This window comes from Archocentrus centrarchus, chromosome 18 (genome assembly GCF_007364275.1).
Source record: "Archocentrus centrarchus isolate MPI-CPG fArcCen1 chromosome 18, fArcCen1, whole genome shotgun sequence".
Classification (NCBI taxonomy): domain Eukaryota; kingdom Metazoa; phylum Chordata; class Actinopteri; order Cichliformes; family Cichlidae; genus Archocentrus; species Archocentrus centrarchus.
Window position 1 is genome coordinate 4,450,313 of NC_044363.1, and position 71,768 is coordinate 4,522,080.

General features: G+C 42.2%; 4 protein-coding genes across 5 annotated transcripts in view; 1 reads left to right on the forward strand and 3 right to left on the reverse strand.

Moving 5' to 3' along the window:
• The window catches only part of LOC115797382 (coxsackievirus and adenovirus receptor homolog), a 2,402-nt gene extending 1,545 nt beyond the window's left edge, over positions 1 to 857 (reverse strand). The window contains exon 1 of one of the 2 annotated variants that reach the window (XR_004021407.1): positions 51 to 165. Coding sequence is in view for 1 of the 2 variants with exons in the window: in XM_030753946.1 (XP_030609806.1) it covers positions 669 to 729 (61 nt within the window). In the remaining variant the exon portion in view is untranslated. Of the gene's footprint in view, positions 1 to 50; positions 166 to 668 lie in introns of those variants that run through there. The other variant, XM_030753946.1, reaches the window with a different exon arrangement.
• Positions 858 to 7,374: 6,517 nt separating this feature from the next.
• LOC115797488 (uncharacterized) lies at positions 7,375 to 15,108 on the reverse strand. The gene is made up of 4 exons (XM_030754070.1): positions 15,034 to 15,108; positions 11,807 to 12,166; positions 8,410 to 8,760; positions 7,375 to 8,192 (listed from the first exon to the last, which is right to left on the reverse strand). The coding sequence occupies exons 1-4, from the start codon at positions 15,101 to 15,103 to the stop codon at positions 8,023 to 8,025; spliced, it is 951 nt and encodes a 316-aa protein (XP_030609930.1). The 5' UTR covers positions 15,104 to 15,108; the 3' UTR covers positions 7,375 to 8,022.
• A 9,527-nt stretch (positions 15,109 to 24,635) lies between these two features.
• LOC115796972 (uncharacterized) lies at positions 24,636 to 29,739 on the reverse strand. Its single transcript, XM_030753467.1, has 3 exons — positions 29,641 to 29,739; positions 25,972 to 26,322; positions 24,636 to 25,097 (listed from the first exon to the last, which is right to left on the reverse strand). The coding sequence occupies exons 1-3, from the start codon at positions 29,708 to 29,710 to the stop codon at positions 24,916 to 24,918; spliced, it is 603 nt and encodes a 200-aa protein (XP_030609327.1). The 5' UTR covers positions 29,711 to 29,739; the 3' UTR covers positions 24,636 to 24,915.
• Positions 29,740 to 36,197: 6,458 nt separating this feature from the next.
• Positions 36,198 to 57,383, forward strand: LOC115796594 (Fc receptor-like protein 5). Its single transcript, XM_030752958.1, has 6 exons — positions 36,198 to 36,228; positions 43,478 to 43,513; positions 43,667 to 43,930; positions 44,010 to 44,270; positions 54,157 to 54,300; positions 57,280 to 57,383. The coding sequence occupies exons 1-6, from the start codon at positions 36,198 to 36,200 to the stop codon at positions 57,381 to 57,383; spliced, it is 840 nt and encodes a 279-aa protein (XP_030608818.1).
• Positions 57,384 to 71,768: the final 14,385 nt, after the last annotated feature.

Genomic DNA, 71,768 nt, shown 5'->3' on the forward strand with positions numbered 1-71,768 from the left:
GTGAGGAACATGTATAGAAACATGTATAAAATACGGTACTGTAATCTTACCCTGGCAACAGATGAGCGCGGCTAACGGAGAGCAGCTGAGGAGAGAGGGAGGGAGGAAGGGATACTAGCCTGGTACGAAGTATAGATATGAGATACCACCAGTTTTGCCAAGTCCGCTTATTATAAGCGACTTGTTTAAAGTCTGCAAATCTCATGAGTCGCGTTTTTTTTGGGCTTGTTTTTGAACGTGAAGTTACTTATTCCTTTTTGTGGCTGATTTCAAAATACGAGGTGAGTCTGTGACTGTGCGGGAGATGTAAAACTAACAATAACAGTTATTTAATACATTATGTATATTATTAATATGATCACAGTACTTTATTCCACAATACTATGATTAGTTTTCAAATTACTCCATGGCTGTAGGTGCACCAGGGAAAAAGTATTTCTCTGAAGGAATTCTCCACTAATTTCTCACCATAATCTGAGTGTTTAAAGAAATAAACTTTTGCTTCAGGCTCTATAAACAGCAGGTTCACTGAATTTGTGATTTAACTTCAGATATAATCTACTCCATTTCCATCCAGCCTCTCATCTCCTCCTTCAACACACAAAGATGCAGGATCAGTCTTAAAAGTGTTGTTAGTGAGCTGCTGTTATTTGGTACTTTTCACTTACCAGCAAACACACAGGATAAAAGCAGCACAGTGCAGCAGAGCGATGCAGGTACAGCAGTCATCTCCTCTTTGTTCAAACTTCAGCTGTTACAGAGTCCAGAGATGCCGGTGATTTTTTTTTTAGGAATAAATCCACAGTTGCAAATATCAACTGTGACTGTTAGCTGCTTCAAAACGTCCTCGTGTGATCAGGGAGGCGAGAGTGGATTCGTAATAAACAAGGCAGTGAACAGAGGAGAAGCCGAGAGTAATACATGTCTGGGCATGAAATTAATAATGGGTGAAATCCACGTCAAGACAGGTTTAATTGAAGTGCATCCAAAACAAAGAAAAATTCCACTGTTTTCCAGGAAATAGATTTGTATTTGTCACAGTCTTCGTGAGTATGGGTGGGTGAGCGAATGTGTGTGTACGGTGTATCTATGTTTATATGTGTGTGGGTGAGTGTGTATGTGTATATGTGCATAAATGTGTACATGGGTGTGCTTGCAGGTGTGCGTGTGTGTTTGTATGTATGGCTGGACCTGGGTCTGGGCCTTGTGCCTTGCCTCCCGGCTGCTCCTTGCTGGTTGCCTCCTCCCCCCTGCCCCCCTGGGGTGGGGGTGCCTCGGGGTTCCTGGGTGGGGCTGAATGTTCTGACGTGGGTGTTGGCCTGCTCCCCTGGGGGGTGCAGAGCGGGGCTGGATTGGCTTCTTCGCCGTGGGGGGGGACTCTGTGGGGGGTCGGGCGGTCCTCGGGTGCCGGGGGGGCTGGCTTCTCGTCGCCTCGGATTCTCTGGTGCCCTCACTCCTTGACTGGGGGGAGCTCCGTCTGAGACCTCCCTCTCCCGTCTGCTGGGGCGGGTGTGCGGTTGTCTTTGGACTGAGTGGCCGCAGGTCTTCCTGGCTCTTGGTGGGCTGCTGGTGGCCTGGGTTTCCTGGGGCTTTCTCTACCCGCCTCTAGCTCTGATGGTGGAGCTGCAGCATTCTGCCCTCATTGGTAAGTATGTTCCATGACTCAGACACAAACACCCACGCAATCACAACACAACAAAATTGTTGATTTGCGTAACATGCTTTGTTAGTTTTGTTTTTCCCACACAAATATATTTTTGCAAGTATTGTTAGTATTTTTTATGTTTAAAATGTGATGAACCATTTGGTTTATTTACTTGTGCTCTTTCCCCTTTTTTTAGTTTGATTTTTCTCTCTATTCTCCTTTTTTTGCTCCCTTTCTCTCTCCCTTTTTTGTTTCTTTCTTTTCCTTTTCTTCAGCCTGTCAGCTCTGGCACAGAGTTGCATTGTATCTTAAAAATAAATCAAAAAAATAATATAAAATAAAGGGTCAAACATCAGCAAGAAGAGCCTATTAAGAACCTATAGAGCTCATCTTGAAATAGCAAATATGTTTGGCACAACATCGCATTCAGATCACAGTTCTGCTTGCAAGATCTACCAGACATGACAGGCTTTAAAAAAAACAAAAACAATCTGGACTTTAATAAAAATCTGGAGATAAAACACCATCAGACTTAAAATGGGAGGTGGTCTTTTTCATCACATTTAAAATTGAAAGCTTTAATAAATTCACTTTTTACTAAAAATCTCAGCTCAGTGTATTTTACACAGTAACAGAAGAACCAAACCGTCTTAAAGATGTAAACTTTGCTTGAGGCAATCAGGGTTTTTTTAATCTTTTCCAGGATCAGATTCTTTAGTTTTTAATTTTTAATTTTTTTTTTTTTTTGGGGGGGTGGGGGTGTAGTTCAAAAAGCAGCAACAGCAAGAAGCAGAACAGAAACTGACAGACCTGCCAGTCCAACTGATCATCCTGTGTTACCTGCAGGTAGAAGCAGGTGTGAGCTGTCAGGTAGATGATGAGTGACGAACAGAACAGAATCAGTTTTGTTATGATCCGGGATCATGTCCTTCTACAAAGTTATTTAAGTTACTTGGTTAAGTTATTTAAGCAGTACTATATATTCTGGAAACTGATAGGCACCAAAATAACATAAATTTTGTGATGGAAAATTTTATGTGTTGTTCAACTATGGATTATGTGACCATGAAGTCACCTGTATATTGTAAAAACTGTCCAGATGGTCATTCCCTTATCTGTAACCTACACACACACACACACACACACACACACACACTTCCTTTTCTCAGGGCCTTTATTTTATGGTGTGACCTTCCTTATCTTAGGGTCCCATCAATGAGGGACATGCAAATGGGGAGGATCTCCTTTTCTTCATGGTTGGGTTAAGGAGGGGGAGAACAGGGTGATGAAAAGGGTATAAGTGCATTGTGCCTTTGGGTGGATCTTCAGAACTCACTCATACCCCTCTGGGGGTGTGGGGCGACTTCTCCTCATATGAGAATTAAATCATGAAAAGGAATCTTGTGTCTCATTTGATAAATTTCCACAACAATTTTGGCATTGTTGGCAGGATCCAGTGAGCTTTTCCACGAAGGAGCTGAGTGACGGGTCTCTGATCAAGCTGAAGGAAAAAAATATATTCATAATAATTCATAATTATGCAAATTATGGAGGAACTTGAATCGCCACTCCTTCACTGGACAGCCGCCTGGATTCAACGACCCTGCCTTAGAGGCACGGCCGTAACACATATCGGGTAAGTAAGATTCCAAATAATTAAAATAGAAGCTGGAGGAGGTGGCTGGGGAGAGGGAAGCCTGGGCTTCTTTGCCTAGGCTCCTGCCCCCGCAACCCGGCCCCGGATAAGCGGGAGAGAACGGATGGATGGTTGGATGGAGAAATTGGGGTAAAAGACAAATTCGACTAAAAAGGGAAATTACAATTGCATCTCTCACTGTCGGGGTTGAATAGACATTGGGAGACTGCCTCAAAGGGTAACACCTGTCGGCGAGCAGGTGACACGCAGGCTGGCTGTGTGTGAAAAAGGGTAAACAAATTGGGTTGCTTATCCTGAGGAGGGATTAACAGGTAACCCTTGTCGGTGAGCAAGTGGCAAGGCAACTAGGTCATGTGTAAAAAGGGTAAAAACAAATTATGTTGTTTAACCTAAGGTAATTAGGCCTCCTTGAACGCTGTTTTATTTCCCTCTGTTTTCTTACACGTAGAAAAGAAGAAAACCTGTGGGAGATGTCTTACTAGAAAAAAAAATGGGATCCCAGGGCAGTAAAAATGTAGATCTCCTCCTGACAGTGCCACATGCAAATGATATGAAGAAATATGGATAAATAAATTTCCATAACACTTTCTCTGATAATTATGAATGTTAAATACTCCACGTATGTTTAGGGTGCAGCATCAAACCAGTGTCTGTATTTCTAATGTTTTTATGAGTGTTTATAGCTGCTATTGTTTGTAACGCTGTTACTTTGATGATGAATGTCTACAATAACCAGATCTTGACATGTAGATTTAACATCTGCAGGTTTATGAATTAAAAAAGCATTTTTACATTCAGTGAGTTTTATAAATGTATCATTGATGACAGTCTTTAATACAAAAAATTAACAAAGTTTACAAATTAAAATAAGACAGCAATAGACACTGATTTGTGCTTTATAAATTAAATGTATTATTATTATTATTATTATTATTATTATTATTATTATTATTATTATTATTATTATTATTATACAAAAAAATGGGGGACAAGAAGCACAAATGCAAAAGTAGACTGATGAGCTGACAGCATCAAACATCAGTCTTTATTTGTATCAGAGCAGTTAATTTGGGCCAGAGCATTACAATAACTGAAAATTATGTTTTTGAAAATCTTGTAATTGTCTAATAAATTGTAGCCCTGTTTTCTGGTTGAGGTGGCGTTCTCCGGTCTCTCTCCTTCTCGGGCGGTGGGGTTACAATTAATCTTAAAATAATCTTCTATAATAACTCTGTCGTCACTTCAACGCACACCACACAGAAAACCAGTGTTGCACCAAAAACAGTCCCACCGTAAACAGTACAAGGTAGGAACCAAAATTACTTGTCACAATAAGAACTAACTTAAACGTTACACATAAATTATAAGATGAGGGAAATGATAATTAATTATATAATAAACTCAATTGGGTAAAATCATTAATATTTCAAAATTTAATATGCAAAACAAATTTATATTCTAAACCACACAAATTAAATGTGACCAAAAATAAATATGTGCCATAACTAAGGTTACAGAATAAAAAATAATTGTTTATTCTTACCTTTAAGCCCATGTGATCCAGTTTCAACTGTAAAACAGTTTGAACAACTCCACGCAGCAGCAGAGTGAAGCATGTTCACGTTTGTCACATCCAATTTGGCGGCGTGTTGATGTATACGTTTCTATGACCTCGCCCCTGTTCTCTGGAGTGGGTAGTCACATAGTGTTCTTGAACTTTCGGTCCCAGAAAAATAAAATCATGGACCATTTTCCTGTTTCCTTTTCTTTTTGAATTTATCTTTTAATTTCAAGAAAGCAAAGCACTGTCTGAACAGACTTCACCGTGCCATCCACAAATGCAGGTTAAAGTTCCATCATTCAAAGAAGCCATGTGTGATCTCGATCCAGATCCACCACCGGCTTCTCTGAGCTCATTTAAACGGGACTGAAGGAAAGCAGGAAACTACAAGAGGAGTATTAGGGCTACATGGAGGGAAAAAAAACTGTGCATTTTGAGAATAAAGTAGTTAAAAACTAGTTTATGACTAAGTTCAATGATGCTTAGTTCAAAAATGCCATAAACATCACTTATTCATGTACAGCTCTGTGATAAAGTCTAAGGGTTTTTTTTTCATATTCATTTTTTGGTCTTTTCTCAATCAGAAAACACAGCAGTTCAACAATCAGGACTTTAATAACAGCCTGGATACAAACACCATCCCAATTATAAATGGGAGGTGGTCTTTCATCTGAACGTGGTACAGGTCACTGACAGCAGGTTAGTGTAACTCATAGATGATATTCATTAGATATTGACTAGGTTAAGCAACTACATAATACAACCTGCACCATGAAAAGTACAACGTACCCATTTGGGCTGGATTAGTTTGTTGCTGTTTGGATGTCACTGTACTTCACCATCCAATTCAAACAAATCAACACAATCCAACAAGCCAAAATCTGCTGTGACTGTAAACAATGTGACGCAATAGATGGAAACAAATATTACTTTTGAAATCAGCAGCCAAAGATTAATGAAGGACACGTCAGATTTTATTGTTGCACACTTGAATTAAAATCCATAAAACAGTGTGTTTTGTAGTACGCCCATCTTTAATGCTGTAAACACACAGACACAGCAGTTATCGCAGCTCACATTCCCTCTGGGCTCACCCTAGGTGTACTGCCTGCATGGAGTGGCCCAGCCCTCTATACGCCTAGGTAACCTGCACTCCATGAGAATGCTCCCCCTTGTGGCACAGCAGGAGAATAGCTGCTCGTGTAGTATCATCATGTCTGACGCTGCAACATAGTTTGTTTATATACAACTAAAAGACTCAACATATTTTCTCCCACAACATTTATAATGAAATCAAATCCTTTTGAGGGTGGCTTCTTTTACCTATGCCACTCCTCTCCCTCACATTATACATAAAAATAAATCATGACAACTCACCTGGAGGAACAACAACTCTCAGGTAGACCACGCTGATGGGGTCATCAGGAAGGTTCTGGAGACTTTGCGCTTGTCGATATTTAAGGACACGACATTCATATCTTCCAGTGTCGTCTATCGTCACATTCTGAATAACCACAGACACGTCTCCATCCTTCATCTGTCTGTGCTGCAGATCCACCCGGTTCACAACAGATGGATGCTGGTTGTCTGGATCGATTCCAGTGTCAGTAAAAAAAGGATGTATTGTGGCCAGAGGTCAAGTCCATTGTTCCCTTCACTGTTTCTGTGTGTGACTAAAAATCTCTGATGTCTCTCACTTTGTCCCACAGTCTGAATTTAAAATGGATAAACGTATCAAATAGAGACCAGCGAGCTGCTGCATTACACAATAAAGCAAAACATGAAGTGCTGGGCAAAAGTCTTGAGCCACACCTCATTTCTGTATATTGTGTTTCAGAGGAGTCAGATGTTCTTGTCATCTCTTAAAGTGGTCTAGAAGTACGATTCGAGGCTTTCTGAAGGTCCAGTCCTTCCACATCACAAATAACTATGGACCAGCTTGCAGCCTGTCACAAAAACACATCATTTGTTCCCATTTCTGTTGATGAATCTGTGAATATTAACAATGATAACACAGTTTGGTGTGGAAGAACTTGACTGGCCTGCACAGAGTCCTGACCTCAGCCTGATAGAACACCTTTGGGATGGATTAGAGCAGAGACTGTGAGCCAGGCCTTCTCTCCAACATCAGCATCTGTGCTTCTGGAAGAATGGACAAAAATTCACACTTCTAAACCTGTGGAAAGCCTTCCTAGAAGAGCTGAAAGTGTTATAGCATCAGACGGTGGGCCCACATTAAACGCTGTGTATTAAGTTCATATATGTTCAAAGGCAGAGGGGTGAATACCTTTGGCAGTGCAGTGAAAGGCAGCAGCATCACATGACTTTTTTTCCTGTTATTTCATAAAAGCATGTGTGTTATTTTTTCAAAGCCCAGAAACAAAAAGAAGAAATACACCAGACAGAGGACGGCTGTGATCAACACAGTTTATTATTGATAAATGTTTCTGTGGACCAAAGTCTACATGAAAAGATTCAAACTGAAATCAAACATAAATTTTATGTTTTCTATTGTGTGTATTTGGTGTTGTCTTTAATCACAGCAGCATGTCTGGATGGTGAGTCCGTCATATTTAATACCACGTAAACGTTCATAAGTCTCATCACGGCATCGTTCACTTCATTAAACTGCTGCTCTCCATACAGAGTGAAAATAAAAAGTTGATGTCATGCGTTTGATCCCATTTTCTACTCATAACAGCAAACAAAATAATGAATATTACCAATCTCGTTAAGGTCCACAGTAAATTTCCCTCCTGTCCTGCAGGAAGAGTCATTTCTCAGTTCTGCATTAATGTGATGCTGATGTTACTGAGACTGGATGCAGATTCACAGTCAGAGCATTTCTTCATCTTAGAAAATCCAGACACACTTTCACCATGAAGCTGTCCTGGTTCATGTCCTGGTCAGGTTTGAACTTTTTTAAAAAACATGTTATTTAGTTGAATTATTCCACATTTTTCTCTAATTTAATGTGAGTTTCTGGATAAACTCCTGCTGCTTGTTGGGTCTGAGAGTGGGTGGGTTTTAAAATCATTGTAATCTTTCCATTTCTGGGAATGTTCCTAATCTGGGAATGACAGCTGATAAATGACAACACTGATGACTCGGAGCAGCAGCGGGAGATTCAGAGTTCACCTCTAAAAAAGCTCAGACATTTCAGACAGGCTGCATGTCACTGGCTTGACTCTGTTTTTTGTATCTGTAGATCAAAAGTCCAACAACAGCTGCAACAACAACAAGAAGTCCAGCACAAACTGACAGACCAGCTGTCAGCCCAGCAGATCCATCGTCCTCATCCTCTCCATCGTTACTCCTTCCTACCTGACCTGCAGGTAGAAACAGGTGTGAGGTGTCAGCTGTCAGGTAGGTGATGAGTGAAGAACTTCAAACTGCTGTCAGACATTATCTACTGCACTCTGATCACATCACTCAGACCAGCTGCTTTCTACAAAGTCTCATCAACAACATCTTTAGAAACAAACATCAACAACCAGGAAGCAGCTTCACCTCTGATCACAGACACACTGAACTCTGCTCACTCACCTGTACGAGCAACAACTCTCAGGGTGATGGTGCTGATGGGCTCAGATCCTAGAACAGCTCTGCTTGTTCCTTTTTCCTTGATGCGACACTCGTATTTTCCACTATCAGCAGTCGTCACATCCTTCAGGATCACAGACACGTCTCCATCCTTCATCTGTCTGTCCTGCAGCTCCACCCGGTTCTTAAAGGATGGATGCTGGTTGTCTGCATCAAAGTGCCCGTCCCGATACAAAAACATATATTCTGGGTCCAGATCTGTTCTGCTCCAGTCTACAACTATGAGGTTGTTATTTGGAGCTCGACATGGCAGAGTGACGGTCTGTCCAGGCTCAGCTGTGATGGTTTTCGGTTCTGAAAGAGGAAACAGAGCAGAGAGGTTAAAGGTCAGAGTAGATCTCTTGACTTCTGCAGCATCCAATCAGAGTGAGCGTCTACAGATTCTTGTTTATTGTGAGTGAAACCACCATTATGGTTTTGGTCTGGCTGCACCTGAGCTCTGAATCAGGCCTGCCATGTGTTTATTTCATTCCTGCAGCATCTTATTGTGGACTATTGGTTTAATTTAAAGGTTAAACTGCTAACAGAACAGAAGGAACAAAAAAATTAGCTTGAGTTTGCAATTAAAGGTGAGACATCATTGTTTTAAACCTTACAGTGTCTGAGTGTGTGTGTGATGTTATAATGTGTAAAGCCACACTGTGCAAATGAGGAACTCAGGGGTGAGTAATCTGTTAGAGTTGGATAGGAACTCAGGGCCCATTTATACAATAAGGCAGTATGTGGGCCTCCATCTGTAATCACTAAAAATCACTTTGGATCAACAAAATGTGACTCTGATCACACAAACCAACAAACTGATCACTTTAGAGACTCAGCCTGTGTGTTTTCTACAGGTGCTGGTCATAAAATTAGAATATCATGAAAAGTTGATTTATTTCAGTGATTCCGTTCAAAAAGTGAAACTTGTATATTATATTCATTCATTACACACAGACTGATATATCTCAAATGTTTGTTTCTTTTCATTTTGATGATTATAACTGACAACTAATGAAAACCCCAAATTCAGTCAATTTTATTACCAGCACCTGTAAGGCAAACACTTTGTCAGATTTTCACTCACTGTGACCAAAAGATTTCACTTTAATAATATTTTTGCTCTATCTGTAGAAATTTGGATTCGTCTTTAAGCCTGTTTTCAAAATTCAAGGAGGAAAGTGTAACTGTAAAATTAACAATGACAGTTGTTTGTTATATTATGTGCTGTTTATGTATACTTTATTTCACTACACTACGGTTAGTTTTCAAATTGGTCCATGTCTGTACTGTAGAAAAACGTATTTAAGAATGAAAAGTGGAAGGAAGCGAAAATAAAGTCCAGCCTCAGACCTGCTGAACCAAAACAACACAAGGTAAGATGAGAGGAAGAAATCGAACCTTTGACCCTGGTTTTATCCACCTGAGCTTCCTCTGAAGGAATTCTCCACTAATATCTCAGCATGATGTCAGTTTGTTTCAGGACACAAACTTGAAACAGCAGGTTCACTGAATCTGGTATTTAACTTCAGATTTAGTCTACTTCATTTCCACCCAGCCTCTCACCTCCTCCTTCAACACTCACAGATTCAGGATCAGTTTTAAGTGTTGTTAGTGAGCTGCTGTTATTTGGTACTTTCCACTTACCAGCAAACACACAGGAAAACAGCAGCACAGCGCAGCAGAGCGACGCAGGTACAGCAGTCATCTCCTCTTTGTTCAAACTTCAGCTGTTACAGAGTCCAGAGATGCCGATGTTTTCCAGGAATAAAATCCACAGCTGCAAATATCAACTGGAAATGTCTGGAAATGTCTCCCTGATCTAAACGTCCTCCTCTGATCAGGGAGTCGAGAGCGGTTTGAGAAACAAAGCAGTGAGCAGAGGAGTAGCTGAGAGTGATACATGTCTGAACATGCAAGTTAAAATGCAGGTCAAACTAGTTTATGACTAAATTCAATGATGCTGAGTTCAAAAATGCCATAAACATCACTTATTCATGTACAGCTCTGAGATAAATTCTGAGGTTTTTTTCTTTTTTTCATTTTTTGTTCTTTTCCCAATCAGAAAACACAGCAGTTCAACAATCAGGACTTTAATAACAGCCTGGATACAAACACCATCCTAATTATAAATGGGAGGTGGTCTTTCATCTGAACGTGGTACAGGTCACTGACAGCAGGTTAGTGTAGATGATATTGATTAGATATTGATTAAGTTAAGCCACTACATAACATGACCTGCACCATGAAAAGTACAGCGTACCCATTTTGAAGGATTATAAAAACATTGTTGTTTTTATTTGGCTTTAATACCTGAAAGTTGCACAGAACTGAAACGTACTTACAGGGTACATCTCTGTAAAATACGTGTACTCACAGCCTCAGTCGTGGGCTGGATTAGTTTGTTGCTGTTTGGATGTCACTGAACTTCACCATCCAATCCAAACAAATCAACACAATCCAACAAGCCAAAATCTCCTGTGACTGTAAACAATGTGACGCAATAGAACGAAACAAATATTACTTTTGAAATCAGCAGCCAAAGATTAATGAAGAACACGTCAGATTTTATTGTTGCACACTTGAATTAAAATCCATAAAACAGTGTGTTTTGTAGTACGCCCATCTTTAATGCTGTAAACACACAGACACAGCAGTTATCGCAGCTCACATTGAAGAACACGTCAGATTTCATACATAAAAATAAAACATGACGACTTCCAGGTCCAAATGTCTGCAGACTAAAGACTGCAGTGCTCACTGAGTCACCACTTCTCCAGAAATAAGAGGTGGTGTGTGTGTGTGTGTGTGTGTTACACTCCTGTCTGGGACTAACTGAAACAATCATCCTGTTTCACAGTGTTACATTTTCCTCTGTATTCAGAGCTTTGTGTTGTCTTTAGTCACAGGAGCATGTAACATTACCATATAAAACATTCAGACAAATATTTCTCACAGCATCGTTCACTTTATTAAACTCCTGCTTTCACAACACAGTACAAATTAAATGTTACAATTTTAAAAAGGACACAGATTGATGCAACATTTTCTGCTCACGACAGCACACAAAATCCTGAATATTACCTGAGGTTTACAGTCCATTAGAAGTACAGTACATCACAGAAGCTGGTGTGAATCTTATTTCTGTGTGTTTTTGTTGCTCAAAAAGCAGCAACAAGAGCAACAACAAGAAGCACAGCAGAAACTGTCAGATGAGCCGCCAGTCCAACAGATGGTCTCGGGTTACCTGCAGGTGAGAAACAGGTGTGAGGTGTCTGCACGCTGATCACATCACTCAGACCAGCTGCTTTCTACAAAGTCTCATCAACAACATCTTTAGAAACAAACATCAACAACTCACCTGGAGGAGCAACTCTCAGGTAGACCACGCTGATGGGGTCAGAGTGAACATTAGGGATCTGGAGCCTTTGCGCTCGTCGACATTTAACGACACGACATTCATATCTTCCGGTGTCGTCTATGGTCACATTCTGAATGACCACAGACACGTCTCCATCCTTCATTTGTCTGTCCTGCAGATCCACCCGGTTCACAAAAGATGGATGCTGGTAATCTGGATCGATTCCAGCGGGTCGGTAAAAAAGGACGTATTCTGGCCAGAGGTCAGATCTTCCCCACTCGACCACACAGATGGTTTCTTTATTTGGAGCTCGACATGGCAGAGTGACGGTCTCTCCGTGCTCAGCTGTGATGTTTGTGTCTGAAGAACACAAATTTTAAAAAGAGGACAATAATGCTGAGTCAAATTCACCTTTTACTCTTTATTGTGTGTTTGTGTCTTTTTCATCAAATGTGTTACAATAGAAATACGAGGAGGTGCAGAGAGTGTCTGCAACTATGCAAAAGGCCTTGGCTGCACCCTCGACTGTCATTATATAATATAAACATGTCAAATGTTGAATGCTGAACTCGCCCACCTCCAATATGTTTTTAAATATTTTCTCTGTTAAAACATTTTCATGTATTCAGTGTTCAATTTGGAAATTTTGTAAACCTGCATTTTATTCAAAAACTGCTGCATAATGTTTTATTCACACCTCGCTTATCATCACATTTGTAAATATAAAAGGTAAAAGCATGCAGATCAATGGCTCGTGTGAGCTTTTATATAATTTTTACTCATGCATTAATAGACTGCTCTAAAAAAGTAAGGCAGTTGAATCAAATATTCACATTGATAATCTTTACTGGGCTACTAATTCAAAAATCACAGGCCGAATGTTTGTGGTATTTCCTTCTATTAAAGCAGCAGTTCGTTTATGGATGGAGTCTACCTTCATCAGTTACACAAACAGATCACAATCTATTTTTATTACTTTGTTCTCTTAATTACTTGGTTTATAAAGATTCAGCAATTTCTCTGTCAATGAAATCAAACCACCACAATGATGGTTCCATCAACAGGGTTCTAGCTAGCGGTAGCTAGCGGTTGATCACCAGGCGCCGCGCCGGGCTGAGGATTTCACCGTTTCACTTTTGGAGCTCTGCGCTCCCCGCGGACTCCGCCCCAGCTATATCGCTGGTTTTATTGCTGCTTGCATCTGCGTTATTTCACTGCAGTTTGCAATCTACCACAGAGCACGGACAGTTCACGATGTGCACGTTTGAGCTCCCTACGTTCTTGCACGTGCTTGATTCATGAGCTACAGAAATCGAAATGACAGCCGGCACGAATGCGAGGAGAATTAAGAGGAAAAATGAAGATCAAATGAAAATTTCAAGGAAGATTTAATGAGTGGATCATTGCTGACAAGTTTTTCCACACCTCCGTTGTGCTGTGAGTGTGCGTGTGTGGCTGTGCGAGTTTTGCTGTCTGTGCAGATAATGTCAGCTGTTATTGTTTCTTGACATCAGCTGTAGCCATCACAACGATCATTATAAGCACAGTTTGCTAGCGGGGGCTGCCATTACCACTACCGATCATTTCAGTATCGAGGGGCTCTGTCAGAATATTTTTTATGCTTTAATCCCTGACTAAAAATAGACCTGCAGTAGAAATGTAATTTGGAGGATGTTTGTGAATAAAAAGCATTACAGCGTTAAGCTCATGCAGCCCCCAGTTTTCCACAAAAGACACAACTGCAGCTGTTTTATATGCAGTCTGGCTGCACACTGCAGCAGAGCTGTTACAGAAACGGTGATCTCAGGTGGAGCAAAAGGAGACGTTTTTTCTAACGTCCAAAGAATGCTTTTTATGTGATTTCTGCAAACTCATTAGTGGAAGGAAACGGCACTCTGGGACACATTAAATGCATGATATAAAAGTGTAACTCTTCTGGATTATATGCAAAAATTATCACTATTGATCTAATCAGGCCTGATTTAGTATTCTGCATCAGTCTTACCTACATAACCAAAAATCCTCTCTAAACCTAACTTGACAGAAATGTAACTACACGTCCACAAAGACAGTGATTACTGCCTAGGCTACAGAGGTGCTTTCTGGTTATACATGTAGGCCCCGTCACTCAATTAACAAGTGGGAGCAGCTTTTAGCGGTTAGCATTAGCTTGCTAATTAGCATTAGCATTGGCAGCATAGCACCGGGCTGAAAAAAAATTTGTGGCTAGAACCCTGCATCAAGCAACAGCTGAAATTTCTCAAAATTATCAAAAGTATAAAAAGTCGAAAAAAGTGAATTTACATATTAGAAAATTTTGACATAAATGAGAAATCATTTTATATCCTGGAAATAAATCAGAAAATACACACAAAAAAATTATTTAACCCAAAACACAAAACTTGTGCTTGTTCAGTCCTCAAATATAATGCTGTGATTTTATTGTGAAGTTTAGTGCGGCATCTGAGAGAACGGGACACAGCTCATATAAATCTGCACCTTTCATTTTGTTTTTAGTCACATTTGTGCGCACATGTCAGTCCACAAAATAAGGAATAAAGGGGAGCAACCTGGGGTGCAGAAGACATCACAATTTCTTCATGAAGTCAAATTAATGTTTGATCACATCAGAACATCACTGACACGTGGAAACCTGACACTGTAAATATGAGCATTTGGACACAAGAAACAACTCGGCCTCAACCTCAGTATAGTTAAGCTGCTCTAGTTAAACAGCATGATGCCTCTGATCTTGTTCACTGATCACGCTCGACTGCTGTTGGTATTTGGAATGACCTAAAACTGTTCTGGTCTCATCTACTTTATAGAAAATGTTTCCAAATAGAATTACGCCATGCACAAACTAGTTATTCATTCGCTTATTTGTTTAGATACAGCACATCAGCAGCAGCCTTTTTATTTTGATATTGTCGTTGTTCACACACAGTGACCCACCTCGCCCTGCATGCCTTAAACTCGGCAAACAGAAAGCAAAACAAAGAGCTGCTCCTTAATCTTTTCCTCGGGCTTTTAAAGTCAGTTACTGAGTCGGACACTTTGCCAGGTATTCAGTCTGGAAATCAGGTCAAACCACACCCTCTCCTCCAGCTACATGTTGACAACCAAGCTGCTGATACGGTTATTAAGATGTAGCAGTAATGAGATCTAACAGTCCAATCAGTCTGAACTGAGCTCTCACTGTTGTTTTCAAACCAGCTCATACTCACCTGCAGAGACCAGCAGGACGCAGGCAGACAGTAAACTCCAGCAGAGAGACGCAGATCTCCCAGCAGCCATTCTTTGGGGTCAGTTCTCCTCCGTCAACTGTGAAAAGCTTTGGACCTCCTCAGCAACAGATGCTCAGCGATGATTAAACCTTCAGGGCATTTAAAAGAGGGCGTGGCCTCGGCTGAAGTCAGGAGGGAGGAGGAAATGAGCATCTTGATTTGCTTCAGATCTTTAAGATGATCAAACTTTGTTCCCTTCACTGTTTCTGTGTGACTAAAAAGCTCTGATGTCTCTCACTTTGTGCCACTCTCTGAAATTAAAATGGATGAAGCAATAAAATATTGACCAGCGAGCTGCTGTACTACACAGTAAAGCAAAAGATGAAGTAAATGTGTGCTGGGCAAAAGTCTTGAGCCACACCTCATTTCTGCATATTGTGTTTCAGAGGAATCAGATGTTCTTGTCATCTCTTAAAGTGGTCTAGAAGTATGATTTGAGGCTTTCTGGAGGTCCAGTCCTTCCACATCACAGACAACTTAGCAAAGAACCAGCTTGCAGCCTGTCACAAAAACACATCATTTGTTCCCATTTCTGTTGATGAATCTGTGAATATTAACAATGATAACACAGTTTGGTGTGGAAGAACTTGACTGTCCTGCACAGAGTCCTGACCTCAGCCTGAAAGAACACCTTTGGGATGGATTAGAGCAGAGACTGTGAGCCAGGCTTTCTCTCCAACATCAGCGTCTGTGCCTCTGGAAGAATGGTCAACAATTCCCATAAACACTCCTAAACCTGTGGAAAGCCTTCCCAGAAGCGTTGAAAGCTTTAGTACCTCCTCCAGCTCATCCGGACGGACCCCAAGGCGTTCCGAGGCCACACGCTGGGGAGATATAGTCTCCCCAGCATGTCCTGGGTCTACCACGGGGCCTCATCCCGGTGGGACACGCCCGGAACACCTCACCCAAGAGGAGGTGACCATAGGTGAGGGTAGGAACGTAGATCGACCGGTAAATCGACAGCTTCGCTTTTACACTAAGCTTTTAAGTGTACTTTGTGGCCTTGGAGAAGGCATTCAACTGTGTCCCTCGAGGTATCCTGTGGGAGGTCCTGCAGGAGTATGTGGTGTCTGGCCCGTTGTTGCGGGCCATTCACCGTTAAACCCTGTGGATTAAGTTCTTATATGTTTAAAGGCAGAGGGGTGAATACCTTTGGCAGTGGAGTGAAAGGCAGTGGCAGCATCACATGACTTCTGTAGAGCTATTTTATTGATAAAAGTTTCTGTTTACCAAACTCTACATGAAAAGATTCAAACTGAAAGCAAACATGTCTGTAAAGTCTATGTTGTCTATTCTGTGTGTTTTGTATAACCTTTTACTCTGTAATCAGGACTTTGTGTTGTTGTCTTTGACCACAGCAGCATGTCTGGATGGTGAGTCCATCACATTTAATAGCACGGAAACATTCAAAGGACTCCCCCCCAGCATCGTTCACTTTAATAAACTGCTGCTCTCACTACCAGGGTTATTATAGTTAAAGAAAATGAATGAAATAACTAAATAAAAACTATAATTAAAAGCAAAAAAAAAAAAAACTAACTAAAACTGAATTGTGAGTTTACAAAACCAACTATACTAAACTATAATGTAAAATCCAAAACTATTACAGACCTGCTCAGTACTGAGTAAAGATAAAATGTTGATGTCAGGCTTCTGATCCCATTTTCTACTAATAACAGCAAACAAAATAATGAATATTACCAAATCTTGTTAAGGTTTGCAGTAAATTTCCCTCCTGTTCTGTAGGAAGAGTCATATCTCAGTTGTGCATTAATGTGATGCTGATGTTACTGAGACCAGATGCAGATTTACAGTCAGAGCATTTCTTCATCTTAGAAAATCCAGACTTTCACCATGAAGCTGTCCTGGTTCATGTCCTGCTCAGGTTTGGACTTTTTTAAAACATCTTATTAAGCTGAATTATTCCACATTTTTCCCTAATTTAATGAGTTTCTGGATCAACTCTGCTGCTTGTTGGGTCTGAGAGTGGGTGGGTGTTGGATAAATTCAGACACTTATCAAAAAAACAGAGGCCACGCTATCAAATCTCCAGAAAAGAATATTTAATCGTCTTGCAAGAAAATTAAAGGAGCATGTACATCAGTACAAGTTCAGTTTGTCCTCAGCTCTCAGTCATTCTCACACACACACTTGAGCATATGAACAGGAAACAGGAAAGCATATAAACAAAGGAAGTAACAAAGACACTGCAGATATAACTAAACACATGACATTAGTATAACCTCTGACTTCTATCAAACTTCAGGTGCTACCGTATAGACTCAGAGAGAGGTCGAAGGAAGATCGCCAAACATATGAATCTTCAAACTCCAGTCTTCTCATTTCAAAAAAACACATTCTGTATAAAAGGTCATAAGGTTATAGAAAAATTCCCCCTCGTACACAGTCAACACAGAGACATGTAAGATAAGCATAATTATTATACAAAGCTCATTTTTCTAACAGTGGGTTAGACATTCATTGTAATCTTTCCATTTCTGGGAACGTTCCTAATCTTGGAATGACAGCTGCTGAATGTGCTGAATCACAACACTGATGACTTGGAGCAGCGGGAGACTCAGAGTTCACCTGTAAAAAAGCTCAGACACGTTTCATACAGGCTTCATGTCACTTTGTTCCTGTAGATCAAAAACCCAACAACAGCGGCAACAACAACAAGAAGCCCAGCACAAAGTGACAGACCAGCTGTCAGCCCAGCAGATCCATCGTCCTCATCCTCTCCAGTGTTACTCCTTCCTACCTGACCTGCAGGTAGAAACAGGTGTGAGGTGTCAGCTGTTGGGTAGGTGATGAGTGAAGAACTTCAAACTGCTGTCAGACATTATCTACTGCACTCTGATGTCATCACTCAGACCAGCTGCTTTCTACAAAGTCTCATCAACAACATCTTTAGAAACAAACATCAACAACCAGGAAGCAGCTTCACCTCTGATCACAGACACACTGAACTCTGCTCACTCACCTGGAGGAGGAACAACTCTCAGGTAGATGATGCTGATGGGCTCAGATGTTACAACACCTCTGCTTGTTCCTTTTTCCCTGATACGACACTCGTATGTTCCACTATCAGCAGTCGTCACATCCTTCAGAATCAAAGACACGTCTCCATCCTTCATCTCTTTGTCCTGCAGCTCCACTCGGTCCTTAAAGGATGGATGCTGTTTGACTGCATCAAAGTGACCATCCCGGAACAAAAGGACATATTCATCTCCCAGGTCAGCTCTGCTCCACTCTACAGCTGCTTCCGGATCATTGTTGTTTTGAGCTTGACAGGGCAGGATGACAGTTTGTCCAGACTCAGCTGTGAGGTTTTTCTGGTCTGAAAGAGGGAACAACGCAGAGCAGAGAGGTTAAAGGTCAAAGAACAGCTCTTCACATCTGCAGAAGCCAATCAGAGTGAGGATCTGCAGAGAAAGATCACTGGTCTTCATGTGTTTTTCTTTTATTCATTTATTTCATCCCATTCCACTTTCCCACCTTATTCTAAACAGTCCTAACAGTCTAAACATACTGTACTTGTAATTTTTGTCCATCTCTATTCACTAAAAATCACTTTGGATGAACGAGTTGTTGTAAACCAAATAAAAAGGTGTGTGTTGCTCCAGCTCCCGAGCATTTTCTCCATCATGTACATGTTGGAAGATATTATAGAAATTTGGGGGGAAATTGTCCACTCTGATTCCTGTTTGAGGCTGATTTCAACCACGAGGAGAGTCTGCAACTGTGTGAGTGATGTAAAACTAACAATAACAATTATTTAAAACATTATGTATGTTATTAATATGATCGCAGTACTTTATTCCACAATACTATTATTAGTTTTCAAATTACTCCATGGCTTTCCCTGAAGGAATTCTCAGGAATATGTCACCATAATCTCAGAGTGTTTAAAGAAATAAACTATTACTTCAGGCTCTGCAAACAGCAGGTTCATTGATTCTGCTATTTAACTTCAGATATAGTCTACTCCATTTCCACCCAGCCTCTCACCTCCTCCTTAAACACTCACAGATTCAGGATCAGTTTTAAAAGTGTTGTTAGTGAGCTGCTACTTTTCACTTACCAGCAAACACACAGGAAAACAGCAGCACAGCGCAGCAGAGCGACGCAGGTACAGCAGTCATCTCCTCTTTGTTCAAACTTCAGCTGTTACAGAGTCCAGAGATGCCGATGTTTTCCAGGAATAAATCCACAGCTGCAAATATGAACTGGAAGTGGTAATAAATAAGGCAGTGAACAAAGGAGAGGCCGAGAGTAATACATGTCTGAGCATGAAAATTAATAACAGGTGAAATCGATGTCAAGACAGGTTTAACTGCCGTGCATCCCAAACAAAGAAAACTTCCACTGTTTTTCCAGGAAATGGATACATGACCTAATTCATTAATGCTGAGTTTATTAATGCCATTAAAAATATTCAGTCATGTGCAGCTCTGAGACAAACTGAGAGTCATTTTCATATAAAGATTTTTCTTTCTTTTCCAAATCACAAAATATGCAACCTTCAACAATCTGGACTTTAATAACAATCTGGAGAAAAAACACCATCAGACTTAAAAATGGGAGGTGGTCTTTTATCTAAATGTGGCACCGGTTGGCAGGTTAGGGTAACTGATACATGATTCAGTTTTGGAACTACATCCAGAAATTTTGACCAACAGAAGTCACAGTCATCAAAGTGATTCTGTGGCTCCCTGAATGCTGCTGGAATCCCAACATCCCAAACTCAGTCTTTCCATTCCTCTCTCTGAGGTTTTCCACACATGCCCATCAAACTGGATGTACATTAGGTTCTGCATAATTTCCAGAACTAAAGCCGTAAGTTCAAGGACTGAGACCTGGCATTTCCAGAACTTATGGCTTTAGTCATGGAAGTTATGCAGAACTTAAATGTCCTTACAGGACACATCACTGTAAAATACGTGTACCTACAGCCTTGGTCGCTGGCCGTATAACAAAGTGTTACCAAAATCTGTTGTTTGGATGTGGCTGAACTTCAGAATACAAAGCAAACTGCGATGGTTCAGGTGATGGTTCAGGAGCTTACAAAACGCTTCTTCACCCTCCTCGCACTCGCACAAGGCAAAATGTCCTGTGACTGCCACCTGTGAAAAAATGTGACACAATGGAGCGAAACAAACATTACTTTTGAAATCAGCAACTAAAGATTAATAAAGAACACTTGTCAGATTTCATACATAGACACAGAGCAAGACAACTTCCAGGTCCCAATGTCTGCAGGCTAATTAAAGACTGTAGTGCTCACTGTGAGTCATCACTTCTGCAGAAATAAGTGGTAGTATCTGTGTGTGTGTGTGTGTGTGTGTGTGTGTGTGTGTGTGTGTATGTTACTGTCCTGTCTGAGATTCAGCCGAAGTTTCCTCATGATGATTCCTGTGCTGCAGGCACAAACATGCAGAGTTTCACTAAATGTGGGCGACTCAGACTCTTTTAGTCACTGCTTTCACTTTGTAATGGAGCTGTAAAGCACTTAATATACCTCATATTGCATTTACATGTATTGTTTGTTGGACTCTAAAGTGTCTTTTGCTGAGTTGGTAATAAGAACAGCTACACGCTAACTGAGACAATCGTCCTTTTTTGTGTTGTCTTTAATCACAGGAGAGTGTGGAGTGGAAATCTTAATAGTTAATACAAGATAAAACATTCAGAACAAAAGATTTCTCACTCTAAGCCCGAGGCCAGTAACAGAGGAACCAAAGAGTTTTAAAGATGTAAACTTTGCTTCAGGTGATCAGAGCAGGAACTGACACACTTGCCAGTCCAACAGATCGTCCTGTTAACCTGCAGGTAGAAACAGGTGTGAGCTGTCAGGTAGACGATGAGTGACGAACAGAACAGAATCCGTTTTGTTATGATTCAGGATCATGTCCTCCTACAAAGTTATTTAAGTTAATGTGTTTCATTCATACATGCAGTAATTTACACTGGACACTGACAGGCACCAAAAATAACGTAACTTTCTCTGAGAATTGCAACTGTTAAATACTCCACGTATGTTAGGGTGCAGCATCGAACCAGCGTCTGTATTTCTAATGTTTTTATGAGTGTTTACAGCTGCTGATGTTTGTAACACTGTTACTGTGATGATGAATGTCTACAATAACCATACAATAACCATACAATAACATCTGCAGGGTTATGAATTAAAAAAGAACATTTTGATATGCAGTGAGTTTTATCAAAGTATTATAAATGACAATCTTTAACACAAAAAATTAACAAAGTTTACAAATTAAAATAAGACGGCAATAGATCCTGATTTAATTCATTTTCTTTTAGCAATGGAACTGTATACTAAAATTATAGAATCATATTTTATTGCATATGATAAAAAGTAAAAGAAAAAAAGACCTTTTTCCAATGTTTGTAAAGTGCTTTATAAATTAAATGTATTATTATTATTGTTACTACAACAGAAAAATAAGGGGCACACAAAGCAGAATGCAAAAATAGACTGATGAGCTGACTGTATCAGTGCAGTTAATTTGGGCCAGAGTATTACAATAACTGAAAATTTTTTTTTCTTTTCTTTAAGCCCATGTGATCCAGTTTCACCTGTAAAACAGTTTGAACAACTCCTCGCAGCGACAGAGTGACGCACCTCTAGGTTTATGTTTGCCACATCCAATTTGGCAGCATGTTGACTCATACGTGTCTGTGACGTCGTCCCTGTTCTCATTCATTTTGTTGGAGTGGGGAGTCTCATGGTGGTGTTAAACTTCCAGTTCGAGAAAAATACAATCATGGTCCGTTTTCCTGTTTCCTTTTCTTTGTGAATTTATGTTTTAATTTCAAGAAAGCTCTGTCTGAACAGACTTCACCGTGCCAAAGCTCCGTCATTCAAAGAAGCCACGTGTGAGCACGATCCAGATCTGCCACCTGAGTTCATTTAAACGGGACTGAAGCAAAGCGGGAAGCTACAAGCGGAGTATTAGAGCCACATCGAGGAAAAAATAAAGAGAATAAAGTCAAAACCGTCATTTCAAGTCAAATAACCTGCTGCAAAATGCCTCGGGTAGATGAAACAACTTGATCATCTGTCTCATTGTGTCTTGTGATTCTACAGGTCCACACTTTACTGCACAAAGAGGCAACCAGTGATATCCTTGCGTGTGTCCTGTACCAGTTTGTGTGGTTTTTCCTTCTGAGCAGATGCAGCTTTTGGCCCCATCTCTTTAACATCCTCATACTTATCACTCCATCGTGTTTATGTACTAAAAGAAAAATAATTTCCTTGTGACTAAAACCAATTCTAAAGTATAGTTTCACTAACTCACAGTACAAGACATTCTCGAGAGTACTGCAGATGTGGCGTGGCAGCTGTTTGACCTGCACGTTTTGACTTTGTCCTCAAAATTTTGACTTTATTCTCAAAATGCACATTTTTCTTTCTCAACGTGGCCCTAATACTCCTTCATGGGAAACTGTTCTGTGGTCACAGATTGAAATTTAATATTTCTTTTGGTAATATTCAGTTCAAAGCCTGCATCTCTGACAGTATGGGGGTACATTAGTGCCTCTGGACCTGGCAGCGTGCACATCCAGAAAGGAACGTACAGGTTTTAGAGCAACACGTGCTCCCATCCAGGTGACGTCTTTTTCAGGGAAGGCCTTTCAGGCTAAACTACATCTATTCCTGGCCGCCTCCATCAAATTCAAAATGAATTCAAAATTTTTTTATGCTTTTCAGTTAAAACATATTTTTACATATTTTCTGTTCCATCGTGAATAAAATGCAGGTAAATATAGAAGATAAAAGTATTCAGGTAAATGGCTCTGGTGAGCTTTCTATCTTTATATAATTTGTACTCACGGGTTAATTAATCACTTAAATCACACAGATGACTTTATGATCAGTTCATCATCACTGTTGCATGGAAACTTGCCACTGTAAATTTAAACCACTGGAAACATGAAGCAGCTCCACCCTGCACGTGTTCAAGATTGTTACACTCTGCTGGACTTGAAGAGCCCGACATCTCTGAACCCGCTCACAAAACTCATCCAAACGTTTTCAAATCAAATCACGCCATGCATAAATATTTATTTAGTTATTTACTTAAAACACATCATCTGTAACATTTTTCTTTTTTTTTTTTACATAAGTTACTGCAACAGAAACTTTATCAGGTATTTTCAAAGGAACGCAAAGTAAAACAGGGCGTCAGTCTGGAAATCGAGGGAAACCGCAGCCTCTCCACCATGTTAACAAACAAGCTGCTGCTGATACGGTTATTAAGATGTAGCAGTAATGAGATCTAACAGTCCAATCAGTCTGAACTGAGCTCTCACTGCTGTTTTCAAACCGGCTCAGCCTCACCTGGAGAGACCAGCAGGATGCAGGCAGACAGTAAACTCCAGCAGAGAGACGCAGATCTCCCAGCAGCCATTCTTTGGGTTGAGTTCTCCTCCATCAGCTGTTAAAGGCTTTGGACCTCCTCAGCAACAGATGCTCAGCGATGATTAAACCTTCAGGGCATGAAAGAGGGCGTGGCCTCATCTGAAGACAGGAGGGAGGAGGAAATGAGCAGCTCGTCCTTTTTACATCTTGATTTGTTTCAGATCTTTAAGATGATCAAACTTTGTTCCCTTCACTGTTTCTGTGTGTGACTAAAAAGCTCTGATGTCTCTCACTTTGTGCCACTCTCTGAATTTAAAATGGATAAAGCAACAAAATAGAGACCAGCGAGCTGCTGTACTACACAGTAAAGCAAAAGATGAAGTAAACATGTGCAGGGCAAAAGTCTTGAGCCACACCTCATTTCTGTAAATTTCGTTTCAGAGGAGTCAGATGTTGCACAGAGTCCTGACCTCAGTCTGATAGAACACCTCCAGGATGGATTAGAGCAGAGACTGTGAGCCAGGCCTTCTCTCCAACATCAGTGTCTGTGCTTGTGTAAGAATGGTCAAAAATTCCCATTAACACTCTTAAACCTGTGGAAAGCCTTCCCAGAAGAGCTGAAAGTGTTCATATATGTTTAAAGGTAGAGGGGTGAATACCTTTGGCAGTGTATTGAAAGGCGGCAGCATCACGTGACTTCTGTAGAACTATTTTATTGATAAATGTTTCTGTGGACCAAAGTTTACATGAAAAGATTCAAACTGAATGCAAACATGTCTGTAAAGTCTATGTTGTCTATTCTGTGTGTTTTGTGTTCTCTGTGTAATCAGAGCTTTGTGTTGTTGAGTAAACACTGAAAAGTCTCCTCACACCATCGTTCACTTTATTAACCTGCTGCTCTCAGTACAGAGTAAAAATAAAATGTTTCTGTCAGGCTTTTGATCCCCTTTTCTACTGATGACAGCAAACAACATAATCAATGTTACCAAATCTTGTTGTTAAGGTTCACAGTAAATTTCCCTCCTGTTTTGTGGAAAAAGTCATTTCTCAGTTCTGCATTAATGTGAAGCTGAAGTTACTGAGGGCAGGTACAGATTCAGAGCATTTCTTCATCTTAGAAAATCCAGACACACTTCCATCATGAAGCTGTCATGGTTCATGTCCTGCTCAGGTTTGAACTCAGGATAAATAATGCTAATTTAATATTTTTAAACATCTTATTAAGCTGAATGATTCCACATTTTTCTCAAATGTGAGTTTCTGAATAAACTCCTTCTTTTCTGGTGTGAGTTTGACATTCATTGTAATGTTTCCATTTCTGGGAATGTTCCTAATCTGGGAATGACAGCTGCTGAATGTGTTGAATGACAACAGTGATGACTCAGAGCAGCAGCGGGAGACTCTGAGTTCAGCTGGAAAAACCACTCAGACACGTTTCAGACCGGCTGCATTTCAACTGGAGGCTGGTACGAATCACGACTCTGTTGATTGTTGCATCTGTACATCAAAAACCCAACAGCTGCTACAAGAAGCAGAGCAGAAACTGACAGACCAATGATCAGCCCAGCAGATCCAACCTCCTCATTCTTGCCAGCGTTGCTCCTTTCCACTGCTTGACCTGCAGGTAGAAACAGGTGTGAGGTGTCAGCTGTTCAGACTGCTGTCAGACATTATCTACTGCACTGAGGTCTGCACTGCGAAGCAGGTTTTCTTCATATAGAGGTAAATACAGGGTTAAGAGCTGGTTTTGGTTTTCTGTATGAATGCAGTTCACTCCTTACTCAGCTCTATCACCATGGTAACTCATGCTGCAGACCTGACTGCAGGTTAGGTTAGATACCAAGTACGAAACCATCAGCTTCTGACAATCAGTTCTCTGTGAAATAGTCTCATTGTGTTTGGAGGGTCCCTCAGAGCTCTGAGAGCAGGAGGGTCATTAAAGCCTGTTTTTCCCTGATGACAATCAGTCTAAATACTCAGAGAACCTTTATTCCTTGACTTTTTTCCATTGGCTGCAAACCATTTTACAATAATACTTTTATATGAGCCTAAAGCAGAGCACCTTTTTGGGAGCCTCACATCAAATTTGAACATGTTAGAATTCTGCTTTTAGATTTATTCTTTACTCTGAGTGTTAAACAGCTCTGAGGCCACAGCTGAAAAAATACAGACTAAAACTCACATCACTCAGCAGAGCAGCTGATTTTACAAAGGATGATAAACTCAGTACACTGATCCAAGTTTCTGACCAGTTAAATGCTGCTGAAGTCACCACGTAAAGGTGAATGTGCTCAACTTAGCCTGATGTGATACTCTTAGCCTGACTTACAGTCTTGGGATTAGTGAAGCCAGATAATGGAAAGGTTTCCTGGATAGGTTCGACTTGCTTCACAGCACAGGCCCAGCTGCTTTCTACAAAGTCTCATCAACAAACAACAACCAGGAAGCAGCTTCACCTCTGATCACAGACACACTGAACTCTGCTCACTCACCTGGAGGATCAACTGTCAGGTAGACCACACCGATGGGGTTACCTTTAATATAACTGTTCTGCAGAGAACGACACAGGACAACACGACATTCATATCTTCCTGTGTCGTTAATCGTCACGTTCTGTAGAACCACAGACACTTCTCCATCTTTCAGCCGTCTGTCCTGCAGATCCACCCGGTTCACAAAAGATGGATGCTGTCGGTCTGTAACGATTCTCCTCTCTCGGTAGAAAAAGACGTATTCTTTCCCGAGGTCAGTTCTGATCCACTCGACCACACAGGTCTTGTTGTTTGGACCTCGACATGGCAGAGTGACGTTCTGTCCAGGCTCAGCTGTGAGGTTTTTCTGATCTGAAGGACGAAACAGCACAAAGCAGAGAGGTTAAAGGGGTCAAAATACAGCTGTTCACTACAGCAGCCAATCAGAGTGAGGATTTATTCATTTATTATCAGGGTTTCACTACAGTAAGACCATGACCAAAAGATTTCAGCTTAGAAATATGAATGGCATAGCTATAGAAAACTTTAAAAAGAAGATGCTATTGCTTTGAGTCAACTTCACATCGAACTCTTTTTATTGTGCGTTTTGTCTCTTTTTCATCGAATGCATCACACTGAAAACACGAGGAGGTGCAGAGAGAGTCTGAAACCAGAACTGTGCCAACGGCACATACTGGACGACTTCAGCTCAACTAATTCTGTCTTTGGGAGAAGCAGCTACAGCTTCTCCATCTTAGTGTGACCAACGGAAAGAGACAGAGAGACCGGGATAAATTCAGCCTGTCCAGAGTCAGCATGGATCATCCTAAAAAGGGAGATTTGATTTAAAAAATAATAAAAATTATGTGAAAAGATAAAAGCATCCACAGACTTTATGTGAGTAAAAGAACAAAGACAACACTGAATAGAAATAAATGAATAATAAAAACACAATTAAAAAAAAACACGTGAATAAAATCAGGAGGCACCAGGGTTATAATAGTTTTGGATTTTACATTATAGTTTAGTTTTAGTTAGTTTTTACTTTTTTTTCTCTAATTCAGTTAGTTTTAATTAGTTTTCAGAGTGGTTTTGCTCGTTTTTATTAGTTTTTATTTTTGGTTTTATGCTTAGTTTTAGTTAGTTTCAGTATTAGTTTTAGTATTTTCATACTTAATCAGGTTCCCTTTAAAGAAATAAATTCAGCAACCAACTGTTCACAGACAGCAGAACTACATGCTAAATGTGTGTAATATTAAGGACACACATGAACATCAACAGGGAGAAACTGCTAACAATATGAACTCCAAAACTCGATAAATTCTACAATAAACTCCCAATAAAGTTCAGCATCAGTGCAGCAGATTAACAACAGCTACATGTGGTGTTTGACAAAAACAAACTCCTTGAAGGAGTCAAAGCTCAAATCCAGCTGCATCCTGATGTTCTCACCACCTGATGCTGCTTCTGTTTTGGAGCTACTTGGTTAGATGCTCGCTGATTAGACTTGAAGGGTCTTTGCGGCCTATGTAGCCTACGGAAGTGTCCGACCTCATGTCCGCATTTATGCATGTATAGCTGGATTGCGTGTGTTAATTACCTTGTGGTTGTGTGCTGGGGGTTTTTTGGTCCTTGCTCTTTGTGCTCAGTTTTTAGGGTGCAAACATATTTGTCCCTGTTTTTTCACTTTCTTCATTCCTTCACGTCCATTCCCATAGTTTCAGCCGCTCCCTCCAGGAATTTGCTGACATTTGTGAGTCCTTATATTGATGCTTTGATTATTAGTCCTGATTGTTATTCTCTGACTGATAAAGTAGCCGGAAACGCACAAGGACTAAACACAACGTTGTGGGCTGCGTTGACCCGACGAGTAGTCACGTTTCTCTGGAGGTGCAGGCCGGGTTGCCTTGTAGGATGAGAGCGGTTTCCGTAGCTGCCTTGTGTGCGCTTCTCAGGTCTACTTTGACGTTGGTGTTTTTTTTCCTGCCTAAGAAGTGTTCCGTACATCATCCACAACATCATCCACAACAAGACACTCACTGCTATCTGTGCTATCATAGTAAAAAAAAAAAAAACACCACATGGGACTCTCTGAGGAGCAGCGCGGTGTGCGCACGCACGCACATGCGCACCCATTTGCCCGACGGCGTTCCGAGCTTAAACTCGGAGACAGGAAAAAAATGATTTCATATCAATCCACAAGACTTTTAAAAAATAACAATATCTATAATTTCAGTTAGTTTTAGTTAGTTTTGTAAACTCACAATTCAGTTTTAGTTAGTTGTCGTTTCTTCCTTTTAATTATAGTTTTTATTTATTTCAGTTAACGACAATGTTTTTTCTATTTCAGTTTTCGTTATTTCGTTCGTTTTCGTTAACTATAATAACCCTGGGAGGCACTGATCTGCAAATCTCACAAACCCTTTTTTTTATATACAGCAGAACACAATCATGGAAATGAAATGACACCATCTCAATGATGCTTTCATAAAGAAACAGCTGAAAGTCCTCTAAATGATCAGTTGTATAGAAACGTGAAATTTACACAGTTAAAAATCTGGAATTATCAAATGTTAATGTTACTTTTTGGTCATTCATTTTTCATTTTAAAAACAGATATTAAAAGATGGAAAAGGGATGTTTTTTCAGGACAGCAAACATTGCCTCTGTGACACTTCATCCTGCAGATGTGCATCACAACAATTTTCCAAAATCTCTTTATGCTCCTCAGAGAAAACTCCCTTTCTTCTCCATAATAATACAAAATAACTGATTCCCAGAGGGTGGGCCGCAGCATTCATCTCCATCAGGGTGCCACTGTGACATAAACACAGACACTCACGGTGAGTGTCCCAGCGTGTAATCTGACAGGTCCTGATTCCAGGGTTTGCACATATTGAAATATCAACTGCACTAAACCCTGTAACAACATCCTTTTTTTTTTTTAACGAATACACACTATAAAAAAATTTGTTGAATGTTATTAAAGAGGCCTACATATAAAGTCAATACAGGATAAACTGTAATGTATTTTTATATTATCCTATTTTGAGATGTAATGCTGCTGAAAAGCACTTTTTCTCCTCTATGTGAGGAAATATTTGCCGTCAGTGTTTTACTGGTGAAATTCATGCGTGAGCGCCACTAAAAACCAGCTGAATGCTCAAAGCTGTCAGACTGAGATTTCAGGCCAGATGTACAGACAACAAAACCCTCTGTGGGCATTAAAATTAAAACTAATCTAGCTTTATCCACTTTATAGGAAATGTTTTCAAATAGAATTACTGAATGCAAAATCGTTATTTATTAAAATGCATCACCAGCAACATTTTTTTTTTTAAATATTTCTCTTTGTTCACGCGCAGTGACCCACCAGACCCTGCACACCTCAGACTCAGAAAACAAAACAAAGAGCTGCTCCTTAATCTCTTCCTCATTCTTCATTCATTCATTTTTCATCATAAAGTATCAGTTACTGAGCCAGAGCCAGAAATAAAAAATAAAAGGTCGTCAATCGAGTTCAATTAATGTACTGGAAGTTGGGGGAAAATGCACCCTTTCCTGCTGCTGCATGTTTAACAGAAACTGATGCAGCATTAATGATTTAGCAATAATGAGATCTAACAGTACAAAACATCCATTCAAACACATTTAGAGGATCAGTGTGAGCTGATCTCAGCTCAGCCTCACCTGCAGAGACCAGCAGGATGCAGGCAGACAGTAAACTCCAGCAGAGAGACGCAGATCTTCCAGCAGTCATTCCTGGTCATCAGTCCTCCTCCTTCAGCTGTGAAACACTCTGGACAGATGTTCAGCGATCATTTAACCGTCAGGGCATAAAAGGGGTGTGGCCACGGCTGAATACGTGAATCGTGGTGGGAGGACGACAGGAGTATCTGTTTTGTTTGTTTTGTTTTAAAGCCTGTCATGTCTGGCAGCTTTTGCAATCAGAATTATGATCTGAATGCATTGTTGTGCCAAACATATTTGCTCTTCCAAGATGAGCTCTATAGATTCTCTATAGACTCCTCTCTGTTGGTGTTTTGGCTCCTGTGCAGCAGCACCTTGTTTCGTTTTCAGTGAGAGCAGCAGGCTGACGGTTAAAGCACAAAGACCACCAGCATCACAGATTTGCAGTGGAGTGAGAGGCGGCTTACAAATAAAAGGTGGAATGTATACATGGTATCAGTGGGCTCATCTCTCTAACGGCTCCTTTAGATTCAGTCATGTCTGAACCTGAGCTGAATTTCTCCATGTTGATATTTTTGTGGGTTCTTTTGTTCGTTCTCAGGTTAATGCAACGCACGATCAGCTCCCTGAAACAACAAGAGGAAATAAAAGCAGACAGAGATGACAGCTGCGATCAGAAGACGTTATTTTCTGTGACTAAAGGCTGATAAACGTTTCTGTGCACTGGTTGGAGCCTCCATGTGGACCAAACATAAGTCAACATGTGTGTAACATCTGCTTTTTCAGTTTGTGCCTGTGAAGTGAAACTGAGTCTGACAAATCCTCAGCATTTGTAAAACATATTTTTTATAAATGCAGTCCTTTGTGTGTCTTTATAAATTTATGCTGGATAATAGACTCAGACTCTTCTTTCAAAAACTCTTTGCTGTCATAGAGGTCTGGGAGCTTGAGGCTCCTGCACAGTATCTTAAAAATTCCCAGTATTGCGCTCTTCTGGACAGAGATCTCAGATGTTGTTCCAGGAATCTACTGGAGCCACTCTCCCACTTTGGGGGTCACTGCCCCGAGTGTTCCCATTACCACAGGGAACACTGTTACCTTCATCCTCCACGTCCTTTCCAGCGCCTCTCTGAGCCCTTGGTGTTTACTGAGCTTCTCGTGTTCCTCCTTCTTGATGTTCCCGTCACTTGGTATTCCAACGTCTATCACCACGACCTTCTTCCTTTGTTTGTCCACCACTACGATGTCCGGTTGGTTAGCCACCACAAATTTGTCTGTCTGTATCTGGAAGTTCCACAGGATCTTAGCTCTGTTGTTCTCAACCACCCTTGGGGGTGTGTCCCATTTTGACCTCGAACCTTCCAGGTCATACTCAGCACAGATGTTCCTGTATACAATGCCGGCCACTTGGTTATGGGGTTCCGTGTATGCCCTGCCTGCTAGCATCTTGCACCTTGCTGTTGTGTGCTGGATTGTCTCAGGGGCATCTCTGCACAGCCTGCTCTTGGGGTCTTGCCTGGTGTGGTAGACCAGGAATATGGAGCATCTGAGCTGAATGTGCTCCTGTGTCTGTTCAGAACATCATGGAGTGGGTGGGAGACATTGTCCACGATGGCCTGTGAATTAGATAGCATCCTGCTCTCCAATACCACAGTCAGAGTCCATTTCAACCCCCCACAACATCACTGGATCAGTTTATTGATCCTGTTGGCATCTTTCACCCACAACAGTGAAGATAATACTGGCCACTACATACTCGTAGAACATCTTTTAAGATTAAGATTTAAGATAGTGTTTATTTGTCACATGCACAGTTATACACAGTACAATGCACAGTGAAATGTATTTTGTACCTGCAACCATATATACACACACATATAAATAAGAAGAATAAAAATAAAAAAAAGTAATTCACACTATACACTATACTCTATATACTATACACTATACACACTTTTATAAATTATAATATTTACATTGTGCAATAATGGTCCAGTTAGGGCTCAGAGTTGAGCAGACGGATGGCTTGTGGGTAAAAACTCTTCTTCAACCTTTCAGTCTTAGCCCTCAGGCAGCGGTAACGCCGGCCTGATGGGAGCAGGGAGAAGAGAGAGTGTCCGGGGTGGCTGGGCTGTTTTAGGATCTTCATGGCCCTCAGCCTGCACTGCTTGGTGTAAATGTCCTGCAGGTTGGGGAGGGTGGTTCTGATGGTCCGTTCAGCTGAACAAACCACCCTTTTTAGGGCCATGAAGTCCTGCTTGGTGCAGTTTCCCATCCAGGTGGTGATGCTCCCACGCATGATGCTCTCGATGGTGCAGGTGTAAAAGTTCCTGAGCACCTTGAGTGGGAGCTTGAAGTCTCTCAGCCGCCTGAGGAGGTAGAGACGCTGTCTGGCCTTCTTCACAGTGATGTTTATGTGATGAGTCCAGGACAGGTCCTGTGAGATGGTCACTCCCAGGTATTTGAAAGTGTCCACTCTTTCCACCTCAGCACCACTGATGACAAGTGGATGGTAGTCCCTCTGCTGCTTCCTGCTGAAGTCCACAATCAGTTCCTTCGTTTTGCTGACGTTGAGCAGGAGGTGGTTCTCCTGGCACCAGTTCTCCAGGCGGGAGACCTCTCTCCTGTAGGCTGTCTCCTCATTGTGAGAGATTAGTCCCACAACAGCAGTGTCGTCAGCAAACTTGATGATGACGTTGGACTCTGACGTGGCCTCGCAGTCATGGGTGTACAGTGAGTACAGCAGAGGGCTGAGCACACAGCCTTGGGGGGATCCAGTGTTGAGGGTGAGGGAGGATGAGGTGAGGTGACCCACTCGTACCACCTGTGGTCTGCTGGTCAGGAAGCTGTGAACCCACCTGCACAGGGATGGGCCCAGGCCCAGGTCCAGCAGCTTAGAGACCAGCCTGGAGGGAACTATGGTGTTGAATGCTGAGCTGTAATCTACAAACAGCACTCTCACATAGTTCCCCTTACCAGTGTCTATGTGTGAAAGGGTCTTGTGGAGGAGGAAGGATATGGCATCATCTGTGGATCTGTCTGGCCGGTATGCAAACTGTAGTGGGTCGAGGGTGGTGGGCAGTGAGGAGGTGATGAATGTCTTGATGAGTCTCTCAAAACACTTCATCACCACAGAGGTGAGTGCTATGAGCCTGAAGTCATTGGGGCTGCTGGGGTGTGGTTTCTTTGGGACAGGGACTATCATGGACTTTTTAAAGCAGGTGGGAATCACACACAGTTTCAGTGAGAGGTTGAATATCAGTGTAAACACAGGTGCCAGCTGGTCAGCGCAGGTCTTAAGGACACGTCCACTAATACCGTCTGGTCCAGCCGCTTTCCTGGTGTTTACACGTCTAAACGCCCTCCTCACGTCGCGCTCCGTCACAGTGAGTGTCTCCGCCCCTCCGGCCGGGAGCGCAGCAGGCTGTCGGCTTCCCGACTCAAAGCGCGCAAAGAAGATGTTGAGTTCATCAGCCAGAGAAGCGTCGGCACTCACCGGGTGTGTGTGTGGTGCTTTGTAGTCCGTGATGGTGCGTAGTCCCTGCCACAGTCCCCTGGAGTCAGACTGTTGTAGTTGCTGTTCCAGTCTGCGGCCGTAGCGATGTTTAGCCTCTTTCACCACTCTGCGGACGTTGTGTGATGCAACCTTGTAGTCCTCCATGTTCCCAGAGGCGAGGCCGGAGTTGTAGGCAACGGTGCGGGACCTCAGGGCGTCGCGGACAGATTTATCCACCCACGGCTTCTGGTTGGGAAAAGTCCTGATGGTCCTCCTAAGTGAAGTGTCATCAACAACTTTCCCAATAAATCCCACAACAGTTTCCGTAAACTCCTCGATGTCTCCGCCCGCGCTGCTGCGAAACATGTCCCAGTCGGTTGAATCCAACGCACCCTGCAGAGCGGCCTCTGTTTGATCAGACCACCGTGTCACTTCTCTCACAGCAGGGGGTTCCTGCCGGAGCCGTTGTTTGTATTTCGGCATGAGAAGTACAGAGGTGTGGTCAGACTTCCCAAAAGGCGGAAGAGGCTTTGCTTTGTAGCCCTCTTTGAATGGAGAGTAGCAGTGGTCTAGGGTCCTCTCTCCTCTGGTGGGGCAGTCGATGTGTTGAATCAACTCCGGTATCAGCTTTTTCAAGTTTGCACTGTTAAAGTCCCCGGCTACGATGAGAGCCGCATCACGCTGGTTAGCCTGATAGGTGGAAATCGCCTCATGTAGCTCGGATAGTGCAGTGTTTGTGTCCGCCTGAGGTGGAATATAGACGGCGCTGAAGATGACTGAAGTGAACTCGCGGGGTAGTGGATGCGGCATTTCAGGGTTAGGAGCTCCAGGTTAGGTGAACATGATTGTTTCAGAGGGACAACATTCCTACTGTCACACCAGTTGTTATTAATCATTAGGCACACACCTCCTCCTCTTGATTTTCCAGACTCACTCGTTCTGTCCGTGCGATGAACACTGAAGAACTCCGACGGCTGTACGGCGTGGTCCGGTATGAGGGGGGTCAGCCATGTCTCCGTGAGACAGATGATGTTGCAGTCCCTTATGTCCCTCTGAAACTGTATCCTGGCCCTGAGTTCGTCCAGCTTGTTATCCAGTGACTGGACATTAGCCAACAGGATGCTCGGCAGTGGCGTTTGGTGCGCTCTGCGCCTCAGCCTCTCTCTTACGCCGGCTCTTTTCCCTCGGGGCCTTGTCCGTGACCTGGGTGCTCCGCGCCGTCCTTTGTTTGAGCTGGCCCACTGGAAACGCAGTATCTCCTGGGGCCAAGCCGGGTCGGGAGAAAAAGGTGTCAGAATACAGCCAGAGTGCTGTATTCTGATATTAAAAAGAGTCTGTCTGTCATACGTGATATGACACAGAGCAGGCGGAATTATAAAGTCCAAAATTAGAGCTAAACCTAATATATACAAACAAAGCGTAGGAGCAGGTACGACGGCTGCTGACCTCACCGGCGCCATCTTGAAAGGTTGATTCTTCATCCTGCAGATGTCAAAGGACCTCAGCCTCAGAGGTGGCTCTGCCCATCCTGTAGACCACTTCAGAGTTCACAGTCCAGTGTAGTTTGTTATATATCCCCAGGTATTTATAGTCCTCTACAATGTCCACTGGGAGCCCTGGAAGGAAACTGGGGTCACAGGTGTCTCAGGCCTCCTCAGATTAACCAGCAGCTCCTTTGTCTTTGTCATATTGATCTGTAGGTGGTTCTGCTCACACCGTGAGACAAATGCATCCACTGCAGTGCTGCACTGCCTGGCACATAACTGACATCCTGAGGTTTTTAATATCATTTCACAACGTTGATCCACTGTGGCAAAACCCACAAAGCAAGAAGAGGGAGCAGACATCGTGAATGATTCATTAGCCTTTAAAATGAAATTAATCAGGTCCAATCAAACTGCACCACAGTACTAGGACAACAGAAATATCAGACATTTATAAGCCTCAATAGCAGAGTTCATATTTTCTAATAGCTCTGTCTGTTCTTCAACCAGCACATCCTTCAAATACCACTATTTACAAAAGCCAACAAGATTGATGACCATTTGTATTTCAAACATAAAGAGAGAAACATCACATTGTTTTCTCCGACTCTGCCTGCAGTTTCACCTCCTGTAACATGAGCACAGCTCAGAGTCTGTTTTGGTTTTGCTGGAACACGTTCAGCTGGATTTCAGTGAGATTAGAGCTGTGACAACATGCGGGTTAAAACTTAAAGGACTTACAGCAAGTCTGTGTGAAAGAAAGAAGGGATCAGAGTGGCTAATCTCTGCTTCACACCTTTACAAACTTTCGCCAGAGTAACATGCAGTTTGTTGCTGTGTAGCCAAATGTTTTCTGACCTCAAGTCAGTGGCTGATACTGAGAGAGGCTCACGGGAACAAAGAAAAACGGTTTCCTGTCACCTATCAGCTACTGACACAACTTTATTTCTGTTAATCTGAAACATGATTAATACAATCAATATTTTAAATAAACAGTCACTTTTTAAATGATTTATTTTAACCCTGTAAAGCCTGAACATGAAATAATGTCCAGAAAATTCAGATATTTTGTAACTAAAGTGTTACTGACTTTTAGTTTTTAATATTTCTGCTACATGGGGCATTGTTTTGTGATTTATTGCTCACAGTAACACTGCATGTGTTTGCATGTATACCTGAGGTTTACCAGGAGAAGAAAAAGCATGTATGGGTCAACAAAAATAGATGAATAAAAAAAAGCTTCAAACTTTCCCCTCTGAGGTGACCCAGGGGGACAGTGAAGGCAGCACACAGGTGCTGATGTTGCATTTATGTTCTGCTGGCAGCTGTACAGTTTGTTGTTGCCCATCTTTACTTCCTACTTAAGTTCAGTTTTAAAATTTAAAACTTTGTGTTTCTGCCAACTTTTAGACAAACAGTGAAACCTTCTCAGGTTGTTTAGTGGAACGGAAACCACAGCAGAGATCCAGTCATAGAGAAAGAGGAAGAAGAGGACGAGGACGAGGAAGCAGGTTTTCCTTGAAGTGACGGATCACGGTGTTTACAGTCACTTCAACAGTGTTGGTGGGAGCAGCAGGATGGAGGACTCGTCTCTGCTGTGTCTGCTCTGTAAGTTCACTCTGTGTTTTCATGGCTCTGCTGTCTTGTTGAATGTGAAACTCTGACCTGAGTTTAATTTCTCTTTAGTTCTGATCTCACTGCTGAGCTGCAGCACAAACCAAGGTCAGTAACCTTCTTCTGTCACACTTTAACCCCTTAACTGGCAGCAAAAAAATCACCTGACAAAAACTACATAACGCCTTCTGGTTATTATTGGCTCTGAACAACCCATTTCATAGCCTATTAATCGGCTGCGTCTGGTCCGCGGGCCGAATGAAGTGCATTTATATGGCAGGCTAGACCCGCCCATTTTGACTGACACCTCATTCGGCCAATCATGTTAAGAAATGGGTTTCCCAGAGCCAATAATACTCAGAGGGCGTCACGTAGCTTTGTCAGGTGATTTGGTGCAGCCAGTTACATGATTGGCCGAATGACGTGTCAATAAAAATGGGAGGGTCTAGCCTGCCATATAAAAGGGACTACAAACGGCCCGTCACCGGGCCCTTGCCAGTTAAGGGGCTACACCTGCATCACTCTGACAGCAGACTGTGGGACACATTTATGAAGAACATGGAGCAGATAACTGCAGACAGACACCTCTTCAGTTATGTCAGAGAAAGAGGAGATAATGTTCCATTTACTGAGATGAAGAGCAGATTTTTGGGATTTGAGTCAAATATGTGAAATATGTGCTCTGCAGTGTGTTTCATCTGCATTATCATAGACCACGAGTTCAGGTACTTGTTAACGATGCAGTTTAGGATGCACTTAATGAAGGCCATATTAGATTTGATCTTCTCAGATGGGCTGATACACGTGGAAACCTGCAGTCCATCCATGTTGTTAACCACATATCTGACTCATCGTTGTGGGGGGCTGGAGCCTATCACAGCTTCCAGATGCAGATCTTACCTCTGTTGGACATTCTGATGGAGATGATCAGGCTTGTGGTTATAACTTAACATTAATATGTGTAGAATTTTTGGTGAAACTCCTGGAAAATCTGCTGCTATAAATTCTTTATTTTTTTATTTAGTTAGTGGTTGTTTTCATTCTAAATCATCGATACTTGCTGGCATAATCTCCCACACAGCATCCTCTCTGGAAAATCACACTCTACATACTATATATTTATCCTTCCCTTTTCCTCACAGCTCGTCTGACTGTGAGTCCCAGCAGCTCTCAGTTCTTTAATGGAGACCTTGTGTCTCTGAGCTGTGAGGAGGACGACAGCTCTGCTGGATGGACTCTGAGGAGAAACACAAGCAAACGACAGAGGACTCAGTGTGGAACATATGGGTGGGGAGTAGTAGCTGGTTCTTCCTGTACCATCAGCTACATCTACTCATGGGACAGTGGAGTTTACTGGTGTGAGTCCAGAGAGGGTGCCATCAGTAACATGGTTAACCTCACAGTCACTGGTAAGCTGAGTGTGTGGCGTTAGTGTTGATGAAGCTGTGTGTAAATGGATGAAATGCTGTAGTTTGTCTCTGTGTTGAGGTGGATCAGTGATCCTGCAGAGTCCTGTCCTCCCTGTGATGGAGGGAGATGACGTCACTCTGCTCTGCAAGACAGAGACCACTCCCTCCAACCTCCCAGCTGCTTTCTTCAAAGATGGCTCCCTCATCAGGAAGGAGCCTACAGGTCACATGACCATCCAGCATGTTTCCAGGTCTGATGAAGGCCTCTACAAGTGTGACATCAGCGGTCATGGAGAGTCTAATTCCAGCTGGATCACTGTCACAGGTGACACACTCACCTGTCTGTGTTTCTGCAGGTTTCAACATTCACACTGTGACCATAACTTAATGACTGTGTTTGCTTTATTGTAGGAACACCCACCAACACAACTACACCCCAATTCACCTCGTCTCCTGGTCAAACCTCCTTCACTCATATTCTGTTATTCTCCGTTCCTGTTGTCACGCTGTTGTCATTTGTTGGGTTAGTTTGTGTTCTGCTGGTGAAACATGTTGATAGACCATTTGAAGGCGAGACTCAGACATCGGCGGTCATTGAGAGGCTCCATCCACTTGCATCCGTGTCACAGGTGAGGAGCTTCACTCTGACTTTACCTCTTATTACATCCACACATTCACCTGAACAGGTGGGATTTCTGTGCAGGTAGACCCACAACCACAACCTGACCCACCACCACAGTTTTCCTTAACACCACGTCCCCACCCCCTGACTCAATCTGCCACCAGCTTATGTTCTAACTGGTCCTCCACCTGGCACGGTTCCATCCATTCGTCATCTCCACTCTCCTCATAGTGTCTTTATACCGATGCAGAGCCACAGGTAACACTCAGAATCATTAACTGATCAATCAATATGCTGATGATCAACTCCTCTATCTGGACTCCTCGTGTGATGACAGCTGTTACATTTTCTTTTGTAGTGACTCCACCCACCCAGGCTGAGCATGGATTGGCTGGTGGCTATAATGACATGATCAATGTTGTCACCACAGATCACCTCTGAAGCCATTTACTCTCTTTTTAAACCGAATGTCTCCTGATGTTTACAGCTGTGGTCAGGTTGCTTTTGCTGTTTTTTTTTTTTTTTTTTTATGGTTTTGTTATTAAAAATTGCTGCAGTGGGAAATCTGTGTAACACACCAAAGGTGTCAGAAAAAGCATTTGTTCATGCAGTGAGCTTTGTTGGTTAACAGTCAGCTTTAACCTGTTCTGATATGAACTGTGAGGGTTCAGTCTTCTCACATGCTGCTTCATCCTAGATCTTCTGCATCCAGCGTTTAAAAAAACCTTTAAATATTGAAAGTGAAATAAAACAACAATCTGGAGAAAACACCAACATACAAGTATGAAACCAGCAAATACCACACGTCTGCTCCCAGCATTGATGGTGATTGTAACTTCAAGTCCAGCCTTTAGAAGACGGTGAGCTGCCTCTGACTCCTTCCCCACCAAAGACAAGATGCTCCATTTCTCAACAACCAATTTCAGTAACCAGGCCTTTGACCTTCAACAAGTCATGAACGTCTGCAGGCACTCCTGCAAGCAGAAGTTATCGTGTGTCACTTTATGCTTTTTTTTTTTTTAAGCACTTTTACTTTTTGTTGTAATGAACGTTGTGCTTCTCTGAAGGAAATAAAATGCTACTCTGGATTGTTCTGAGCAGTGGAGTTTACTGGTGTGAGTCCAGAGAGGGTGCCATCAGTAACATGGTTAACCTCACAGTCTCTGGTAAGCTGAGTGTGTGGAGTTAGTGTTGATGAAGCTGTGTGTAAATGGATGAAATGCTGTAGTTTGTCTCTGTGTTGAGGTGGATCAGTGATCCTGCAGAGTCCTGTCCTCCCTGTGATGGAGGGAGATGACGTCACTCTGCTCTGTCAAACTGAGATCTGAGTAGTTCCTCTTTGGTTTACTGACACCTGTCATGAGTGGCAGTAACAAAGAATGAACATATATAACACCACAGCTGTAGATTCAAATCAGCGTGATCGTCTCTGAGTGTCTGTGAACGCCACAGAACAGTTTCACTACTCTGTGTGTGTGTGTGTGTGTGTGTGTGTGTGTGTGTGTGTGTGTGTGTGTGTGTGTGTGTGTGTGTGTGTGGTGTGTGTGTGTGTGTGTGTGTGTGTGTGTGTGTGTGTAACCAATTTGCACCAGCTGCTGATATGAGAGTGTTTGATCTGCCATTATAAACTGAAAATCTGCAGGTCTGAGAAATCAGCAGTTGTGCTGCACTGAGTCCAGCTGTGGCTGTCAGGATGTGATCACTGTGTGACTGTTGTGTCACTGTCTCAGCCAGCAGTGTGACATGAAAACAGATCTGAGGTGTTCTGGTGTCTGATTAAACTACAAACTCATGAATATGTAAATCATGCTGGACTCATAGATCAGCATGAAACAGCACAAACTCACAGATCCTGAAAACTCAAAGCTTCAAATGACCTTTAGTCATATTTAAATTCTGCTGCCATCTGTCAGTAAACCTACTTAATTACAGCATGGCTGCAGATTGGTGCCACAGGAAGAAACTTACACACGACTTTAAATTGTCTAAAACACTTTAAAGAATTGGTTCATCATGAAACTGGTTACTAATAATGGACTTATTAATAATCTCTATATTAATTTGCTGCAAACAATTTGAACTTTTTCCTCATCTCCTGTCTCGGTAGTCCCAAAGTATGACAGTCACTTCATCTGGTGGCGCCGAGGTCCAAAACACAACAGACACACACACACACACACAAACACACACACACACACACACACACACACACACACACCTCCCTCATTTTGAAAACTGGAGCAGCATCTGAACTGCTCCACTTAATTCCACACTTTTAGTCTGAGTTATATGATCACTCACAGTGACAGCTGTGTGAGTGCGAGTCAGAGGGACACTGTGCAGCCAGCAGGTGGCAGCACAGGAGCTTCAGTGATCAACACCACGTTTCCACTCCGACCATTAACTCTTGTGTGGGTTTATTTTTCTTACTCAGACAGTGTCAGCAGGTCTGGTGGAGCCATCGCATTTTCAATCCATTCAATCCAGCCATAAAAACTGATGCAAAAATACAGATGTTTACAGATGTTTATCTAAGCAATACTGACTACATATGTGGTTAATATTTGTCATTAAAGCATTAAAGCTGTGTTTGGAGTCCTGCATCTGGGTCCACGTCCAGTCTGTCACGCAGCCGAGCCTCCACAGTCTGGGATTTAGCTCAGTTGGAGCAGATTTATTAATAAAAGTTTTGTTTTTTTGTCATAAAAATGTCATCATAACCACTATAAGAGAGGATCTTGAACAGATATAAATGAAGCAAAGTTTGGTGATTATTGATGTTTAATTCTTTGAACTTAGAGGACTGTGGGGTTCAAACTGGACACAACTCTAGGCCATCGCAGAGAGACTCACAGTAACATCCAGGTTAGAGTCACCTGTTAACCTGCTATTTGTTTGGACTGTAGGAGGAAACCGGCACAGTGTGGACTGTTTATTAGCAATCTTATGGTAATATATTCAACTCAAATTTTGAATGAAATGTAAACAGACATTAAGATTTTATTCTTTAATATTTGTTTGATTCATGTCCTGGACTACAGATTATATCTACATTCATTTATATGCCGTATTATTATTGTTATTAGTTCTTTTACCTAAATGTTAGTTGTGTTCATTGCTGCTGATGGTCTTCACTTAGCGCAGTGGGTAAGGAAGGAGGTCCTAATAAAGTGAAAGCTGGCTCCTCCCAAGCAGTAATTTGCACATCTCTGCAGACACAAAGTGAGCGCTGGAACGTATCATCATCCTCCATCACGCAGACAGACTCCAGCAGAGCTGTCAGAGCTTCTCTTCCAGAAATGTGGATCTTCTCCTGCTTCCTCATCGGCTCTCTGGCCTCTTTGTTACAGGGTGAGCTGCGTGTGTGTGTCTGTGTGTGTGTGTTCATGCTGCTCGTCATCAGTCGGGTTATTTAACAGGACTTGTGTTGACCAGAGTAAAGCAGAGACACTGGGAGCTGCTTTCACTGTATTTCGTGCTGCTTGTTTTCTAGCTGATCCAAAGTAAACGTTTCCTGCTCTTTCAGTCAGACTCAGAAACACAGCAGAGATGAAGATCAACATATTTTAAGGCTAAAGTTCTTTTTTCTTGTGTTTCCCCCTTTTTAAAATATGTTTGGTCTGATTAAGGTTTAACATAAAGTCCCAGATTGAGCTTCATAGTCAATGCAGGGACAAAGTGGTTTGTGGAGTTTCTTGTTGCTGGGTAATCATTCGTGTCTGCTTCATGAGATCTGTGGGATCATCCGGCCTTTGTGATACTACTGCAGTTTCTGGAGAACTTATTGATCAGTGAGGGCTGGGTTTGCACCGGCTGATCGCTCCCTGAAAACGTCACTTATTCCAGAACAGTTTAGGCCTGCAGCATGTTGAGACACAGTTCCTGAAAACACCCCAAAAAGACTAAAACTAGTGAGCTAACACCAGGGCTGTTAGCAGATATCAACAGATATCAAGATATCAAGGATCCAGGAGTTAATTTCGTCACAGTAACATCTGGACTGTACGATGGAGGCTACACATTTCCATCGATATTTCCCAGAATTTCTTTATTATTTGTAAGTTTTGGCAGTTCCTTCGTACCTGCGTCGATGTTCTGTTTGTACTTTCCAACAAACATGAGGAGGAAACAGAGTTTCTCACAGGATGTTCTGCTTGGATGGATGGACGCACACGAGCGGTTCATACATGTCTCCAGGAACGTCACATGCTGCAGCGCTTTGTGCGAGTCACATGACTTTGATAGAAACGGCTGGGGATTCGCAGTACCACCGAGTATGTTTAGTATACTTTTGAAGTAGGTATACTGACTGACCTCAGTACTGTGATGTACAATGATGTGAAGTATTTACCTCCCTCCCGATTTCTCTCTTTTTTTGCATATGTTTCACACATTTCAGATCAAACAGATTTTTAATATTAGGCGAATAAAATCTGAGTAAATACAAAATACAGTTTTCAGTGATAATTTCATTTATTAAAGGGAATAAAACACTTATCCAACCCTGCCTGTAAAAAATTCCCCCTTAAACCCAATAACTGTGCCACCCTTGCTAGAACTGCGGTCACCTTTACTTTACAGTCAGTTCCTTTCATATACAAGAATATACTTTCTGACAGGCCTTTGAGCAGGTGACACGAGTTCTTTGGCGCTCATGTGTTTTGTTTTGTTTTTTTTGGGGGGGGGGGGGGGGGGGGGGGGGGGGTTACTTTTTGTACAATACAGTTTTAGCTTGGATGCAGTAATAATCTGTTTATTGCTGATGGTTTTCAGGTGCGCTCCTGAGCCCATGCAGTGATTTCCACCTCAGAATCAGGTCTGTTTTTAACGCCACGCTGCCTCAAAGCCTCACCGCCGCCAACATTTGAGCTCTGCAGCCACGTGTGCAGAGATTTCCACAGATTCCCTGAAGCTTTGAATGGGATCACAAATATGATGGAATCCACTTGGAGTTATTTGAAATTTTTACTTTGAGAAGATTATTCTTGCTCAAACAGTCTTTTACAGTGAGATGAACCCTACAGGCCCTATTTCAGAACTGGAATGATCATCGTATACCTGATCATGTTTTGTCTTCACCTTGTTGGTTGGCAGATGTTTTTAGCTATGCACGTTTTCCTGTTGTTTCCCTTGACCCAGCTTTCCGGGTTTATCAGCTGTTTGTGTGGAGTTGTTCTTCATGCTAATCAGCCTGAATTTCATTTCTCTTTAGTTCTGATCTCACTGCTGAGCTGCACAACAAACCAAGGTCAGTAACCTTTTTCTGACACAGCTTAAACTTGATAAATGATCACTAATGTGACCTGTTTGGATTCATGTTTCAGTATCTCAAAAAAAAAATGCTGAAATGAATTCAACAAAACACTTTTCAATGTTCAGTTTTTCACTGTAACCCTCACAGCTCGTCTGACTGTGAGTCCCAGCAGCTCTCAGTTCTTTGAAGGAGACTTTGTGTCTCTGAGCTGTGAGGAGGCCGACAGCTCTGCTGGATGGACTCTGAGGAGAAACACAAGCAAACAGCAGAGGACTCAGTGTGGAGTTCGATGGGGAGAAGCAGCTGATTCTTCCTGTTCCATCAGCTACGTCTTTACATTGGACAGTGGAGTTTACTGGTGTGAGTCCAGAGAGGGTGCCATCAGTAACATGGTTAACCTCACAGTCTCTGGTAAGCTGAGTGTGTGGAGTTAGTGTTGATGAAGCTGTGTGTAAATGGATGAAATGCTGTAGTTTGTCTCTGTGTTGAGGTGGATCAGTGATCCTGCAGAGTCCTGTCCTCCCTGTGATGGAGGGAGATGCCGTCACTCTGCTCTGTGAAAGAAAGACCACTCCCTCCAACCTCCCAGCTGCTTTCTATAAAGATGGCGTCTTCATCAGGAAGCAGCCTACAGGTCACATGACCATCCAGCATGTTTCCAGGTCTGATGAAGGCCTCTACAAGTGTAACATCAGCGGTCATGGAGAGTCTCCATCCAGCTGGATCACTGTCACAGGTGACACACTCACCTGTCTGTGTTTCTGCAGGTTTCAACATTCACAATGTGACCATAACTTAATGACTGTGTTTGCTTTATTTTAGAGAGACACACCACCACACCTCCACCTACATCCACACCTCCACTTACATCCACACCTCCACCTACATCCACACCTCCACCTACATCCACCTCCTCTCCTGCTCTTCCTGTATTGTCATCTGTTGGATCAGTGTGTGTTGTGGTTCTGCTGGTGCTACTGGTTCTAATGGTGAGACGACGTATTTATAGGAAACCCAAAGGTGAGACTCAGACTTGAAGACTTTCCTTTTTATATTTTTAGAAATTATTTTAGAAAGTTGTGGGAATTTGTTTAAAACTTCTTAACATTTTTGAGTTTTACACTGAGGTTCATTTTGCTCCATTTCAGTTGATGATGTAGAATTTGGAGGAAATGATATCACAGATGACATCACGTACAGTGAAGTTACATTTTCAAATCGTCAGCTGCACCCAATCAGACGCAGCACAGGTAGTGTTTCATTTGCTGAGGGTTCATGTTGGTGTCTTTCTGAGTTTCATTAAACAGCATGTTCTTCTTTCATGTGAATAATAACTTCAATAACTAAACTTGCATTAATTTTAGTCTCAGTTTTGCTCACATGTTGCTGCATAGTTGGCATCATTTGTAAGTTTGAGGTAGATACATGATAGAAATCATAAAGTGTTTAACAAGAAAATAGGTAAGCTCTCCATAAATACAACCAGTGATACTCCATTCATCCATCCATCCATCCATCCTCTTCCGCTGATCCGGGGCTGAGTGGCGAAAGCAGCAGCCTAAGCAGAGAAGCCCAGACCTCCCTCTCCCCAGCCACCTCCTCCAGCTCATCCTGGGGGACCCCAAGGTGTTTCCAGGCCAGCTGAGAGATATAATCTCTCCAGCATGTCCTGGGTCTGCCCCGCGGCCTCCTGCTGGCAGGACATATTCGAGATGATTGAGTCACCAGACGGAGCACCCTCGAGCACCCCACTCAGGCACAAACAGCAGTCAGGACCCATTCCCCAGTCTGAAGGTGCAGGGAAGCAATCCTCTTGTCTACCGGTGTAAACTCCAACATATAGGCAGCGAGCCGAGGGGATACAAGAATACCCAACCCAGCTCGCTGCCTCTCACCGAGGGCAACTCCAGACTGGAACAGAGTCCAGCCCCTCTCCAGGAGACTGGTTCCAGAGACCAGGCCATGCGTTGAGGTTAGCCCGACTGTATCTAGCTGGTATCTCTCAAGCTCAGGCTCCTTCCCCACCAGAGAGGTGACATTCCATGTCCTAATAGCCAGTCTCATTAGCTGGGGATTGATCCACCAGGGCCTCTGCCCTTGGCCACCACCCAACACACACGGCACCCGACTCCTACAGCGCCTACTGCAGGTGGTGGGCCGGCCACCGGACGCTCTCCTTCAAGCTCCCTCACCAGACCTGGCTCCAGGGAGGAGCCTCAGTATCCCCCAGTATCCTGGGCAAGGTAACACAATTTCAACATGTTAGCTTGGACCCTTGGGAATCTTTCGAATCGCTTTGTCTGGCCCCTCACCCAGGACCAATGTGACCAACAAGCATGACTGGGCCTCCAAGTGATGCTTGTTGGATCAAATGCAATGTAGGGAGCCTAAAAACTAACATGCAGCCTCTGTGGCGTTTCATCAAACCCTCTGAAATGCCTCTGTGCCATCTTTAAATGACTGAAACTATGTTTAACATTCACTGTTCCAAGCTCAAATCCAGCTGCTGTAGTTTAAATGGCAGAGTCACACTGACTAAATGACCTGCTGTCTGTTTCAGAGCTGAACCTGCTGCTGATAATCAATGGATGGGAATATCTGAACAAAACAAGAACACTAGAACACTTTAACTCCTCTTTCTCAACTAAATAGACAACAGTAGAACTCCACACAGAAATCAGATTTCAGCTCATTTATAGTTTTGAATGCTTTAAACTCTGCATGTAAAACCACAAGACTACTGATATGACAAAATGCAGCCATTTGTTTATGCTTTATTGTGCAGAGAGTGATTCAGCTGTGATCTACTCAACGGTGAGAACAGACGATGTCACTTATGAACAAATCACCATCAGACCAAACGCACCCACAGGTACATTTGTTCTTTTTTCATTGAAATGATGACTGGTCTCCTTCCTAAAAGGTTGAACTGTTCCTTTAAAGTAACAGGAAGTGTGTCAGCAGCATCCAGCCTGCTGAGGTTGGAGGAGCCAGCTGGTAACCTGCGGGTTGCTGGTTTGAATCCCTGTTCAGATAGTGGTCTCTGTGAGAGGACTGACTGTCCAGTCCAGATGTTGTAGCTGGTTTCTATAAGTTGAAGAACAGCTGGAATGAACATGTGCACATTTCCTCTCTGAAACAGAATTTCCAGATACAGTCGCCTCTCTGCTCTTTGCTTCTTTGAAGCTCCAAACTAAACACGTCCTGCTGGGTGTCTTTCACATTAAAAGGTTAATTTATGCCAGAATGGCTGCAAGACTTTTAATATGAACATTTTGGAGGAAGAGCTGAGCTTCAGTCCACTGAGTTTAGAAATCCAAACAAATGTGCCCTAAAAAAGGCTCTTATATTTAAACTGCATGTGCTCTGATACATTAATGTTTCATTATGATGACACTCAAAACTTTTTTTGTTGTAATTTAACTACACAGAAATATAATTTCTAACAGACTGATTTAGTTTTGTGCAGAGCTGCTTATTTTCATCCTGTTGTTTGAACTGTGTGTGTTTGTGTGTTCAGAGTTTCTAGAGTCACAGGTCCTTTACTCCAATCTGAGGTAGTGCAGCAGTCCAGCCTCTGGAGCCCAGCTGTTCACATGTGGTTTAGTGGCTTTCACACGATGTCTGATGGAAAATGTGAACCACTGAGGGTAACAGGTTCACATCTGTCTTCAGATCAGATAAGAAACAAGCAAATCAACTGAAACAACAGACTATAAACAGCACGAGCATCATTCAAGCTTCGGTACAGAGAGGGAGACATTTGCAGCTTAATGCAGAGAGATCAGGTGAGTGTCGTGGCTCAAAGGACTCAGAATCTCAACAGTTCAATGATTAATCAGTTTGTCTGCTGCCATCTACTGGCATTAGTGAGTAGTAGGAAATGAGAATAATAAGAAACCTGTCAATGAATTAAAAATGTGAGAAATGTTGTAAATGATCAGTTTGTAAATAATTAATAACTGGTTATTAAGTGTTAATTGATGTTCTATTATTGATCCTCTTGCACAAATAAGACTTTTCACCATCTGATGACATCTCATGGACAGAGATTTACTGGAGTGTTGAAGTTTTATTTTATGTCATATGTGGTGAATGCCAGTTACTGGATGGAAATGAACTGTAGTTTCAGTTTGATTCAGTGTGACTCTTTGACTTTAACATAAAGTGTAGAAAATCCTGACACCTCTCATTTCTTCTTTGATCAGTGCAAAGTAAACAAAGATAAATCTTGTGGCTACTCTTCACATCTCCATATGGTGGCCCTGACATGCAAAACACACGAGAGAGACAAGCCCAGCTCCTCTTTTTAAAAGCTCCACACTTTCACCTCCTGCAGCATCTGAACTGATGCACTGAATCAATTCTGCAGCTTTAATGCTGAGTTACATGCTCACTCTGTATCTGCTGTGTGAGTGTGAATCATAGAGACCGTGGATCAAATGCAGCCAGCAGGTGGCAGCACAGGAGCTTCAGTTTGTCCAACACAGGATTTCACAGATTTTCTCTCCACCCTTTAATGATGCAAGAAAAATAGTTTCAGTCACAGCTGAGGAACACAGAGTTACAGCACCATCTGCACATCCATCCATTTCCTTTAACACTTTAGCAGTTGGGGGGGGGGGGGGGGGGGGGGGGGGGGCAGCAAGGGAGCTGGAGTCTCTCCTGGTGTCATGAACTGCTGCGGCTGGCTGGAGTAAGGACCTCGAAGCAGAACACCAGAGACATGGGGGTGAACTCAAAACACAGCTTTATTGCTGGAAACAGGGCGGCAGAATAACAAAAGGAGCAAACTTAAACTGACTGACAGACTGAGTAACTGACTGATGACCACAGGAGGAGGAGAACTGATGACACAACAAAGACTGACTGGAACATGGACTATTTATACACACTAGGTAATGAGGGGATGAGGAACACCTGAGAGGGAGACACAGGAAGGGAAACTAAACACACTGCACTCGAAACCAGACAGTACCAAAATAAGACAAGAAGTAACAAGACAGCGACAGAAATGTGGACTTAACACACCGCAAAGGAACAAACCACAAAAAACATGAGACCAGAGACATGAGAGGGACAGGACAGACACAGAGACAAAGGGAACTAGGAAAACAATATGAAAACAACTATGACTAAGAACAAGACAGGAACTAAGATGTATGAACAAAATGAAATACAAACTGGAAAACATAAGAGGAGCTCAATGAAAACAGAAAGCTAATGAACTAAACACCAAATGCTGGGCACATGGCACCTAAATGTCATCTTTAACTTGGTAATATTCAGTTTTATTAGCTTCTGTTGTGGCTAAAATGGTGTGTACTGCAAATACAGAAATAAAAAGCTGGAAGTGTTCAAGTGTTTTTATTTCACAGAGATAAATTTAGTGATTTGGGGGATTTTGAAATCCAGCAGGACCCTCAGAGTACCAAATTCTAGAAATTCATTTTGCTCATTAGTAATCTCTTGGCAGGTCTGGGTCAAAGTTGAACAAGTATTAGGCTGTGGACTTGGAGCTTTGTGACTTTGTAAGAAAGGACCAAACTAAAACATGTGGATGTTTAGAGGAGGGTTGGGATCTGCTACATGTCTCGTCTAAACTGGAACAACTGGTCTGGGGTTGGAGAGCGAGTTAATTTAAAACATGACCTGCTCACATCCACCTGGAGACATTTGATTAGAAAATCTAATCAGCTCCCAGACACAGTTTGTGCTCATGATTCTCCTGTGAAGTCTAATGTTAAAATTCAACTTTTCTTTAAGTAGAAATGCCAAAATCCCTTAAAGCCCAAAGACAGACACCAAATGGCAGAAATCACAAATCCTGAGTAGAAGTACAACAAACACAAAGACGCTGCCAAAGACTCAAGAAAAAAGCTTAAATACACACGGAGGTAATCAGGGAAAGTGGAAACACATGGGTAACAAAGGGCAGCTGAACCTAATCAAGGACAAAAAAGTCAAACTGAAACACCAGAGAAAAATTACTACAAAAGTTAAAAAAGACATAACTAAACAGAGGATCACTTGGAGTAAGAGAGGACCAAGAGTTGGCAATAGAGAAGATTACTGCAGGAAGAGAAAGCAAAAAGATATTTTCAGAATTAAGGGTCACAATCAATATCAGATGAAACATTTAGAACAAAAAATTCTTATATTATTTATTTTATCAAACGCAGTTAAAATAAAATTTAGCAAATGAAAATGTAGGAAACAGATGATTGTGAGACTTTTGGCTCCATTTTCCATCAAAGGAAGTTCAATGAGATCCAGACAGTCCACAGGATAACGAAAATTAGCTGCTTGTGTTGTTTTATTAAAGTCTAAAATCAGTCCTCCACCTTCTCTTTAGATCAGAGCTGCATTAATCTGACAGCTGAAGTTAATGTAACAAAATCTTACTTAATTGCATATTAAAAATTAAATATGAAAATCTGAGATGTGTGAGCCATGAAGTGATTCACTCCATCACAACACGTCCATCCTCCACATGTGGACTTTTTTACTCTTTATATCAAGAATCAAGAATACCTTTATTAGTCCCACAATGGGGACTAATAAATGTGGGACTATATGTGGAAGATTGTGTGTGTGTATATATATATATATATATATATATATATATATATATATATATATATATATATATATATATAAGGGGTGGGACTCGATTAAAAAATTAATCAAATTAATTAGGAGCTTTGTAATTAATTAATCAAAATGAATCGTATTTTAATCACATTTAAATATTTAAATGAGAAATAATAATTTAAGTTTAGTTGATGAATGAATCAATATACATAAGCTTAAACTTCAAAATGTTGTTTATTTTCCCACCAGTCTACTACACAGACCAACGAAGGGTGGAAGTGCTCCTGTGATAAGCAAACTCCTGAAATTAAAGTTAAGCATCATAACTGGATAGTTTTATTCAACATTAATGTCTCACTTAATATAGTTGGAAATTAATCATTCGCTCAGCTGTATTCCTTGATGTTGAAATGTGTTATGCTTGTTTTAACAGCTTATTTTGAATAAAGACTTAAGATTAAACCACAAAAAGGAGAAAAAGTTTGTTCTCCGTTTAACCAGCTGCTTTTACACAGCTGTGCTTCACACTCACGGTTGCTAGGCGACATGAGCTACGCAGAGGTGAGGGCAGGTGAGGCTGAGCTGAGGAAAACTTAAAACATAAATGATACAGTCCTGTCTGAACTTGAGATGAATTTTTCCACGATGATATCATTCCACAAAATCATGTAGGTGTATCACAAACACACATGCAGCTCCCGGAAGCAACAACAGGAAATAAAACCAGACAGAGGACAGCTGTGATCAGAAAGCACTATTTTCTCTGACTAAAGGCTATCAAACTTTTCTGTTGACTGGTTTAAGCCTCCACATGAATGTAAACATGTCCATAAATTCTGTGTTTTTAACACTTCTGCTGCAGCAGGATCAAAATTTAGGACTAATGTGGTACAACTGACATGCAGGTTATAATGTGGAGGAGTCTTTTTTAAATAATAGAGCTGTAAAACACTCATAATACTTCATAATGTGTTATAAATTCACATCTACTGAAATGAAATGAAATGAAATAACTTTGTGTTCAGGGACATGACTCTATAGATCAGAGGTCATGATTATTTCACAAACTGCCGTGACGATGCTTTGACCTCGTTGACTTACAGCAGTGTTTTCACGTGTGAGAGTTCATCTCCTTTCAGTGTGACCCACAGACTCATCACTCTGAACTGTTTGTAGTCTAAGAGCATGGGTGCCTGCTCTGAACAGCTTTCAACCTTTAACAGGATCTCTGAGAAACACAAATTGCTTATGCAGCTCCATTAACTGGTACAACTGTTGATGTGTGAGTTTGTCACGTCACACAAGAGTTGTGTTTTTTGCTTGTTTCTTTCTTCTTTGGTTTGTTATTTGAACAGACATCAGCTGCGGTTTTTGTCACCAGTGTCATATTCAGCTTTGTAATTTGTTTGTTTAAAGATTCCTGATCAGCTGAATTAAAGGAAAAAACAGAAATTTTACAATAATTTAAGATGAGCTTCTGGACAAAACCCTGCTGTCAACTGAGTGTAAAGACGAGTGGGTCATCTGGTTAGTATTATTAGCATGTGTGTATTATGTAATAGTATTAGTAGTATGTCTAACTGCCCCGAGCTGATAGACAACACCAAGAACCTGGATTAGAAGCAGGAGACTTAAGCTGGAAAAAACTCAGGTTTCAAATATTATGCAGTTCAGCTGGAGGCTGCTATAAATCCTGACTGCGGCTGCAACGATTCCTCCAGTAACTCGAATAATTCAAATATAAAAAATCCTCAACACAAATCTGTTGCTTTGATGCTTCGTTAGCAGCAGTAAAGTTCTCAGTCGCTGTGACGGACAAACAATAATATGGTTTCACCTGCAGTTACATGAACACAGCTCAGGGTTTACAAAAGCTCTGTTAGTGTGAAAGCAGAAAGAAGTGACTTCAAAGCAGCTCATCTGCACACACTTCAACCAGAGGGCGACGGGCAGTTTGATGTCATGCATCCACACAGTTTCGTGCCGCATGTCAGTGGTTGAAAAAACAGAAGCTGACAGGTACAAAAGCAGCTCACTGATTATAGCTGAGAGCACATCAGTGATCAGCTGCAGAAAAAACTTGTTTCTATAAATCTGGAATGCAATTAATACAGTTACTGTTTTAAATAGAAATCAATGATCCTACTTATGTTCATTACTAAAATGAGGGGGTTGATGAGTCAGTGAAGGCATCACACAGGTGCTTATGTTGCCTTCAGGGACTGCTGTCATTCTCTTGTTTTTTTTTTCTGCTTTGTTTCCAACAAAAACTGAAACTTTCTCACGATTTTCAGAGGAGAGGAAACCACGACCCTGACATCCACTCAGAGAGAAAGAGGAAGAGGAGGAGGAAGAAGAAATGAGCGTTTTACTTGGTGTGACTGTGAGCTGGTCTCAGTGTTGGTGTGATGTCAGTGAGCAGCAGGATGGAGGAATCGTCTCTGCTGTGTCTGCTCTGTAAGTTCACTCTGTGTTTTCATGGCTCTGCTGTCTTGTTGAATATGAAACTCTGACCTGAGTTTAATTTCTCTTTAGTTCTGATCTCACTGCTGAGCTGCAGCACAAACCAAGGTCAGTAACCTTCTTCTGTCACACTTTAAACTTGACTCGCTCTTCCAGGAGACTGTGGGACATGAAGAACATGGAGCAAAGAAATGAATCCAAAGACCTCTTCAGTTGTTCAGTTGAGCCTCATCTGCACCATGTTGGCCTCTTTTGCCCAAATTTCAAATCTCCAGAAAGAGAAAGAGGCTGAGATGAACAGCAGACTTTTGGAATTTGAGAGTCAAATATGTGAGAATGGCTCTGCTCTCTAATGTGTTTTAGCTACATCATCATGGACCACAAGTTCTAACTCATTAATGATGCAGTGAATGATGGTTAAGTTAAAGTCGGTCACATATCAACTGATACAGAGGCTGCACCACCATATCAGCCAAGCCAAAAAAGAAAAGGGCACATTTCTAAAGCCACTTTATAGCAAGAGTTTATGATCACAGGATGTCAGACAGCAGCCCCAGTACACGCATGCAATCCATCCATACATACATTTAATTAATCACTTGTCATATTCAGGATGGCAGAGAGGTTGGAGCTGATCCCAGCAGTCAGTTGCAAATTGAACGACTGTAGATGATCAGGCTTGTGGTTGGCACAGGATTTTTTGCTGAGTTTCCCGTAAAATCTGACACTCTTAACGAAAAGATGGAACAAACCAGAGCAAGATTGAGCCCCCCCCCCCCCCCCCCCCCCCCCCCCCCCCCCACACACACACACACACACACACACACACACACACACACACACACACGCCCCCAGAAATTTCTACCATCTGATATTTTTATCCACAGTGGGAATAAAAGTAATTTTGTACCCCTCACAGCTCATCTGACTGTGACTCCCAGCAGCTCTCAGTTCTTTAATGGAGACTTTGTGTCTCTGAGATGTGAGGAGGACGACAGCTCTGCTGGATGGACTCTGAGGAGAAACACAAGCAGAGAAACCAGTGCTGAGTGTGAGGAGTGGGGAGAAGAAGCTGGTTCTTCCTGTAACATCAACTACATCACCAAAGGGGACAGTGGAGTTTACTGGTGTGAGTCCAGAGAGGGTGCCATCAGTAACATGGTTAACCTCACAGTCTCTGGTAAGCTGAGTGTGTGGAGTTAGTGTTGATGAAGCTGTGTGTAAATGGATGAAATGCTGTAGTTTGTCTCTGTGTTGAGGTGGATCAGTGATCCTGCAGAGTCCTGTCCTCCCTGTGATGGAGGGAGATGACGTCACTCTGCTCTGTCAAACAAAGACCCCTCCCTCCAACCTCCCAGCTGCTTTCTATAAAGATGGCTCCCTCATCAGGAAGCAGCCTACAGGTCACATGACCATCCAGCATGTTTCCAGGTCTGATGAAGGCCTCTACAAATGTGACATCAGCGGTCATGGAGAGTCTCCATCCAGCTGGATCACTGTCACAGGTGAGGAGCTTCACTCTGATTTCACCTCTTACTTCATCCACACATTCACCTGAACAGCTGGAGTTCTCTCTGCAGGTAGACCTACAACCACTTCACCTCTTCCCCCTGACTCCTCCTCCCTCTACTTTGTGATCAAACTGCTCTTCTACCTGGTGATGTTCTGTGTGTGCTTCATCTCCACTCTCCTCATGGTGTCTTTGTATCAACACAGACCCACAGGTAACACTGAATCATTCTTTTTTTTTCCTTTTTCTCTTTTGCTGAATAATTGCATCACTATAGATCAATTTTCTGAACAATATATGAGTATTTAAGATCAGGACGTGCCAAGTTGATATAGTTGGGTTCACCTAAGTGTACGTCTCCTGAAAATGGGCTGGACTTTCTTCACTTTAGCAGTGGCTTGTCAAAACACTGTATTCAAACATAAGAGTGTTCTTAAATGCAGGTTGCACCAGGACACCCTGGGTTTGAGGTTGATGGTCTATTTTGTAATCATACCATCAGATCTGCAATCATGCATCTTGGACACTTGGGTGAGGAGAAGAGTTAAACTGTAACTGATCATTAGCTGGTGGTGAGTTGGATCAGGTGGTTAGCAGGGTTATAATAGTTTTGGATTTTACATTATCGTTTAGTTTTTACTTTTGTTTCTCTAATTCAGTTAGTTTTAATTAGTTTTCAGAGTGGTTTTGCTCGTTTTTATTTTAGGTTTAATGCTTAGTTTTAGTTTAGTTTCAGTTAGTTTCAGTATTAATTTTAGTATTTTCATACTTTGTCAGGTGCAAGATTCAATGCGCAAAAGTGACTATTGTGTAATAAAAACTCAACAAAAGATACCATAAAGAAATATATTCAACAACCAACAGTTCACAAGACAGAAGCACTACATGCTAAATGTGTAATAATTAGGACACACATGAACATCAACAGGGAGAAACAAAGAAAAACATGAACTCCCAAACTCAATAAATTCTACAATAAACTCCAGTGTCAGTGCAGTAGATTAAACAACACCTACATGTGGTGTTTGACAAAAACAAACTCTTTGAAGGAGTCAAAGGTCAAATCCAGCTGCATCCTGATGTTCTCACCACCTGAAGCTGCTTCTGTTTTGGAGCTAGCTTGGTTAGATGCTCGCTGATTAGACTTGAAGGGTCTTTGCAGCCTCTGTACACAACCTACAGAAGTGTCCGACCTCATGTCCACATTTATGCTCGTGTAGCTGTGTGTGTTGTGTGTGTGTGTTAATTACCTTGTGGTCGTGTGCTGCGGTGCCAGCTGGGACTTTTTTTGGTCCTCGCTCTTTGTGCTCAGTTTTTTAGCCGCAAACATATTTGTCCCTGTTTTTCCACTTCCTTCATTTCCTCACGTCCATCCCGACAGCAGTCTCCCTCCAGGAATTTGCTGACATTTGTGAGTCCTTATACTGATGCTTTGATTATTATTCCTGATTGTTATTCTCTCACTGATAAAGTAGACGGAAACGCACAAGAACTGAACAGGTTCATCACAGCGTTGCGGCAGCGTGGACATCGGTTCAGAGCAGGTCTGCCGCTTTCTCGTGCACACGCACGCACACCGCGGTCTGCCCGACGGCGCTCCCAGCTTAAACTCGGAGAGTGGAAAAATGATCAATCCACAATAATTTCAGTTAGTTTTAGTTAGTTTTTTAAACTCACAATACAGTTTTAGTTAGTTATCGTTTTTTCCCTTTTAATTGTAGTTTTTATTTATTTCAGTTAACGACAATGTTTTTTCAATTTCAGTTTTCGTTATTTCATTCGTTTTCGTTAACTATAATAACCCTGGTGGTTAGGGAGCATGCTGGACAGACCATACCCAAAGTGAGGGTATTCTTACAGCGTCTGGCAGAGTGCCATCAGTTCATGAGACTGACACTGCGTCAGAGTGGACCACCTTCCACACCTTTAGAAGGTTGTAAGTAGCTGTGATCATTGTGCCTGTCATGTTGTTAATCCCTGAACCAGCTGGTGGCCACAGAAGGTTAAGGGAGTTGTTAAGCTGAAGATGGAGTCCTATCGCCTTGGTCAGCCTGTGGTACTCCAGAGGGGGTTGACGGGTCCCAGTAGGCCAGACAGAGTGTGACTCTGGAAGAAGCTGAAGCAAAAACTCATGTTCATGAGAAGAGTGAGGTGAGGCCAGGAAAAAGACCTTTGGGTGGCCCTAAAAGGATTATTGCAAACTGTCGTGCGACTCTGGGGGGGGTGCTCTAATCACACACTGTATAGTACAGGTGAGGTGCTGCTGACTTCAACTGGATCTAGTTGGGCGGTGGAAGGAATACCTCCTCACTCCCATTGACTACCTTCTGTAGAGGAAGCAGGAGCAGGGGGTCTGGGCTTCTCTCCTTAGAGTGCTGCCCCTGTGACCTGGACCCAGATAGAAAATGGATGGATGGATGATAACATAAAGTATATGATTCAGAAAAGTGTCATTCCACCTTACGGCCATACCACCGTGCACACACCCGATAAGCAGGGTAGGGCCTGGTTAACTACCTCAATGGGAGACTACCTGGGAATAGCAAATGCTGTAAGACTGAGGTGGCTGTGGCTCAGGAAGTAGAGCTGGAAATCTGCTAATCAGAAGGTGAGAGGTTTGATCCCTGGTTGCCCCAGTCTGCATGCCAAAGCACCCTTGGGCAAGATACCAAACCTCAAGATGCTCCTGATGCATAAATGTTAGATAGAAAGCACTTAAATATAGGAAGTACTTGTGTGAATGTAGATATTGTATAAAATGCATTGAGTGCTACATAAGAATCAGTCTATTTATCACATAATGAGTGCATTTACTTTAGATATTTTTAATACAATTATTAATACAACTGGTGCACTAAGATATTTAAACAGGGTCACAGGTTTTACTAACACACATTATGTTTAAACTCTTGTGCAGTGCCAGTTTTCACACAATGAATCTGAAATGGGACACAGAGCTGAACAGGAGCCCAAATTTCTGCACTGTTTTTATATGTGAAGACACACATGTGTGATTTCCTGTGTCTCTCACTCCTACCTCCCCACCTTGTTCTTGGCCCCTCTGTGCCACCCCGCTTTAAACAATCCTAGAAACACCCCTGTCACTGATCACTCAATATGCTGATGATTAACTCCTCTCTCTGCCTGAACTCTTCATGTGTTAACAGCTGAAACACTTCCTACATTTTTACAGGAAATGACCTTCGTGCCTCAATCCCCCCCACTCAGCCTGATCAGGGATTAGATGAAGAGTTTGATGACATCATCACTGATGTCACCACAGAGCATCACTTCTGAACAGAGCTCTGTTGTGTCTCTGTGGATCTCACTAACTTTGTCCTCTCCACCTCTGTTGTGGAGATCACTTCAGTAACTGGACTCTGATGTTCATCTCTGGATATTTTTGTATCAACAAGAATTCCTGCTCAGAGGAGGAGATCCATCATACAGTGTGTGTGTACCACTGCACCTCTGTGACTAATGTAGCATACATACCATTCCACTTATCTCTAAATTTAACCTGCAACTGTTGTCAGAAGTCATGTTAAATCCTGTTTTATTTTCTTATTTCCTGTGTCTCTGTGTTTTTCTCCTGCTGTGGCTGGAACAAAGCTCAGAGGGTGTGATGATGTTCTTTGGGAGAAAATAAACAAGAAATAATTAAATGTGGAATAAAAATCTTTTAATGAATCCAGTGTTTCAGCTCACAATTATTATCAGATAAAAGAATCAGAGCAAAATATTCTCACAGTTATTATTCACTTCTTCAAGCTCAGTAAAAATAAAATGTCTCAAAAATGTAGAACACAGGTAAGATATTTGATTCCATTTTCCACTGATGGAAGGGGTCACATGACCATCCAGCATGTTTCCAGGTCTGATGAAGGCCTCTACAAGTGTGACATCAGCGGTCATGGAGAGTCTCCATCCAGCTGGATCACTGTCACAGGTGACACACTCACCTGTCTGTGTTTCTGCAGGTTTCAACATTCACAATGTGACCATAACTTAATGACTGTGTTTGCTTTATTTTAGAGAGACACACCACCACACCTCCACCTACATCCACACCTCCACCTACATCCACACCTCCTCCTACATCCACACCTCCTCCTACATCCACCTGCTCTCCTGCTCTTCCTGTATTGCCATCTGTTGGATCAGTGTGTGTTGTGGTTCTGCTGGTGTTACTGGTTCTAATGGTGAGATGACGTGTTTGTATAAAACCTGAAGGTGAGACTCAGACTTGGTGTCTTTCTGAGTTTCATTAAACAGCACATTCTTCTTCTATGTGATTAATAACTTCAATAACTAAACTTACATTAATTTTAGTCTCAGTGTTGCTCACATGTTGCTGCATAGTTGGAGTTCTTTGAGTCTGAGGTAGATGAGGGTTCAAGAAAGAAATCTATACATGATAGAAATCATGAAGCGTTTAACAAGAAAATAGGTGAACTCTCTCACCTCCATAAACACAACCAGTGATGCTCCATCCATCCATCCATCCATCCATCCATCCATCCATCCATCCATCTTCTTCTGCATATCCGGGGCTGGGTGGTGGGGGCAGCAGCCTACACTGAGAAGCCCAGACCTCCCTCTCCCCAGCCATCTCCTCCAGCTCATCCAGGGGGACCCCAAGGTGTTCCCAGGCCAGCTGAGAGATATAATCTGTCCAGCGTGTCCTGGGTCTGCCCCTGAGTCTCCTCCCAGGAGGACATGTTTGAGATGATGGAGTCACTGGATGGAGCACCCTCGAGCACCCCGCCCAGCGACCCCAGGAAGGGTGGGTACTCTGAACTGTCATTCGGTGCATAAGCACAAACAACAGTCAGGACCTGCTCCCCAGCCTGAAGGTGCAGGGAAGCGGCCCTCTTGTCTACCAGTGAGAACTCCGACATACAGGCAGCAAGCTGCAGGGATACAAGAATACCCAACCCGGCTCACCTCTCACCGAGGGCAAATCCAGATGGGAACAGAGTCCAGCCCCTCTCCAGAGTCCAGGCCATGCATTGAGGTGAGCCCGACTGTATCTAGCTGGTATCTCTTAACCTCACGCACTAGCTCAGGCTCCTTCCCCACCACAGAGGCGATACTGCATGTCCCAAGAACCAGTCTTGATAGCTCAGGAGTGATCCACCAGGGCCTCTGTCTTTGGCCACCGCCCAACACACAATGCAGCCGATTCCTACAATGCCTTCTGAAGGTGGTGGGCTGGCCACCAGACGATCTCCATCAAGCTTCCTCTCCAGGCCTGACTCCAGGGAGGAGCCCCAGTAACTCTATCCCGTGCAGTGTAAACAGTTTCCTTGATGACTCTTCCATGGGGGGTCTTTCAAATCGCTCTTTGTCTGGCCGCTCACCCAGGACCAATGTGCCATGGGAGACCCAATGATGCTTGTTGGAGCAAAAGTGAGCCTAAAAGCAAACATGCGGCCTCTGTGGTGTTTCACCAAACCCTCTGAAACACCCCTGTGCCATCTTTAAATGACTGAAACTCTGTTTAACATTCGCTGTTCCAAGCTCAAATCCAGCTGCTGTAGTTTAAACGGCAGAGTCACGCTGACTAAATGACCTGCTGTCTGTTTCAGAGCTGAACCTGCTGCTGATAATCAATGGATGGGAATATCTGAACAACAGGAACACTAGAATTAACTCCTCTTACACAGAAATCAGATTTCAGCTCATTTAGTAACATTTATAGTTTTGAATGCTTTAAACTCTGCATTTAAAACCACAGCAGATTTCAAACCTCAGTGCTGAAGACCAATACTTTGTTTTATTATGCATGTTGCGAAGGCGAAGAAGAAGAAGGCCAAGAAGAAGAAGGCCAAGAAGAAGAAGAACTACTTATTGTCCCGGAAAGGGGAAATTTAGGTGTAACAGCAGAAAAAAAAAAAGTCAAAACACAACAGGACAAGATTAACAATACTACTACTAATAATAAAATAATATATACTGTACATGATTATAACTACAGGAAATGACAATATACTATGTATTACTATACAATACATACATACTACCGGTTCTATTTTTGTTGGGAGCAGTGATGGTTATACAATCTTACAGCTGCTGGCAGGAAGGATCTACTATAACGCTCTTTTGTGCATTTAGGGTGCAGCAGTCTGTCACTGAAGGAGCTCTTCAGTTCAGGGAGAGTTTCCTGCATGGGGTGGGAGACTTTGTGCATCACTGATGTTATTTTGGTCAGGGTGCTTCTGTCTCCCACCACCTGCACTGGTTCAAGAGGACATCCTAGCACAGAGCTGTCCTTCTTGATGAGCTTGTCTGACCGCTTCCTCTTAGCTGCAGATATGCCGCTGCTCTAAAACAGAATTTCCAGATACAGTCGCCTCTCTGCTCTTTGCTTCTTTGACTGACGCTCCAAACTAAACACTTCCTGCTGGGGTTCTTTCAAATTAAAAGGTTAATTTATGCCAGAATGGCGCCAAGACTTTTAATATGAACATTTTGGAAGAAGAGCTGAGCTTCAGTCGAGCCATTTTGACATTGCTCGGTGCACCAAGTTTGTTGTAATTTAACATTTATAAATATAAATGTAATTTCTAACAGACTGATTTAGTTTTGTGCAGAGCTGCTTATTTTCCTCCTGTTGTCTGAACTGTGTGTGTTTGTGTGTTCAGAGTCTCTAGAGTCAGAGGTCCTTTACTCCAATCTGAGGTAGTGCAGCAGCCTCTGGAGCCCAGCTGTTCACATGTGGTTTAGTGGCTTTCACACGATGTCTGATGGAAAATGTGAACCACTGTGGCTAACAGGTTCACATCTGTCTTCAGATCAGATAAGAAACAAGCAAATCAACTGAAACTGCAGACTATAAACAGCACGAGCATCATTCAAGCTTCAGTACAGAGAGGGAGACATTTGCAGCTTTAGATTAATGTAGAGCAGGGCTCTTCGACTCCAGGCCTCGAGGGCCGGTGTCCTGCAGGTTTTAGATGTGTCCCTGATCCAACACACCTGAATCAAATGGCTGAATTACATCCTCAGTATGCAGTCAAGTTCTCCAGAGTCCTGCTAATGACTTCTATATTTGACTCAGGTGTGTTGAAGCAGAGACACATCTAAAAACCTGCAGGACACCGGCCCTCGAGGCCTGGAGTTGAAGAGCCCTGATGTAGGGAGATCAGGTGAGTGTCGTGGCTCAAAGAACTCAGAATCTCAACAGTTCAATGATTAATCAGTCAGTCTGCTGCCATCTACTGGCATTAGTGAGTATTAGGAAATGAGAACAATAAGAAACCTGTCAATGATTTTAAAATGTGTGAAATGTTGTAAATGATCAGTTTGTAAATAGCTATTAATTGGTTATTAAGTGTTAATTGATGTTCTATTATTGACTGACTTGCACAAATAAGACTTTTCAACATCTGATGACATCTCATGGACCGAGATTTACTGGAGTGAAGATGCAGCATGTAAATTTTTCTGCATTTTTTTTTTTTTTTTTTCTGTATGTCACATGTGGTGAATGCCAGTTACTGGATGGAAATGAACTGTAGCTTCAGTTTGATTCAGTGTAACTCTTTGACTTTAACATAAAGAAACCACACCCCAGCAGCCCCAATGACTTCAGGCCCATAGCACTCACCTCTGTGGTGATGAAGTGTTTTGAGAGACTCATCAAGACATTCATCACCTCCTCACTGCCCACCACCCTCGACCCACTACAGTTTGCATACCGGCCAGACAGATCCACAGATGACGCCATATCCTTCCTCCTCCACAAGACCCTTTCACACATAGACACTGGTAAGGGGAACTATGTGAGAGTGCTGTTTGTAGATTACAGCTCAGCATTCAACACCATAGTTCCCTCCAGGCTGGTCTCTAAGCTGCTGGACCTGGGCCTGGGCCCATCCCTGTGCAGGTGGGTTCACAGCTTCCTGACCAGCAGACCACAGGTGGTACGAGTGGGTCACCTCACCTCATCCTCCCTCACCCTCAACACTGGATCCCCCCAAGGCTGTGTGCTCAGCCCTCTGCTGTACTCACTGTACACCCATGACTGCGAGGCCACGTCAGAGTCCAACATCATCATCAAGTTTGCTGACGACACTGCTGTTGTGGGACTAATCTCTCACAATGAGGAGACAGCCTACAGGAGAGAGGTCTCCCGCCTGGAGAACTGGTGCCAGGAAAACCACCTCCTGCTCAACGTCAGCAAAACGAAGGAACTGATCGTGGACTTCAGCAGGAAGCAGCAGAGGGACTACCATCCACTTGTCATCAGTGGTGCTGAGGTGGAAAGAGTGGACACCTTCAAATACCTGGGAGTGACCATCTCACAGGACCTGTCCTGGACTCATCACATAAACATCACTGTGAAGAAGGCCAGACAGCGTCTCTACCTCCTCAGGCGGCTGAGAGACTTCAAGCTCCCACTCAAGGTGCTCAGGAACTTTTACACCTGCACCATCGAGAGCATCATGCGTGGGAGCATCACCACCTGGATGGGAAACTGCACCAAGCAGGACTTCATGGCCCTAAAAAGGGTGGTTCGTTCAGCTGAACGGACCATCAGAACCACCCTCCCCAACCTGCAGGACATTTACACCAAGCAGTGCAGGCTGAGGGCCATGAAGATCCTAAAACAGCCCAGCCACCCCGGACACTCTCTCTTCTCCCTGCTCCCATCAGGCCGGCGTTACCGCTGCCTGACGACTAAGACTGAAAGGTTGAAGAAGAGTTTTTACCCACAAGCCATCCGTCTGCTCAACTCTGAGCCCTAACTGGACCATTATTGCACAATGTAAATATTATAATTTATAAAAGTGTGTATAGTGTATAGTATATAGAGTATAGTGTATAGTGTGAATTACTTTTTTATTTTTAATCTTCTTATTTATATGTGTGTGTATATATGGTTGCAGGTACAAAATACATTTCACTGTGCATTGTACTGTGTATAACTGTGCATGTGACAAATAAACACTATCTTAAATCTTAAATCTTAAATCTTAAAGAGCAGAAAATCCTGAAACCTCTTTTTTCTTCTTTGATCAGTGAAAACTAAAAGATAAATCTTGTGGCTACTCTTGACATCTCCATATGGGTCATGCTAAGGGAAAGTGGAGCGGTGGAGACAGTCAGCTGTTCCTGTATCACTGATTAGGGAAATCATGCAGTGATGCTGCACCTATTCTGTGGAAGGTACATCACTGATCTGGATATCAGAGTGTTCAGATCACTGAAACAGAAACACTGGACTGGCGATCAGAGAGACACGCAGCTGTCATCTTGCTAACTGCTACGTGTTTACATGAAGGCAGGCATTGTTTAAGCTTTGTGTCGGCTGTGTGCTGTAGTGTCACACTATAAATAAAATAACGTAAAAAAATAAGAGGCTGTACATTAAAGGAAAACTTAAAACATAAGAAAAAAATACAGTAATAGCAAGTGCAATTGGGTAGTATAATTTTAGAATAGAACTTCATTGTCATTATATATACGATGAAATTCCTTTCAGAACAGTCATCCAAGAATTTTGTCATTAACTCTGGTTCTGACTTTGCGTAACCGGAAGTATAAAACCGTACAGCGTAAGTAGCAGTCTGTCATCATAACCTACGTACACTCTTACAGAAACCTGTGGATAGATACAGTCCTGTCTGAACTTGAGATAAATTTTTCCATGATGATATCATTCCACAAAATCATGTAGGTATATCACAAACACACATTCAGCTCCTGGAAACAACAACAGGAAATAAAACCAGACAGAGGACAGCTGTGATCATAAAGCACTATTTTCTTTGACTAAAGGCTCATCTGCACTCAGATAAGATGGAAATTCAAGATCACATGACTGATGGAGGCATGTGGGCCAGACTGGTGTGAACTCTGTAACAGCTTTGTAATTTGTTTGTTTAAAGATTCCTGATCAGCTGAATTAAAGGAAAAAACAGAAATTTTACAATAATTTAAGATGAGCTTCTGGACAAAACCCTGCTGTCAACTGAGTGTAAAGATGAGTGGGTCATCTGCTTAGTATTATTAGCATGTGTGTATTATGTATTAGTATTAGTAGCATGTCTAACTGCCCCGAGCTGATAGACAACACCAAGAACTTGGATTAGAAGCAGGAGACTTAAGCCGGAAAAAACTCAGGTTTCAGATATGATGCAGTTCAGCTGGAGGCTGCTATAAATCCTGACTGCGGCTGCAACGATTCCTCCAGTAACTCGAATAATTCAAATATAAAAAATCCTCAACACAAATCTGTTGCTTTGATGCTTCGTTAGCAGCAGTAAAGTTCTCAGTCGCTGTGACGGACAAACAATAATATGGTTTCACCTGCAGTTACATGAACACAGCTCAGGGTTTACAAAAGCTCTGTTAGTGTGAAAGCAGAAAGAAGTGACTTCAAAGCAGCTCATCTGCACACACTTCAACCAGAGGGCGACGGGCAGTTTGATGTCATGCATCCACACAGTTTCGTGCCGCATGTCAGTGGTTGAAAAAACAGAAGCTGACAGGTACAAAAGCAGCTCACTGATTATAGCTGAGAGCACATCAGTGATCAGCTGCAGAAAAAACTTGTTTCTATCAATCTGGAATGCAATTAATACAGTTACTGTTTTAAATAGAAATCAATGATCCTACTTATGTTCATTACTAAAATGAGGGGGTTGATGAGTCAGTGAAGGCATCACACAGGTGCTTATGTTGCCTTCAGGGACTGCTGTCATTCTCTTGTTTTTTTTTTCTGCTTTGTTTCCAACAAAAACTGAAACTTTCTCACGATTTTCAGAGGAGAGGAAACCACGACCCTGACATCCACTCAGAGAGAAAGAGGAAGAGGAGGAGGAAGAAGAAATGAGGGTTTTACTTGGTGTGACTGTGAGCTGGTCTCAGTGTTGGTGTGATGTCAGTGAGCAGCAGGATGGAGGAATCGTCTCTGCTGTGTCTGCTCTGTAAGTTCACTCTGTGTTTTCATGGCTCTGCTGTCTTGTTGAATGTGAAACTCTGACCTGAGTTTAATTTCTCTTTAGTTCTGATCTCACTGCTGAGCTGCAGCACAAACCAAGGTCAGTAACCTTCTTCTGTCACACTTTAAACCTGCATCACTCTGACAGCAGACTGTGGGAAACATTTATGAAGAACATTGAGCAAAGAAATGAAGCCAAAGACCTCTTCAGTTGTTCAGTTGAGCCTCATCTGCACCATGTTGGCCTCTTTTGCCCAAATTTCAAATCTCCAGAAAGAGAAAGAGGCTGAGATGAACAGCAGACTTTTGGAATTTGAGAGTCAAATATGTGAGAATGGCTCTGCTCTCTAATGTGTTTTAGCTACATTATCATGGACCACAAGTTCTAACTCATTAATGATGCAGTGAATGATGGTTAAGTTAAAGTCGGTCACACATGAACTGATACAGAGGCTGCACCCCCAGTAATTTCTACTGTCTGATATTTTTATCCACTGTTGGTATTAAAGTAATTTTGTAACCCTCACAGCTCGTCTGACTGTGAGTCCCAGCAGCTCTCAGTTCTTTAATGGAGACTTTGTGTCTCTGAGCTGTGAGGAGGACGACAGCTCTGCTGGATGGACTCTGAGGAGAAACACACGCAAACAGCAGAGGACTCAGTGTGGAGTTCGATGGGGAGAAGCAGCTGGTTCTTCCTGTAACATCAACTACATCTACTCATGGGACAGTGGAGTTTACTGGTGTGAGTCCAGAGAGGGTGCCATCAGTAACATGGTTAACCTCACAGTCTCTGGTAAGCTGAGTGTGTGGAGTTAGTGTTGATGAAGCTGTGTGTAAATGGATGAAATGCTGTAGTTTGTCTCTGTGTTGAGGTGGATCAGTGATCCTGCAGAGTCCTGTCCTCCCTGTGATGGAGGGAGATGACATCACTCTGCTCTGTCAAACAAAGACCACTCCCTCCAACCTCCCAGCTGCTTTCTATAAAGATGGCTCCCTCATCAGGAAGCAGCCTACAGGTCACATGACCATCCAGCATGTTAACAGGTCTGATGAAGGCCTCTACAAGTGTGACATCAGCGGTCATGGAGAGTCTCCATCCAGCTGGATCACTGTCACAGGTGAGGAGCTTTGATCTGATTTTACCTCTTATGTCATCTGCATTCACCTGAACAGGTGGAGTTCTCTCTGCAGGTAGACCTACAACCACAATCCCACCCACGACCACAGCTCTGCCCGCTGCCACCACAACTCCACCCTCTGACTTCTCCTCTCACCAGTTTGTGATCAGACTGGCCCTCCGCCTGGTGGTGTTCTGTCCATACTTCATTTCCACTCTCCTCGTGGTGTCTTTGTATCAGCGCAGAGCCAGAGGTAATACTTACTGGATCAATCACTATGCTGATGATTAACTCCTCTCTCTTTCTGGACACTTCATGCAGGCCGTTACACACAGACGTGTTGTGTAAAAATGACATGAAATTCTGAATCATTCAGATGCAAAGTTGCCGTGTAACCTAAATACACACCAGATGTTTTGCATTTTTGGGGAATAAATCGTCTTCATAAAACGCACTGTGAAAAAAAAATGAAGTCGACATCAATCACTGATGTAATGAGGTTTTGATGTTTCTAAACAAGAGAACAAAGAAACAGATTCTGGGTTCATCCAAATCATAAGAAATCAGCAGCAGGGAGAGTTTCATGGTTTGATCCTGGAGATGAAGCTCTGGCTGCTTTCACACATATTTCAGGATATCAGTTTGAGGTCTTGTTGGCAGAGCTGGGATCACATCTGAAGAGGCAGAGAATAATTTCAGAGAGCTGAGTGACCTGGAGCAGCTTTTAGCTGACTTTCTGAGATAAATCAGTATAATTTTACTGTTCCCACATCACTGTAGATTCAATACAGTGGTCCACGTTTTGAGCTATAAGCTCACATATTGCTAAATGCAGCGCTCTGATTGGACAGATCTGTTTGTTTGCCAAAATCAGAAAAATTTAACTTGATCCAAAAATAAATAAATGCAGCAAATTCGTCCTGTGATATAATGCATTAACAACAGGTGGGTCCGAAAAATATTTTTAGCCCACCAAACATTTGCATGAAATTTACGTGTCTGGTGTGTAAAGGTCTTAATTGCTCACAGATTTTTTTACATTATTTTTGCAGAGACACCACCCACACAGCCTGAGCAGATATCAGATGGAGACTGTAATGACATCACTTCTTCCATCACAACAGTTAATTACTTCTGAAGTTATCAATCTACTAACTAAATGTCCTGAAATTTCCAATTGTGATTAAATCAGTTGTTTGTATTGTGATTTTTTTAATGATTTATTTTTTTAATGATTTACTTTTTTTTGTAAGTTGAATTAATTCAATTAATCCTCAGAACTCAGTGAGCTTTTGCAATCCTGGTTTTATATGAACTGTTAGGTTTCAGTGTGCTGACATACAACGTCAGAGACAGTTTTAAGCTGCAGAAAATAACATGAAGAAATCAAAAAAGCTAAGACACATAACATGGTGCCCAGGTGAGCAAGCAGTCCAGAGTGAAGTGGCAGCAGCAGCAGCATCATCATCAGGCTCCTGGTGTTCCCTTCTGGCCCTGCTCACCAGGAACCTGAAACAGCTGCAGAGGAAAGGCTGTGGAAAGTGCAGAGGTCATCACATCCTCTGACTGCAAAAGCAAAGATTCATAATTGGTATCTCCATGAGGATTTCCCTCACAATGGCAGTTATGCAGTTTGCATGATGTTGAAACCTTGTGGTATGTGGACTAAACCACATACTGCAGCAATTCCATCATCATGACTTTGTTATAGAAGAGTTCAGGTGCTGAACTGCCCTGCCTGCAGTCCAGACTTTTCACCAGCTGAAAATATTTGGAGCATCATGAAAAAAAATATGATAAGAAGACCCAGGACTGCTGAGAAGCTGGAATCTTACATCAGACAAGAGCGGACGACATTCCTCTCCCAAAAGTTCAGCAGCTGCTCTCCTCAGTTCCCAGATGTTTAGATACTGCTGTTAAACAAGTGTGGACGCTACACAGCGTAAACGTGGCCCTCTCCCAACTTTGCTGAGACATGTTGCTGCCATCAAATTCAAAATGAGCTCTTTTTTTTTTTTTTATAGTAAAACATCTTATATGTTCTATTGTGAATAAAATATGAGTTTATGAGATCAGCAAACAATTCTATTTGATTTTATTCATTCTACACAGCATCCAGACCTTTTTGGAGTTAATTTCTACTGAAAAAACACAGAATCAACACACACACACACACACACACACACACAGTGACTTTTGACATTCAGCTTTTATTCTTTGAGTTTTGCATATATACACATTCAGACACATTCAGGAAGCCAGCCATGTTTTTCATTTCTTTAAGCTCTTTCTCTCCACTCTTTACCCTCTGAGCTCTCAGTAAGTCGAACCCTGTGCTATCACAATAGGGGATCTCTGGTTTAAGTCTTAAACATCAGAAAACTAAAACTGTATAAATACAAACTGAAATACTTTTATTTATATTTTCTCAAAAAATAATTTTGTTTTTCTCTAATACACAGACTCTGGGGTTAGGATTCTGTCTCATAACTATATAAAATAAGTATTTGATGTAACATGACTTCCTGTCCTCTCAGTGAGCGCCACAATCATCAGTCAGTTCAGACTTTAACAGAATCTCATAGAAATCATCAGTCAGTCAGTTTAGTCTGAGGATCAGATTTACAGGCTGCTACAAACAGGAACCGGCCAATCACCTGTAATCTGTTAACCAGGAGCTGAATGCTCCAGAAAATTTATCTCCCCCCTGAGCTCACAAAGCCTCCACTGTGACAGAGGGACCAGAAGGTCACATGACTGTGGAGCTCAACTTTATATGAAATGTGATGTAATTCTGTTTCTTTAGCAATGTCTGGAAATGATGTATGGGTGAGAATCTTTGAATTATGCTGGAAAAAGAGGTAATAGAAGACATTTTTGGCCAAAAACACCTATATTTCAAAAGATTATAAAACAAAGAAAGAGATGAGAAAACAAGAAGAGCTTTTGAGGAGACGTAGTTAAGATATGTAAAATTATGTTGACCAAGTGCCATCACCTTGAGCAATTGCTCAGGTGTCCAACTGGACAGGCAAAAACAATCAAAAAAGTCTTTTTTTTTCACCCGGAACCCTTTTCTGAGTCCCTTAATTCCAATTTTATGCTTTCTACACAGCTAATCTTCCCCAAACACACACACACCTGTCCTGAAATAATACGAATATAGCATTAAGTGGTCTCTGAGAGAGATCCTGGCATCATGGGAGGACTTTGAAATCTGAATTTTGTATTTTCGCCTGTAAAAATATTGGATTTTAAGGGGTTAATAACTTGAGAATGAGAGAAGATACAACATGTATGATGCTAGATTCTGAAAGTCTGGGCCAAAATTACCCAGAACTCCAATTTTCAGGCTAAGCATATTATTCCTGTGGAAGATATTTCCTGTTGAAATATTAGAAAGTTGAAAATCATGATTCACAAGGTCAAATATAGGGCACGGCACCCAGTGTTTGGAGGGCCATATCGCAGAAACCCTTTGGAGCTGAGGCCTATAATTTTGCATGTGTTCATTATACACATAGAGGTACTTTCAAAATAATTTTCATTCAAATCTGAGTCGTGACCCAGGATGGACTTTGGCTTTTTTGGTTGAGTTCATATGGAATGACCCTGTCTTGAACTCTGTAACAGCTTGGTTTATTTCTTGTGTTAACATTAGGGATGTGCTCGATTACTCAACTAGTCGACTAATCATTGCTATTATTAAGGTTTTAATTAACCCAGTGCTGGTAAATGTTTTTTCCTAAATGTTATGCAGCCATCTGCCACCAGATGGAGCTGCAGCCCTGACATCGTCGTAGAAAAATGCTATAACGTAACCTGAAGCGCACCTCTGGAGAAATACCCTTCCTTTTTTGCGTTTCATGCAAAAAAAAAAACAACAAACAAACAAACAAGCAGGACAAATGTGTTTACGCTGTAAAAAAAAAAAAAACTGACCACAGCAAAGAGTAGGACCCAGGAGGGAAAAAAGTGCCACCTTTTATGTTCCTGTTGGCCGACACCGCATGTAAAACACGGGGGCATGACTAAAAGCTAATTAACACAAGCACCTGCACAGGTATAAACGCTGGCAACAACATCGGCCACATAGGTTACGTCGTGGGAGCTGAAGTCTCAATCAGCGGTAAGCTGGGGGAGAGGGAGGTCTGGGCTCCACTCCTCAGGATGCCACCCCGGATAAGAAAATGGATGGATGTGTGTATTGTATTGTTTTGATGCGTGTCATGAATTATAGACTCCGAGAGTTTCTTAGTTTTAGACTAGTCGGTTAGTCTATTTTTTTTTTCTTCTTTAGCCGACGATGAAATTAGTTGCCAGGAACATCTCTAGTTATTATCGTGTTTTTACAGATATCAGGTTTTATGGATATATTTTACCCTTTATTGACCATTAACTCCTGAGAGGTTTTTTTTTTTAATTTAATTTAATTAAAAGTCAAATATTCTGCTTTTTTTGTTACAGTTTGAGATAAGTTCCACATTCACTTCAGGTGCTGGAGTGGTGTGTGTGGAAAAAGCTCTGAGATGTTTCAGATAAGGTTATCTTCATGGGGAAGCTGATGTGAACTCTTCTGTACATTTTTTGCAGCTCAAAAAGCAACAGCAAGAGCACCAACAAGAAGCAGAGATGAAACTGACAGACGAGCCAGTCCAGTAGATCCTCCTGTTGGACCTGCAGGTAGAAACAGGTGTGAGGTGTCAGCTGTCAGGTAGGTGATGAGTGAAGAACAGAACAGAATCCATTTCCTCTTCAAACTGCTGTCAGACATTATCTACTGCACTCTGATCACATCACTCAGACCAGACTGTGTAACATGAAGCAGGATCTGATCTTATCCAGGTATCTTCAGGGTTAACTCTGATTTTCCTGTTCTATGAAGCCAGTTCACCTCTCGCTGGAGTAAATCTGCATCAGAGCAGGTCAGGTCTGCAGCAGACTGCATTATGTCTTTATAATGTGTACAACATTAATTAGACACCAGTGGTGTTGTTCTATAAGCATTAATATACGATCCTAGAACAGAGCACCTATTTTTATATTGGGTGAAGGGTTCATATTTAATCTTTACCCTCAAACTCTTAACCACCACCAAGGCCGCAGCTTTAACAATAAAACTAATACAAACTCACACTACATCAGTGTCAGCTTCAGTCTGCATTGTGTATTTAAAACCCTATTTCCACCATAGTCTGGTTTCATCAGCTGCTCTGTACACTCATCCATGCCTGTGATTGGTCAGATGCTGCCAGCACCTGCAGCTGCATTAATAAACTCAGGTTTAACTCTTCGAGTTGATGATCAGCTTTGTGTGACTGACAGACAGACACACTGAACTGTACTGACTCACCTGGAGGATCAACAACAGTCAGGTTGAAGGTGCAGATGGGTTCAGTCTTCAAAAGTTCAGCCAATTCATTGCTTTTTTCTCTCTGGAAGACACGACACTCGTATGTTCCGGAGTCGTTCCTCATCACATCCTTCAGAATTAAAGACACGTCTCCATCCTTCATCTGTCTGTCCTGCAGATCCACCCGGTTCTTAAAGGATGGATGCTGGTAATCTGTAACAAAGAGACCATCCCGGTACAAAAGGACATAGCTACCCACA

What these genes read in the sequence shown, in the direction of transcription:
- LOC115796972 (XM_030753467.1), bottom strand. Translation starts at nt 29,710, where the DNA reads ATGACTGCTGGAAGATCTGCGTCTCTCTGCTGGAGTTTACTGTCTGCC. An exon ending in CATCCTGCTGGTCTCTGCAG is followed by an intron (nt 26,323 to 29,640) that starts GTGAGGCTGAGC and finishes TTCGTCCTTCAG; the next exon opens with ATCAGAAAAACCTCACAGCT. An exon ending in CCTGACAGTTGATCCTCCAG is followed by an intron (nt 25,098 to 25,971) that starts GTGAGTGAGCAG and finishes TTCTACCTGCAG; the next exon opens with GTCAAGCAGTGGAAAGGAGC.
- LOC115797488 (XM_030754070.1), bottom strand. Translation starts at nt 15,103, where the DNA reads ATGGCTGCTGGGAGATCTGCGTCTCTCTGCTGGAGTTTACTGTCTGCC. An exon ending in CCTGAGAGTTGCTCCTCCAG is followed by an intron (nt 8,761 to 11,806) that starts GTGAGTTGTTGA and finishes TTCCTCTTTCAG; the next exon opens with AACCGAAAACCATCACAGCT. An exon ending in GAGAGTTGTTGCTCGTACAG is followed by an intron (nt 8,193 to 8,409) that starts GTGAGTGAGCAG and finishes TTCTACCTGCAG; the next exon opens with GTCAGGTAGGAAGGAGTAAC.
- LOC115796594 (XM_030752958.1), top strand. Translation starts at nt 36,198, where the DNA reads ATGGAGGACTCGTCTCTGCTGTGTCTGCTCT. An exon ending in GAGCTGCACAACAAACCAAG is followed by an intron (nt 43,514 to 43,666) that starts GTCAGTAACCTT and finishes TAACCCTCACAG; the next exon opens with CTCGTCTGACTGTGAGTCCC. An exon ending in GTATCAACACAGACCCACAG is followed by an intron (nt 54,301 to 57,279) that starts GTAACACTGAAT and finishes ACATTTTTACAG; the next exon opens with GAAATGACCTTCGTGCCTCA.